A 72,089-nucleotide genomic window follows, 5' to 3' on the forward strand; every position below is an offset into this window, starting at 1 on the left:
TAATATGCTTCACATTAATAATATGCTTCACATGGTAAATAAGCTTTATTATTTGAAGCTTAAACCTACGCTGTTTGTGTTGTGTATGGTACAACTGGCCAATGCATAAATAAATTTTATTATTACCACTTTTAGCAAACTTTTACTTGTAATAAAAAAGGAAAACTGTGTGTTAACTCTATTTAAAAGCTCAAACTAAAAATAAAATGGTATTAAAATTGTGTCAGAATGTTTTCAGCCAGATTTTGCATTTTGGCAGAAAATATTGAGGGTCAATGTTAACTCAGAGAAATGAAATACTTTGATATTTTACCTTTTTTTATTTACTAATGCTAGCTTATTGATGTTTGCTCCAGCTTATTGACATCTGTAATTACTCCTATGCTTGCATCAGATTTTATTGATAATTGAGCTTTATTGATCTTCAATGTTAATCTTTACCGTAATCTTTGCCGTAATCTTTACCATAATATACTCTGTAATATTTAATATAATAAAATACATGGCCTTTTGTTTGAAGCCATGGGTTGCTTTAAAAAGATAGCATCATGTAGCATTTGAACTCTCAACACTAAGTATAGCAGCCCACCATGTTCTATTCGCCCCAACCAAAAACCCATCAGCCTTGCAGAACAATGTTACTTATACATGTATGTATTGCAAATCATGATCTCTTACAGCACATCAGATTGCCAAGGTATTAGTATAACACAATACAACATGTTGTAGGATTATGTAAAATTACTTTATAAAATATCTCGAAGTATACTAAATGAGAGTACAAGACTAGATATTTTTGGTTATCTGCTATAATGCGTTTTAATCCTGCATAATACCAAAAAATTTGATAAACTACAATGGAACTGAAAAAAATTTATAGAAATTTCCTTCTTTGTCTGTCCACCATTCATTTATCCTATATAGCGACAAAGTTATGAGAGCCAAAATTCTGCTCCACACTAAAATGAAATCAGACTTTGTAGATCTGCAGACAAGTATGCTCATCACCACAGCTAGCTGCTACATTACTGCACAATAGAAGAATTGTAAGCATACTCATCACACAGGTTGAAGTAATATGTATATACATGTATGCATATATGTATATAAAATAGATGTACTTTGATTTAATGAATAGTTTTCTACTTTACTATCTCTATACATCAGTGTTTATATTTTTATTAAACAAATTGTCCAGTTATGGCGATTAAAATTCAGCAATGAAAAAGCCACCAGACACTGGGTTTGATCTTAAGACCTCTTGATCTAGATGCAGCAAACTTAACCACTAGTAGATTAATCGGTATACAAATAGTTCAAATAAGCAAATAGTCACTACATTGGTTAATATGCTCATGCTTAAAACACTGTCTTAAAGTTAATAACTAGCATTATAGACAACTATGCATAATGACGGTTAGACGGACTCAAAATGCGGGTATTGGCTTTGTAAATAGTGTAGTAAAGATCTAGCTTTCCAGGTAATTTACTCAAATTCATTAGTTCAATAATATATTACTCACACAAAATTTGGCATTTAGCTATATATATATGAATATTGTTTTCCTGCTATTTAACGGAAAACTATATTTTTAACATTTTCCAGCCCGCTCCCGTAATTCGTCGGGTTGAGAGCATGGTCTCTGCACACCAAATCATATATGCCTGACGGATCTGAGTCGTTGATAGGAATTTTTTAAATTAATTTGTTTATTGTAAAAGACGGCACTAAAATTTTTAATTAATAGTTTGATAATTTTTAAAAGACATCTTACTACTATTTTGAGGCTATAATTAGTTTCTTATACGCATGTGCAAAAAAACACGTTACTAGAAGTTGATCATTCTTTATGGAATGCTTATCATCATGAACGGACGCAATATTTCAAACGCTGCTAAAAAGATTTGTTTACAGGAAGATACCGACTGGTTTGTAAGTTAAGAAGAGGATAAAAGAATACTGCAGAAGAATTTCAGGAAAACGATAAAAGTGAAAAAGAGGATACACAGAGTGAATTGGATTGCGAAAGTAAGACTGAAACGGCCAGCCTTGAAACAGGGAAAAATGATGGATATCAAAGAGGAGCTGAGTTAAAACCAAAATAATTACATTTTGATGACAGCTTGACAGGAGTATAAGTTTGAATTTTTAAACAGGTAAGCGTCTTTATTATCTAAAGCTTTTATTAACATCGGTCAATATAAATGTTATATTTAGCGAAACGAATAAATATGGCCTTCAAAAACAGTGTGATGCTTCGGAGCCTGTTGATGATAAATATATACATGTATTTGGCCAGTTATTTGCGTAGTTTTGCATATAGGTATTCTCAAAAAGCTTACTCTGTTGCCTCAATGGTCCACATTCCGTTATTATCTATGCTGATTTTTAATCAAATTACCAATAAAAAGAAAATTGGAAGCAAGTTAACACCTAACTGACAATTTTGAAGACCGTGCTGGCAATAAATTGTTCAAGTTAGAAAATATTTTTACCATGATATATGCCACTGGTTCTATCCTGTTATTCTGCCTGATAAATTTATATTTGTAGAAGAACGCTTGCTAGCTTTGGAAGGACGGCTCAGCTTCAGGCAGTATATTCCATTTAACAGATCTGAATTTTGAATAAAGTAAGTTGCTTTTCGTTGCTGTCTATGGCTATATGTGCACAAGTTGTCTGTATACGTCGTCGATGAGCAAGAGCAAGCTGAAAGCACTGGCAGCAGAGTCACTTGCGAAATGTATTTTTGCTAGTTATATTTTGATCCTTACCATGCTAATTAAATTTATTTACAAATTGTATTTTATTTAGTTTTTGCAAATGCTTTACTGCTTTGTATTGCTAGCTTTTGTACATGCATTTGCTTAGATGTTATAATCTATTGTATTAGCTGTGCATTGGCATGTTGTATTTTTTGCACACTAACATTTTCAGAGCACCCGCCTAATCAAAGAGTTCAGTTCTCATATTGTTCTGCAACCTAGCAGTCCATGGTTTGCTGTTTCTGCTCATAATAAATGTTGCGTCCTGTCTTTTGCTGCTTCACAAAATGTGTGAATATAAGCTCGCCACTTAATTTTTCTTGCACACAATCGGTTAATCTTTGCTGCAGCACACATAAATCTATGCAATGAGTTTATATGCAAAATTGTTACATAAATCCATAGTTTGAAGAAATGCATAAAAATTCAGAGCAAATATTCGTAACTGCGCATATATATAGATCTCTAGTTGCGAAGTATTCACAAGCTGTGTAGAGGAAAAAATCTCATTCTGCAGGAAAATTTCTCAGCTTTCAGATGCATATTCATATTCAGCTTTGTCCCAATTTGCACGAAAGTTTGAGCGACCATGTCGGGTAACTGTTTTGCGCTGCTTATGGCCATGTCGTCTCGAGCATTTTAAGTGTCGCTCCCTCATTACATCGGAGCTCATAATTCTGCTTTCGATGCTCTAGGACGACCAAATTCTATTGCAAATTGTTATGCACATATGAATTCATGCAAGTATTATCTATATAACATTGTTAGTCAATTTTAATAATTAGAAAATACAATGGAAATTGACATACAAAAATGAAAAGTTTGTAGCTTCAACAAATTGAGACGTTTGCAGGAAAGCAGTTGCAAGCTATCTACATAAAAAATAACCGCTTGTAATAAAATTTTTCAGCATTCCTATGCATGGTAATTTATGTATTTACCTCAACTTTGATGAAAGTTGATGCAGTTTTACGCATTCGTGTCGAAGGCTTTAATCGCCCTAGTAAATGCTCTGGTATGCTTGAGATTTTCCAGCCATAAGCGCGCGGTCACTAAAGGGTTAAGTAAAGTTGAGGTGATCTGGTTTTCTCTAATACAAGTTTGAAGCGTAATTTTCTCCGCCTATATGTTCAACTTCTGGTTGATACTCTACAGACATTACTATATACACAGAATTAAATTTCGATCGGACTTCAAATCATTAGTTAATCTAAGTTCAGGGTAACAAAACTGTACTCAAAATTGATTTAATTGCATTTATTATTTACATTCAAATGCATGTAACATTCGTGTGAATTTCTCTCACTCTATGTATATACTGCATGCTGTAAATACTTAATCACAATGAAGTATGCTTTCAATTAATTTGACTGCTTGATGTTTAGCTCGTCTTTTATTGCAAAATATATCATTTATTGTGCAGTCCTGCTTTTGAAATTTTTTAGAAACCACAATGTCAGCTATATTGCTCATATTCATGAAGGTAAGTAATGTTCTTTGATAAATATTTACACATGAAATAGTATAAATGTGAGAGCATTTCAAGCTAGCAATAATCTTACCATATAAAACAAGTTGTTTATTCAGTTAATTGAAGCCTGATTTAGTGGCCACGATTGAAAAGATGTAATACTTCGGGTATTCGTTTGTGCATTTGAGATGCAGGCTAAGTCTTTTGTTATAGTATGGAGTGCCATTTGTAAAATTTTGTGATATCCACAATATAACAACTTTTTTAGTATATAAGTTCACATGTTTAATATGTGAAAATTCATGTTTAGTATGCTAACTTACATATTTAGTATGCCAACTTACATGTTTAGTATGTGAAAATTCGTGTTTAGTATGTCAGTTCACATGTTTTATATGGCAAGATTCATGTTTAGTATGCTAATTTTCATGTTTAGTATGTGAAGATTGGTGTTTAGTATGTCAAAATTCATGTTTGGTATGCTAACTTTAATGTTTTGTATTGCGAAACGCGCATGTTCGCTATTCCGCTGCGATCCTGTTTGATATGCCAATACGCATGTTTGTTATTCAACTTTTATTTTATATGCGATCTCCTTTTTATTACATTTCGAAGAAATGCTCCTAAGTCAATCGCGCCCTGTTTTACACGTAGCCCGCGGCCCATCGATAAATAGTTGGCAAACGTGGAGAATTTCGATCAATAACCCTGGGGAGCGAAGACACTATAGCGAGATTTCCTCACTTGCGTACATCCGAAGCTAGCTTTGCCACACTCGTTTAATAGAAAATTCTTTCAAATTCAAAAGTTGCTTGACTTTGAAAAAATGTAAGAGTCAAGATTCTATTAAGACTCAACTTTCTATATATGTGATCTTTTTATCACAGCAAGTGAGTATTGTAGGTTACTGTTCTGTTTTGTAGTAACAACGACGTAGAGTTCTTCAACGACCTTTTTTATAATATATTGAGGAAGTTAGTTATTAGATGTTATTAAAAGTTACATAGTTATTGAGGAATTTTCCAAGTTTGCCAACTATTTATCGATGGGCCACGGGCTACGTGTAAAACAGGGCGCGATTGACTTAGGAGCATTTTTTCGAAATGTAATAAAAAGGAGATCGCATATAAAATAAAAGTTGAATAACAAACATGCGTATTGGCATATCAAACAGGATCGCAGCGGAATAGCGAACATGCGCATTTCGCAATACAAAACATTAACGTTAGCATACCAAACATGAATTTCGACATACTAAACACCAATCTTCACATACTAAACATGAAAATTAGCATACTAAACATGAATCTTGCCATATAAAACATGTGAACTGACATACTAAACACGAATTTTCACATACTAAACATGTAAGTTGGCATACTAAATATGTAAGTTAGCATACTAAACATAAATCTTCACATATTAAACATGTAAACTTATACACTAAAAAGTTTTTATATTGTGGATATCACAAAATTTTACAAATGGCACTCCATATTATAGACCCTACTCATAGATTTTTGTCAGTAACTTATTGAAATTCTCTACATTTGCGATGACTAAAGCATAAAATAATTTCATACTAGCAACATTCTTACCATATGAAACAACAAGTTCCTGGACATAAGAGTGAAATTACACAGTTAGCGCGCTAGTCAGGACTGGTTGCCAGGAACCTCTAGCAACTAATGTTTACGCAATGTGTATAAAGCTCTCAGTTAAGCTGGTCAAACAATTATTGACCACTCGAATTGTTTATTCAATCGTCTTAAGCTCCATTCACTAGCTTCAACCTGCAAAAACATAATAGTGGAGGTATTGATTTGATCAATTGAGATGCAGGCTCAGTCTATTGTAATAGACCCTATTCATAGATTTATGCTAGCAACCTATTGATATTCTCTACAGTAAAATAAAGCTTTAATTTGCTTCAGCCAGCCATTTGAAAACCAAAAAGCCCTTGCTGGTGTGGCTGGTGGATCCCTACTGCGATATTCGCTATGTTAAAAATAAATGATGCAAAGTTGAAACTATAATGTTTTACTTCCTATTTCCTTCTAACTATTCCATTACAGCATTTCATTGGCAAGTGACCAGTTTGCTTTAGTGCATCTCGCATTATAATACAAACATAAGATTTATCATATTTAAAAAACTGTTCTACTTTAAATAAAATGCAACAGCATGGGTGAAGTATTGTATATTAAACTAATGAAATTTTTCTCTTTCATTTATGATTTTTTTATAAATGTGTGATAAATTATAGTGGGGTATTTGGAGGCATTTAGAAGAGTGCAAACAACTTTGAATGTATGTCAATAGGGCTCTAAACTAATGATCAAATGACAACAAAAATAACTGCGTAAAACTGTAATGGAGTTCTACTATTAGTGTTGCTGGTGTGCAAAAATCACTCCATAGATATTGGACCTAAAGATAAACTTATAGCAGCGACTCTGATTTAGTATAACTCAATTGATATTCAAAGCTTGGTTAAAGCTGTTTCTAATTTGCAAACAATCACTCTTTAGAACTTAGACTATTCTAGCAAAATTGCTAGATGTCATGAAAGGCTTTGCACAATACAGCGAGTAAAGCTTTTGGCTCTCTACCGAAAGGCATCTACCATGTCATTTCATACAGGTAGTACTTTGCTTGTGTTGTGTATTTTCCTAGTGCCATTCTAACGATGCACGTTATCAGTGTTTCCAATTTGTATAATATTCATGTTTATGTTAGGAGGTAGAAATGGAGGAGGTATATGGTCTGCACTCACAAATATAGGAAGTATGTAGCTTACAAGAACGGATAATACACACAGTCTTTAAACCAATACACCTCATATGTAATTGTGTACATTATGGGAAGGGGGTGGAAAAGCATGCCTTTTATAATATATTGTTGCCTTCATAAAAAGTTTTAGATTTTTATGGCGAGATTTTTGGCATGTCGAAAAGTCAAATCTACACGCTCTCTAATACAAATAATGCTTAGCTCACAATGTTTCACGAGTGTCATTTCACAACAAATATGTTTACCTTATGTATCACTATGCGCAAAATGTACAAAAGGGTACCGTGTGCATGATAACGAAGATTAAATTCAGCAGGTATGAAAATCTACTGCACCCGCAAGTGTAGTTGGATTTTAGATTGCGACAAAATATAACGCACACATTCTGCAAATTAATATGCTTTATACACGGTTGCACATTCGGTTAGAAAAACATGCATTTCATGAAAAAAGAAGTATATATACATATGTATATGTATATACGTATGTATATATATATAAGATGTTGAGGCGAGTGCTCAAACAGCCAGGTCTCTGATAGGAGACCCGAGTTAAAGCAGAAATTACCACCCATGAGGGGTATCCGGGATGAAGAAACAATTTATATATGTATAAATATATAGATACGAGCGGGACAATACATATACTACTGACAATAAGAACAGTCAGAAACGTGACATATTACGGTATAACCCTACATATAGCGAAAATGTTGCCACAAACATCGGAGGACAATTTCTACTGCTAATCAAAATATTATTTCCTAAGAACAATAAGTTAAATGAAATCTTTAACCTAAATACTGTGAAAGTTAGATATAGCTGTATGTGTAATTTAAGATCAATTATAGACAAGCATAACCACAAATTGTTAGCGAGCTCTAATTCAGACGAAAGCAGCAAAAAATGCAATTTCCGAAACCGTAATGAATGCCCTTTAAATGGTCGGTGCCTCACGAGTTCCATAATGTACCAGACAACAGTTGAAACATACGACAGAAGCAGTCAAACATACATCAGATTAACAGACAGGCAATTTAACGACAGATTCCACAACCACAAAACATCCTTTGGTATTAGTGACAGAAGTAAGTCCACCGAACTAAGTAGATATATATGGCAATTAAAAAACGAGGGAAAGGATTTTAGTGTCAATTGGAAAGTAATAACAAAAGCTAAGGCCTGTCAGAATGGCGTGTCTAAGTGCAATCTATGTTTAACTGAGAAGTATTTTATAGTTTTCCCACCTCACATGGCTACCCTAAATCAGAGAGGCAATATATTAACATCATGTAGACATGTCACCAAATTTTACTTATCTAAGGCTAAGCACACCAATTAACCAATTTAATAGTTGGGCATTTATACTTGATTTGACCAAGTATTTTACACAAGCACTTCACGATAGAATCTGATGATTTTTGCATGCAATATGAAACTTTTAGTCATAAAGTATTGCTAAAAAATTTTCCATTTTTGTATTTATACAGGTAATTCTTCATTTTGGTGATCTTAGTGTATTATTGGTTAGGCGTTTGTGTCACGCAATTTTTTTATCTGATGATTGGTGTAACCTTAACATCCTTTTGCATCATGAAACTTTAGGTAATAAACTATTGCTAAAAATGTTTTCATCTTTGTGTTTATATATATTTTTTATTTGGTACTAGCCTAAGCGGTAGAGTGCTCGAAGCATATGCTAAGCTATTTGTAAAATCGAAGAGATTTTATTGAATGGAAAAATGATTTTATAACTTGAAGTTTCATGTTTAAAACAATCTTTAGATCCAATGATGGTGGTTGGGTACTGTGTGACTTATATACTAATTGGGGCTGTTTCAATGTTACTAAATAGGTATTTAGCTTTATGTCTACAAGCTGAAACCAGGCTGTTTCTTTCATTCACGTTAGCCCTTTCTGACAAATTTATTTGCCCAGAATCATTAGATCTGAAGATGGTTTTAAACATGAAACTTTAAGTTATAAAATCATTTTACCATTTTATAAGATCTCTTCTGTTTTACAAGTAAATTTTACTCATACACATTGTTTTATTGTCATTTAGTATTGATTTTAAATTCTTTGGAAAAATCTGACAATTGCATTAGCTCTATGATTTATACACTATACGCGTATATTTTATCAAGCACAAGCAGCATGAATCTTCCAGTAATAAAATCATTTTACCATTTTATAGGATTTCTTCACTTTTATATATACATATATAAGTATATATCTATACGTATCTGTATATAATACGTAAAAATATATAACATACATATACTTTCATTTAATGAATAGTTTTCTATCTTTCTATCTGTATACATCAGTGTTTGTATTCATATTAAAAAATGTGTCCAGTTATAGCACTTAAAATTCAGCAGTTAAAAACCACCAGACACTGGGTTTGATCCCAGGACCTCTTGATCTAGAGGCAGCAAACTTAACCAATAGATTACGACTAACAGGGTATAGAAATAATTCAAATGGCAAATAGACAATACATTGGTTAATATAGTCATGCTTAAAGCACTGTCATGGAGTTAATAACTAACACTATAGACAATTATGCATAACGATGGTTGGACAAACTAAAAACGCGGATATTGGCTTTGTAAAGATTTTAGTAAAGATCAAGTTTTCAAGGTAATTCGCTCAGATTCATTAGTTCAATTTTCTATTGTCAACGCAAAATTAAGCATTTAGCTAGTATATTTATAAAAAGTGCTTTTCTGCTATTTAATGCGAAACTATATTTTTAAGTAAACTTAAGGTGATCTGGTTTTCTCTAATACGAGTTTAAAGCGTAAATGTCTCCACTTATATGTTCAACTTATGGTTGATATTATACAGACGTTACTACAAAAGACATAGCCGTTAAACTTTGAAATCGCAGACATGTATAAAATTGCATAGTTTAGGTGTTATATAGATGTACTTGGTCCCAAATATATTTCAGCAATGATTTTTACATTTACACTATCCCCTGGTTGCGTATTATCACTTTATTTTTCAATTTTTCAACTTTTACGCGTTAATAAATTGCAAGGGCAGGAGATCGTTATAAAGCACATAAATTTTTGTCTTTTTATCTATTATAAAATGTTAACCAAATAATCAAACAATCAATCTTTCCTGAAAATATTTTATCGTAGATGTTGTAAAAGGTGGTTGCATTACCCGGGCTCCGAGTATATTTTTAGTAAGCTGAATTCATATAAGTTAGATTTAGCATTTATGTTACACGTCTGTCTCGAAGGTAAGAACTCTTCAGGTAGTACATTGTAAAGTTACATTTTCTTGCAGATCATAACCACAAAATGCACTAAAGTTATTGTAGGTAACTATAGTTACTAAGGTTAACATTGCATTTTGTTATTATTTTTCAATGATGATGATTTTGATGATTTTTACCAGGCGGTGATTACATTAGATAATTACTGTGGATTCTATGCTAATCTATAAGCCTTTTAGATATTTCCGCCTTATGATGGCAACACTGAAACGAACTAAAATCGTATAATCGTATACAATTTAACTTTTTATTGTAGTCGTAGCAAAACAAACTATATTTAGCCATTAATTGCTAATGATTTCACATTTACATTTAAACACCTTTACAGTTTTCTTTTTCCTCTCAATTTATTTCACAAACAAAACACTTCTTCCATGATATGAAATTTTAAAGTTAGAAGGTAAACGTTGTATGTCTTAAATAAATATTTCTCAAAGTATGTGTCTATGTGTATATGTATGTGTGTCCCTTCAGATATAGATACTATTAGAACAGCGTAGCTGAGCAATGCTTACGCAACATCAAGACGTACCGCCATTAGAAGCCTAGTGCTTATTAACTAGCTTACTGGAATTTTCCATTGGCAATGTTCCAGGCTAATAGTGGTAGGTGAGCAAGTGGTAGGCAACTCTCATCACTTCTCATTGTTTATAAGCTGACTTTTAATACCCAGGCAATGCCGGGAGGCGCAGGTAGTCTTAAATAGAAACAAGTGTTCTGTCCTAAGACTTTTATATTGCTATGTATTCACTAGTATACATATTTACACATTCATATTATATATTACGTATATTATATGCATTTATATATCAATATATATTCAATCTTTTACAATGTATAAACATGGATGCATTTACACATCCTATAGCATACGACATGATGCATCATATGTTATATACAGCACTGTACATGAAATATAGTACATACTATATTCTATGATATATATGATAAAGATATACCTTGGTATATATGGTACACAATATAGAGTATATACTATAGGTTACTGTGTTAAATAGAGAATAAGCCATCTTTCAAAGTATTCAACATATTTTATCTACTCAGTTTCATTTATGTGAAGTTTCACAAAATCTCTGAGTCACATGCCAAATTGAAAATAGATGTGTTATGATGGAATTCACTCGCGACAATGAAAGGCGTTCACATTTTTCTCTATACACTTGACAGATTTTTTTTTTGTTTTAGCTTGTTGGCTTTGGTAATACTGTACCTCTATTATACTTGCATCAGATTTTATTTATACCAGGGCATTTTTGATAATTGATTTTCTTTTGAACCATTAAGTAGCCCTGAATCACTTCACTGTAGGGTAGTACACTATTCATGCTCATAGGATACACACATTAAGCTTGTAGGTACTCACTGTTGTTGCTTATCTAAATAGGTTGTTTACTAAGCAATATTACAGACTTAAAATTCTAACACAATTTGGTGTTAAGATGTTCAGCTGTGCGTCACAAGAATGGTAGTCATCTCTGACTACAAAACGTTTTTCAAACTTTTGCATAGCCACATTGAAATTTTACGACAAGCATGGCGATCTGAGAATCAGCAGTCGGTTGCAAGAATGTACCAACAACTTAGACTCACCTGTTGGAATACAGGTTAAATTGTTGGTATATAGTTATTATCTGCCTCTTGTAGGTTTACCCTGATATCCTTGCACAAGCAATCTTCATGATCTTTCATGACGCTTTCCCAGAATCCCACCGAATGTTTGGGCCACTCTTCAAAGAGGAAGTTGTTAGTTTCTGCTGGGAACTTACTTCAGGTTTGATTGGAATCTTGCGACTAGATAACTTGTGCAGCTATAGCCACTGGCGTCTTCTTGTTTTTGGATCAAACCTAAAACATATTTTTTGAATGAAGGTTTTTTTAATTTACACCCATTCAAGGCTGGTTAGTAATTTATGGTAAAAGTGTGAGATTGTGAGTAGATGTAAATTAAGTATAAGTAAATAGTTTATGGTGAGCTCTGGTTATGACTTTCTATCTATTGACCAGCGTTTAGAACATCAAAAGTACAAGTCTTACTCGGACAGAGTATTTATGGGCTTGAAAGATCAGTGTAATTGAAAAAAGATTGTTTTTAGGAACAAAACCTCCTCCAGACACATGGCGAGAATGGAATATGGAGAGGCTTCAGAATAAAGTAAAAGATGACAGTGATGGAAAACAGATAGTTACTAATCTTGAGGCTGGGATCGGTAAGAAGATTATATTTTCGTCATATTCTGTTTTATTAAATTACTATACACCAGGTTTTGAAAGAGGTCAAATTTAGTGCTTTCTTGTACAACCTTTCGCTCACAGTTTGTTATTGGGTAACATATCATGAGCTTACCATTTGGTTATTTCATTTTTTGCAGCACCCAAGTTTGACTTCGAAGGACTCACCAGATCTCTCAACAATCTTGACACGGAGGTCATAAACGGACAAGTAGTCCAGAAGTTTCAACAAAGAGAAGCGGCTAAGGTTCAGGTGCAAGAGAAAAGAAAGAAGGAGGTACCATCCATAGTACTAGAATAGCTAATACCTAAGTAACCCTTGAAATTAAAACTGTTCTAATAACAGCACTCCGTATTTCTTAGACAATCGTTACAATAACAAGAGTAGGTCTGCACATTTGTTTGAAATTGGGAAAAAATTGCATCATACACTTGGTAGGCTCACAAGTTTTGGAACAATAGACTGACACTTGCTAAGTAACTGCACTAATCAAACACTTCTGGATATTTAGAATAGCGGTGAAGATATTGGTTCTCTGTGATTTATTGACCTGACCTATCTGACAATCTTTTACGGCATACTGTACTGCTAAAGTATTATTTAATGTAATGGGAGCCAGACTGGGTGACAAACCATCAATATTTGTCAAACTGCATATTAAAGCAAGTCAGAAAAAGATTTTAGAAATAACAGAATATTAGGACCATTTAATCTATTCAACATACAATGTGAGGTAGTTAAAACAGTCCTAGTTGAACTATAATTAGGACCAAATTCAAGGTCTATATTAAAACTAATTTGATATTTAAAAAAATCTTCGACTATGGCCAGCCTTTATGCTACGTTTGTCTGATTTTGATGAACGACACTGATGGAGTGCAACATGGATTCGACCAATTATATGTTGCAATAGCACCACAAATATAGTGGGACATTTTCTGTTCTCCAAAAATATTAGCTAAAATAGCATTAGCAGTGTTTACACCGGAACTATTTAAAATCAATACTACTTAGTAATTACTATAATGATAACACATACATGTACATAGAGTATAGCAATGGTCTGACTTTCTTTTGTTTTTTATGCTCATAGAATGTCAAAATGAAATGCATATCAATGTCATATTTCATTGGTTAACAATATTGACACTCTTTGTATAGTCGGAGTTAGAGTTGGTCTGGTATCGTTGGCAAAACTTATTTCAATTCGTGAACAGGCTAGATGTCATTCCAAATTCAGGTCTCTTAGCAAACAAGCAACTCCAACAAATCAGCCAGGTGGTAATGTACTTTTAGCATCAATTCTTTGCATTGGTTATAGCTACTCATCTGCTGACATGGTTGCAAAGTAAAGAGATGATACAATGCTAGTTTTATATGAACCAGAACATTATCAATTTGGTTTTTGCATATAACTAGTTGAATACCCGGAATTGCATAAATAATAAACAAGTTTTTGCATGGAAAATTTAGATTTAATTGTCTAACTTTCTTTACCCTATGAATTTGAGTAACATAAGCTAGTCTAAACTTTTACTATAATAGGAGACGTGTGTACTCCTTCAAATCAAGCGGGGAAGAAAAGCGATTGCGTCATGATCTCTCATGCAGTCATGATATTTTAACCAATTGGCACGAAAGATTGGCAGGTGCATAAGTAAGTGCACAATTATTCCATGGTAATGTCAAGTAGACGCATAGTTTAATGAGTAACACACTTGTTTGCAGATCAGGCGTTTCAGAGTTCAATTCTAGTGCAAAGCAGATTTTTTGTTCGTAAAACTTGATTGCTATAAATAGACAGACGAATGGCAGACTAACAAACAAACATACTGATATTTATATATATATATGTAGATTTAGTATTTTAAATTTAGCCATTAGCATAGTTTTATAAAAATAATCTGCTCTAATGCCATATGAGATTATTTAAGGAATTAAACATTTTAAAGAAATTCTTATGAGTACGACTACAATGACTGTTCTGTGCACTGCGAGAGATCATCATGTGTATTGAAGATGAATTTAGACATAAATGTTAGTAATTTTTATCAGAAAATATTGGTATTGATCCATCAATAGTGATTGTTTTTGATGTTTGAGCTGATCTGACTGCCAGGATGTTTCAAGATTAGAATCGATAAAACTTGATGGCAATTAAAATGCTCTGATTAGAAATACGTGCTGAAATGACATCACAAATTGAAATGCTCAGATCAAGTGAAAGTGTGATTATGACATTTCAAACAACAGATTAGAGGCTCGGAATGCTTCAAGTCGAAGCAATAGCAGCTATCATCTGTCGCAACGATAACAACTAGTAATGTCATTTCGCACTTACTTTTACTGTGCAATATAAACATATTTTTAATAAAATATACAAAATGTTGTGTAGGTTCACTTTCAACTAGATTTACAATTATTCTGTAAGCATGGAGGAGGTTGAATACCGCCGTTGGTAGTGTATCTGGCTGTAAAGCTGAATATCTGAGTTTCATTCTCATATGGTGGTCTTTATTTTCTAAGCTTGGTTTTAGACAGACAGACAAACGAACATGGCGCTTATTATAGTACAAATTTTGTCAGAAAGGTATCCATAGAGTCAAAATCAGCCTTTCCACATTTATCATAATCTATAACTCTCAAAGTTTGTGTATATGTATGCATGTCCAGCTATAGCTATTAAAATCGTGGAATTTATATTCCGCGATCGAATGGATTTGAACTCTTGGAAATTGCAACTACAAGTTTAAAGTCCGCATGCTTTACCACTGAGCCATACAAAGTGTAACGAGTTAAGACCCATCATATACCACATAACAGTATGCGCATGCCAATTATTTTAGCACTGCGCCCATGCGTTACAATCCCCTGTTACGAAATATTTTTCCTAAGGTTAAATTACTATATATGGGGTCAAGGCCAATTCTTCTCACGCAAACAATTATAGGAAGAGCCGCGACATTCTCTTTTCATCCGGTCAGACAAAAACAGTACAATATGTAATTTTTACATTTTTACCTGTATCGAGAGGTACCAGTATAATCATAATTATATAATTATATAATAGTATAATCATAATAGTATAATCATATAATTTTGATGGATAGTTTCTAGTGGAACAGTAACCTTTTTTACACACACACTTTTATGCAAGAATTGTTATTATTAATTCAACATATTCAGGATTTTTATTGTTTTCTCAGTTCGTATTAATTGTATCATTAGGGAATCATCTTTTATTGTAGTCGTAGCAAAACCGACTTAATTTAGCTATTAAAATATACTTTCTAATTATTTCACATTTACATCTAAACCATTTTATGGTTGTTTTATTTTTTTAATTTATTTGACCTGCACAAACCATTTTCCTCGTGATATGAAGTTTGAAAGTTACAGTTGTTTGACTAAGTTTGAAAGCCCTTACAGTTGTTTTTATTTTCTCTTAAATTATTTCAGCTACACAGAACACTTTTCTCATGATATGTAGTTTGAAAGTTAGAATGGCAAATGTTGTTATATGTTAAATACAAATCAATTTTCTGTGTGAAGACCTTTTTTATTACCCGGGCAACGCCGGGTAGTTTAGCTAGTACGAAGTACAGCTAGTATAAAGGTCAGTGGAATTCGTTATTGAAAGTCTAGTGAGTCAGAGACCACCAAGGTAGTTTTATAATTAGAGATTTATAATTTATAATCGGGATTTGCTCAGAACCGTGAAAGCTGTAAGTTTGTGTGGAAACAGGATGTGATCAGTGCATTAGATAAGGATATAGAGTTTCTTCTTCTCTGTAACACGCAACTGAGCAAAGTTCTTTTGATATGAACTATCTTGAAGCAAAGTATTTACTATTATTGATATACATTTTAGTCTTCCTACATGGGGCCTGGACCTCAATACAAAAAAGTGCTATTCAATCTAAATGGACTCAGTCCCCTCATCAGCCAGTTTCTCAGTATGCGGCACCTGCGAGATCCCAACTTAGCTGGCCGCAAAGTTCGTAGAACTGAGATCAAAGATCAGCCCGCTGCTGAGAAAACATACCAAGATGTTATTGATGAGAAAAAAGCTTTGACTCGCTCCAACCAGATTCATTATGCTAAGTAGGTCACATACCAATTTATCTAGGTCAACTATACCAACTAGGTCACTCACAAACTTATCAGTGTCAACTATGCTAAGTAAGTCACACACCAATTTATCTAGGTCAACTACACTAAGTAGGTCAGCTGTAAGTACTAATTATTAATCTTTGCCGAGCAAACAAACTATTATATTATAATAGCTGTACATTACTTGGTTAATTCACAGTTGCATTTTAGTTAAAAAAATGTATATTTAAGCTTTCATTGACCTCAGATAACAACTAGGGTAAATAGATTATCTACATGTATATATATAAATCTCAGTATTTTTCAATTGTTTGTTGGTCTGCTTGTATGTTGGTTGTTCGCGTGTCCAGTTATAGCGATAACTAAACTTCCACATTTTCAAACATGCATGCTAAACCACTAAACTACATGTCTAACAGGCTATAGTGATGAATAAACGTGAATTCACTTATGCACCTGCCAATCCTTAGTGGCTTCACTCTTCAGATGGTGAACTTCACGGTTCAGCTAGCACACTAGAAGATAATGATTGCGTGAGGGGGCATGCCGCTCATAATTAGGGCTCTTATTATAACAAAATTACTAGTATAAGTTACCCCAATTCATGTGGTAACGAAGCTTAGCCAATTAGAAATAACTTTCCTGTGCAAAAACTTTTTTATTACCTGTGCAACGCCAGGCATTCAGCTCGTCTCTTGCACAATGTGATGGTGAAACAAGTCAACATAATATTAGTGAATGTACCGTACTATTTCGTACTATTAGCCGCTACCTTTTTCTGATGATTTGAGCCATGTGGTTTATATAAGGGTGCGGCTATTCTGTGGCTTTTTCTTTCATCGCTAGGGCGCATTAACCAGAATCTCCGGTTAGTGCGCCTCTAGCGATGAAAGAAAATTTGAAACAATGCCTAACGATACTGTTCTGTTAGGCACGAGGTTAAAAAACGTCAGTTAATATGGAACAGTGCCGTTAGGCGCTGTTCCATTTTAAACAGGAAAGTTGCTGCCGTGTTAAAAAGCATCGTTCTGAGTTCTGCGGCCTATACAAAGGTGCGGCCAATGTATTGTTTTGTTATTGTTTTTTTTGGAAAATAAAGCAGATGCGGCTTATATAAGGGTGCAGTTTATAGTCCGAAAAGTAGGGTACGTACATGTAGATAAAGTTCATGTGTCAGGTCAGCTAGTGGGCGTTTCAACAACTAAACAATCTCAGATGATCACCAATGGTGATGGTACATATTGTCTGAATATCTGTATCCAGGTTATGCAAGGAGACAGAAGATGAGCTCAACAGAATAGAGAGAAAGAAAGTGATGGTTACAAGAGAAATAAACAAACTTAAGAACAATCCTGCAGCATTCAAACAGTCTGGTTTAGATGTCAAGTTTGTTACAGACAGACTAATGACTAGGATGGTATGTACCCAATGATAGTCAGAGGTGTATGACAATTAAAACCAGGTGTATATATTGTAACTAATAACTTGGGTTTTGTTCAAGTTTAGAAGAAAATAGTACATGCAGTGTATACATATACATATATGTAATACTTACCCAAATACCTATTTATAACACATATACTTACTTATCTGTATATCACCGATACAAATACATGTACATACTCAGATTTATACCAATCTGTCATACTCATAGAAATGATACGCATCGCTATAATAGCTTTACATATTCATACAAATACAGATACAGTAGAAGCTCATCCAACGCAAATATTCCGTTCCAGGGATGTTTATGTTATAGAGAGTGTACGTTATACGAACAGTAAAATGCATGTAAATTACCTAATCAGTTTCAAGATCATTCCAATCTCACCCTTTTGGTCATACAAATAGAAACTAGACTTGACTTTTAATTTGTTGGCTGTATCGTAGCTGTAATACTATTGGTCTGCACTTGACAACTTGTCTCCTTTCTTACTGGCTGTATAGACAATGGTTGCAGTAATTTTGAAATAGTTCGATGAGGAATGGCACATATTCGATCTTTTGTCAATTTCGATTCTCTGTTTTGTCAACACATCTGATGATCTGTCACGGCGAACTAAAATGTCATGGAAGTTCTATATAATATATATCACGCTATATGTACGTCTTTTTCTCACAAGTGCAGCAAGCTATGTCATCGTTCAAATCAAGTACGAGAAGTTATTTTTTAAGAATTTTGTATGCAGTAAAGTAAGAACTTTGCATAATCTTTTTATTTTATGTTGAGTTTATATATTAGGAGTTATAGAAGCATGTACTGTATATGTAGTACTTACACATATGTATTTGCATTACATAATCTGTACAACAGTATGCCCTCATATTTCTTACTCTGTGCAAAAGACAAGCCTAATTATGAACAGTATCAGGTAGTCAAACTACAGAGTAAAATAAGTAGAGATTAGATAGTAATAACTAAGCATAGACATAGAGAGCAGTTAGTACCGACTCGGCATAGTCATAGAGAGTAGTTGGTAATAACTAAGCACATATATTTAATGAATGACATGTAATATAGAAAGATAACCCAAGCAGCTGTAATGTCATTTATCCAAACTGGTTCGCATGAGCTCTGAATATTGTTTACAATATTTCTGTTATATAATCAACTGCTACAAGGTAAGCAAGCTATGAGCAATATCATGAGTTTGTGAGAGTACACTTGTCTTACTAATACAAATAATGATGCGCAAGAATAGCTTGCAAAGAGCAAACAACTTCAAAGTATATTTAATAAATTTTAATCAAGTCTGCTCTTAGCCAAAATATCTTTGTTTATTTGTTTATTCATCTTTTCTATCTAAAGCTTGATTCGTTTTATTTAGGAAGATGACTCAAAAAGGCAAATAGCCCCAGTTTTAGCTAGCTCAGGGGAGATAAGTCTAGAAAGAGAAACAGATTCTGATAATACTGATGAGGAACTGGAGAAGATAATAGATGATGAGGTAAGTAACATAACCTACTGGTATGTTCACATGTATATCCCTTTTTATTATTTAGCGGTAATTGATTTGGAAAACTTGGGATACCACCCTGAAAAAAGGCGATGGGAATATGCAATGTGCGTTGCATATTAACAGGTTGCATAGTGTATAGCCACAATCCACATTTTAAAAGAGACAATATTCATGCTACTGTCTTATCAAAATAAACAAGCCCATTTCTATAGATACTACTCCCGCCCCTTACTCTAGTTTTATTCATATAAGATAATACAATATTATACTTTTTTAGAAAACTTGTAATATAGAAGTACAAAATTTACTCATTCAATATGTACTACACTATTATTATAGCAACACTGATAATACTATATGTTATAATGTATCATTATCTACCATATGATATGTGCTACCATTTAATACAACATATTATAACTTGATGTAATGAAATACATTATATTATAATATTTTATAAAATGATATAATTCATTATAAACTATACGATGATCTTTACCATAATCTTTGCCATAATTTTTACCATAATCTTCATCGTAATCTCTACCGTAATCTCTACCGTAATCTTTAATATAATTAAAGCCATAGCTGTTTGTTTGAAGTTGTGACTGACTGGCTTCAAAAAAGATTGTATCATGTGAAATTTGAACTTCCAACTATCAGCATAGCAGCCCAGCTCGCTACCATTTGCCCAATCAGCAACTCATTATTGTTGCAAGATAATTGTATAAATAGATATTATGCTTAACTATCTCTTACGGCACATCAGACTGCCAGGGTATTAGTTTAGCATAATACGATATGTTATAAGACAATGCGATAAAATTTTATATAATGTGTTAAAGTATACTACGATATAGCGAGAAACAACATATTTTATTTTGTCTGGGTTGTTATGTGTTTTAACACTGCGTAATACCAAGCATTTTGATATACCATATTGGAACAACACATAACGTAATCAAATTTATATATATATTAATCTCAATGTTTGTCTATCTGCTGTTTGTGTGTCCAGTTATAGCGTTAAAGTTATAGGAATGAAAATTCTGCTTTGCCCTGGATTTGAACTTGGAACCTCCAGGTTTGCAGACATATGTGCTTACCATTAAGTTAGGCGGCTACATTGCTATACAAAGGAATAATTGTGGCCATACTCATTACACCAGTTGCACTATGCACTCCCGAAGTCCTTGAGAAAACGCTCTTGGTTACTACTAGCATGCTTGAAGATCAAATTTGATTGCATGAGAGATCATTACGAGTAACAATGCTCTCTAGGTGAAAACACACTAGGCGGTATTTCGCACGATATCGCTCTGCGTGGCGCTCATCTGCACTAGAACTCGCTCAGCGAGCTCATGCAGAGTAATAACGCTAGACATTCTCTATTACAACTTGATTGCTATCGAGATGTATTTCGATTAGTTGGTTTTTCCCATAATGCATTTTTATGACGGGTAATTGTTTCTTATCGATGTTCACCAACGTACAGCAGCAACGTTTTGCTATTTTGTTGCATCGAAACATCATCAGAAGGAACACTGAATTGTTCATAAATTTAATAAAAACACTCCCAGTCCTGTATGACATAGCACACACAAATTACAAAAAATCTTAGTTGAAAACCAACTTTTGAAATCAATTGTTGCGAAGGTTGACCACTTGGAGAGTGGTAAATATTTAATATATTAATATTAACAAAATAGTATAAAGTAAACTATATATATAAATCGTAAAATATTACTATTAAAAAGACAAAAATTGTTTTTTCTTATGTCTTCTTGTAGTGTACAGTCCGTGAAAGTGAGATACGCGTAGTAACAAAAGCGGAAGTTGTTTACGTCCTTGCCTAGACCGACGCTATATTGACTTAGCTAAATTTATTAACAATGCCAAAGAAACTAATGATACCGGGAATTTTATTGGCAGATAGTGAACATGCCCACTATATCGTTTGCTGGTGAATCACTCAGGTGCGTTTAGACACAAGCCAGTGATATCTTTGCCATCCTTATGATAAAATCGTCTAGCGTGTTTGGACCTTTGTACTAAGTTAATTTACTAGCTTATAAGTTAATTATAGTCAGCTTGAGTTACTCTTAAGTTACTCAAATTCATTGAGTAATTATTTTATTACCCGTGCATTGCCAAGCATTCAACTAGTAAAATACAATACTGAAGAATATGGAATACTTGTATTTTTGACAGATCTGATCTCCTAAATGATATTCTTATCCATGCATGACCAAAAAAGAACAATTGTTTATTATTACATTGGTCAGGCCCTGTGTAACCCAGACTCCTATGGTGGAGGCATGCAAATACTTGGAGGGACAAGAAAGGAAACTGATGTATATGTCAAGGACAAAGCACGAGCGTCTGAGCGTAAAAAACAAAAACAACAACAAAGAGATATACAGAGACAATTTCGAGAAACTAAAGCTCATCTGAAGATGAATGGAAAAGAAGATTCTGACACCAGCTCAGCGTCGAAAACTGGTTGATGACAATTCATCAGAGCAGCTGTAATAAAATCTTTTATTTCAGCTTTTTTTGACTTCACAAAAGTAACAGTTGAAGTTCATTTTAGATTAAATAGCTCTACCTCCGAGAGCTGAATTAAGCTACACAGCAGAGCACTTGTCTGTACGTAGCAGAAGCGAATAATTAAGATGAAGAAAGGCAACAGTGTTGTAACAGGCAGTGATAATCATAGATGAGACTTGAATTATTGTTGGAGTTGTGGATTTGTAAACTAAAGTAAAAGATTGTAAAAAAACTTATGTTACAGCATATTTTTGTAAATATTGCCACCTGATGACATCAATAAACAACCTTAAATATAAAGATTCCACCTCGTGTTGTCAAGGTCAAGAACTACAAGTAATAAGTTTCAACACAATACCTTAATACTAACTATATCATGAAATGACTCAGCATGAGTGCAAGCATTGAGGTTAGTTGGTACATCGGATAGAGTGCTGTGAACAGTCATCAACTTTCAAAAGCTAGTTGGTTGTCCGTATACTGCGAGTGATAGTCTACCATAAAAGGTTATGCAAGTGTCATAGATTGGAAAAGTAGGCTCAAAAATATAAATATAAAACAGATGTAAAGTACTTGTCTATAAGTTTAGTGATAACATGGTAACATAATTCCTTTCAGCTCTAATATTTGCCATAGGGCTAGTATAACTAACTTATAAAGTATGTTAGTTCTGTACGCCAGTAGTACTAATATACAGAGTAAGTTATATAACTCAGTCTTGCTAATATATAGAGCAAGTTAGTTATAAGAGTCAGTAGTACTTTTATATAGAGTAAAGTAGTTCTGTACGTCACTAGTACTAATATATACAGAGTGAGTGAGTTTTAAAAGTCAGTAGTACTTGTACACAGAGTGAGTCAGTTTTACAAGTCAGTACTGCTGGCATACTGAGTATGTTATGTTATCTTCTGTTATGTTCGATATCTTTTGCTAGGCATTTTTTTCTCAAGTTGGACTTCGCCAAAAAGTTATGTAAAGTTTTGTGACAACATCTACTTGGTGATTATTTTTATCACAGAAAATGATACAAACAAGTGCTAAAGAAGCTTTGTAATACAGGCCATGTAGTTAGCCATATTTGTTTGGTTTTGAATATTATATTACAGAAGCAAATATTCTCTAATGTCGCGTATTTTTAAATTTTCATAAAGTGACTGAGTCAAGGTTGATCTAGCTAAAACTATTTGCTTTAGTCTTAAACCAAAGAACGGGGAGTCAAACATTCCCTTAATGAGGTGGTGTCATTAATTATAATGTTATCTGAAATAATCAAATACAATATAAGAATGCTACAGATATCCAAAAGCCTTTAACATTTTCAATTTTGGCAGCTTTTTCATGCATCATCTTCCATAGATATCGGTTTATTCTAATACTTTGGAAGAGTATAGTTCTTCTTAAAAATAGTATATCTACTTTCTATTGCTACATCTTTATTGAGTGGCTAAATACTGTGCTTTTTAAGGAATGATATTCTCCTGCGTGTCTATGTATTTCACAAGGGAGTATCTGCTGCCTATTCTACCAGTGTCAGCTTTTTGTCAATCGGTGTTTTTGTTTTTAAAGTTGAGCCACTTGTAATAGCCTGTGATGGCACTCCTAAAGATAAAAAACAAGGGGAACTAGGTTAAACAGCTGTTATTCTCATACAATAGGAAGATGAAGTGTAAAATGCTTTCATACAACATCTGGTGAATTATGTTGTAATATTTTAGGACCAATTCCACCACACTCGCTTTGATTTTATTTTTTCCCGCTAGACCAGTTTATTCACAAGTGTTTCTTCTATTAAAACTTTTGATCTTTCTATTTTTTGTATTTCAGGCATTCATGAAGTGTCAAGATCTGCTGATGGCTGTCCAGGGCTGTGGTAGAAACTTCTGTCATAAATTAATTAATCATCGTTCATCAAAGGTCTCCTAGAGAAATTTTTGTACCAAACAGAAAAAAACAAATTTATGCATCTGATTAGTGATGCACAGTAATCCAGTGCCTACCGAAGAGCAGACTATGTAACCACAAATGTTCTCTGATCCTACAGATGATTCCCAAGTGATCAGTGGTCACTCCTGATTTTAGGGGCTTGGAAAAAACCAACTAGTAGTAGGGTAAGTGAGGAATAACAGAATACTGAATATCAACACATGGAGTTTTCACCTTGTCGTATCCTGAAACAAGTTATATATGTTTTAATATAAGCTGGTCTATGTCTATTCTATATACTCAAAGCCTCATCACAGCTGTTTATCATGATATTGAGGTTTTGGTGTTTTGTAAATCAATCCAATTTCTCGTTTTACCAACATAGTGTGGGTAAAGTGAGATATTTTGTATCCTATTTTACCAAATACTCTTAGTCTATAAATTTTATGTGTAAAAAGAAAATAAATAAATAAATTTTTTTAAATCCTATTCCATCTGCAGCTTAAACACTGAAAAGATTGTGGAAGTTGTTACAGGCTGTAAAACAGATAATCTGAGACTTAGTAACTAGTTACATGACCTTTGGGTTTTGCACGAAATTTTGAAAAACATGAAAAACTGACCTCAAATTTACTGATAATGAGAAAATGAAATATGAACCTTGACATTCAGTTAGCATAGGTCACTGGTATTCCCTCTGTTTAAATTAGGAGTTGCCACCAATGTCCTATATAAATAGTATTGTCTCGTTCCATTTCACTTCAACATCCTGTTATACTCCCTTTACCGATCTATACACTTGCAAAACTAAACATTTGTAAAACAGACATTTTTGTAAAAGGAAACAAATTTGTCAACTTTTGTCTAAAAAGATATGTTTTTTGTACACAAAATTCTCTAAATAATGCTGCAAACATATATGAGTGAAAAATATGGCGATACAATTGACCATGCAAATAATGAAGTATTGTGTGTTACTAAAGTTTTATCACTCTCAAGTACTTCACAGCCATCAAGTATAACTTAAGGATATATGTTGAACTCAGTTAAAACCGTTGATCTGCAGCAGACATCATTTATATCTATCCTAAGGTATATTTTATTTATTATTTGTGTTGTCAGTATTAAACAAAATTAGCTAGTACAATACACATCAGAGTATACTTGAAAAGAGAAACTTCCACATTAGTTTAATAGAGGTTGGTATAGGTGTAGGTTGGAAGCACTGACATTGTGTGCTCTAAGTTTATCTGTTTTGATAAAATAGAGTGTTTACATACCAAACTTTAACTTTTTATTGTAATTACTTCTGCAGATGATCTAGGGTAAACAGCTGTCAGAACTGATTGAATGCTTTTGCTAGTAAAATGAGTGAACCAGTAAAACGTGTATTGTGTAATATTTTACCCAGATAACAATGTAAAAACATATTACTTGACCCAATTTTCCATAAACGGAAGCTGATTGTCTCCAAAAGTATAAAAGCAGCTAAACATGAAGATAAGTCATCAGAAGGTGCTGCTGTCCAAGGCAAGTGTTCTATATATACAACTAGTCATTAATTCTGCTTATCAGAGTAGATTTTTTAATTCAAAAATCTATACACAAATATTGTTAGAAAGCATCAAAATTTTATGCTCACAAAAATAACTTTTTTGTATGAAATTGGTTTTAGCGCAAATTTTCAAAACTTTTTTCGTGCTGATACAAATGGAAAAAAAACATCAAATCAGATTCTTAATACTAAAACAATGAAAATGAAAACAGGCTTGTTCAGCTTACAGTTGAACGATGCCATTGTAATTCATCACTTACATTATTATATTTAAGCTTTTAGGTTAGTTTAAAAAGTTGAAATTATTCAATTAAATAATTATACAATTATAAAAAATTATATGTAAGAAAAATAGTTCTGGTTAAAAGCATTAGAGGGACATTTTGTAATAAAATATTATATAGGCGCTTGCTTGTCTGGTATCCCCCATTATTATTATGTTATCATTAAAATTTCACAAATAATATGGCTAGCAGTAAATGCAGCGCTCTGAGTAAAGTTTATTATTTGAGGTCTTTGATTTATAAGTTTTGTATGCTAATTTTAGAGTACATAATGGAAAAAGGCTATGTAGCCAAGCAACAGAAGCGTAATGATGTCATCCAGATATTGACTGCTGTTATAGCAATATCTGCTCTGGTTGTCTCTGTCTACTCTCAAATAAGTTACCAGTGGTTACAGAAGGAAGTTGATCATTTAACCAGTAGACTAGATCAGCTAGAAGGACATGGAATACAGGTGAGAAGTAATCAAGTATGTACGGTAGATTAATTACAATTGACTTTACCAATAGTCATTACTACCGGAGTATATTCTGAACTGGTACAAGTAGGAGTGTACAGCAAAGCCTAATTACTTTTATTTTGTTATAACACTGTGAATGGTCTCTTGAGAGTTTGTTCTTATTTGAAAATTTGTTTTTTTCAACATATTTGAATGTCTTAAAGTGCAGGTACCTATGAATGACTGAGGACTTGCAACTCTATATAAGACCATTATAATAATGATGCATGTTCAAAGTACATTGTGTATAAGATGTACAGGTACAATGGACTTGAAACATGTAATTATGCTTAGTATAGATTCTTTTTCAGCATAAATCTTAATTTATAGAGAAAAAGTCAGGAAATGATGTCGCATCAAATGCTAAATATTTAATCAAAAGATGAATGAATTTGAACTGTTCACTTATTGGATGAGAAGCTGTTTCAGACACAGAGGTTTATAGGATTGTGATATTTAAAAACTTTATATCTAGGTGTCAATGATGTCTCCAACCGATATGGAACATACCATAGAGAAAAGATCAGCAGAAGATGAGGATATCTATGATGCTTTACTAGGTGATTTATCACCAGGTAACTTAGCAAAATCCTGCAATCACTATAGCAATGTTTTAATACATCTTTCATGTGCAGTTTTCATATCAAAGCAATAGATTTAACAAGAACGTTATCAACTTGCTAGCTTCATGCAATATATAGAACCACACCCTACAGTATTTTAATAGTGGATTTTGTTCAGTCAGCCAACTCTACACCAAATTTTGAAAAGAAAGTTGTTTTTTCAATGCACTAATAACATGAAAAGATAACTCTCAATTGCTTGATAAGAATTATGGAGACACGCATCAAAGGAATTATCAAATGACCTTGATATATTATGAACCGATGAGCTGAAACTACTTTGGGCCTATCAGCTTGACAAATTTGTTACACGCTTCATGTGCTGATAATATTGGTTAGCCATAAAAATTTAAACTTTAGTTTAGCTTAACTCCTTTACAGGTGGTGCGACATTAATGTCGTTTTGCGATATCGATCCTAGTGGGTGGTGCGACATTAATGTCGTTTTGCGATATCGATCCTAGTGGGTGGTGCAACATTAATGTCGATATCGTACGCACTATGTATTAAGACTTACCACTGGTCTGTGTTCATTTTTCTATTCAATTAAATACTTTATCAAGTAAAAGAACACATGTGAGGACTTGAATAACTACATTTTAGACATGTATCTCTTCATTTCAACTTGTTTTGGGGCGATCGTTATCAAACGTCCTTCAATGTTTTTTTTTTACTCAGTAAGATACTAAGCCTTTTTCCCCAAATCGAATTTTATGCTTTTATGTGAACAAAAGAACTTGCTATTGGTCTGTGTTCGTTTTTCTATCAAATTAAATACTTTTAAAGTAAAAGAACGCATGTGAGGACTGGAATAACTGCATTTTAGACATGTATCTTTTCATTTCAACTCGTTTTGGGCGATCGTTATCAATATCGATATGTTTTTTTTGCTCAGTAAGATACTAAGCCTTTTTCCCCCCGAAATGGGAATTCGTTAAGAGCAACACTCCGAGGCAGTTCAATTAGAAGTTTTACGAGGTTTCACGGTACATTGTATATCACTCTATCACTCACGCTTTTTGAATGGATACTTATTGAATGTACATGTATTCCGTGTTTAGGCCAAACGATGAATAGTTTTTTTTTCAGCTAAGACAACGTATACGTTCAATTACAACAATTTTTACAACAATTCAACACGGAATCAACGTCGGAATGTTGAATGTTTGAAACGTCTTAAAATTGTTGTAATTGAACGTATACGTTGTATTAGCTAAAAAAAACTATTCATCGTTTGACCTAAACACAGAATACATGTACATTCAATAAGTATCCATTCAAAAAGCGTGAGTAATAGAGTGATATACAATGTAGCGTGAAACCTCGTAAAACTTCTAATTGAACTGCCTCGGAGTGTTGTTCTTAACAAATCCCCCCGAAATGATTTTTATGCTTTACGATCGGTGTCGATGCCCTTTCTTTGTGCTTTTTTTACTTAGTGAGATCCAAGCATTGATCTTTTGAGAACACAAAAAACATTTTATAATCATGGCTTCATCTTCTCAACGACCTGCTAGATCAACTCGAAAGGCCCAGTTTGTTTTGGCAGATTCTATAGTTGATGACTCAGACAATGACTCAAATTTTTTCTGATGTCAATCTAATGGATTTTGATATAAGTGATTAGTCTAGTGATGACGATGCTTCTGTTGTCACTTATCACAATTAGACGATATGGACTATAGACAACAAATAGACTGTATGGACTATGGATATGTGCTATGGACTAAGTCTAAACAGTGGCTAATATGCATTACAAAGTGTGGTTCTACTTGTAAAATGCTTTATTTGTAATATAAATACAGAATATGTATTATTCAACAATATAACATTATCGCAACAACAATCAAATTTTTCAAATTTCTTAAAAATTTACATGTGTAAGGGTAGTTTAAATAGCTCAAGTAGGCACAAAGGGTGTAAAACTGTTTGTACAATGCCTTGTTATATGATACAAACCTATCATACAACCATAGTTTAGCAAAAAATATCATTTAAATAAAGTTTCAAAATTTTCATATTTTTGAAAAATTAATTCACTCAAGACGAGCTGAAATAGGCTCAAAAACTCACCTGCGAAAGGGTTAAGTTTAACTATAAAACTTAAATAAGAATTTAAACTTGACTGGCATGATCAGTGTTGGTGGAGAGAATACAACTCCTCAATACAAATAAACTTCAAAACAGTCAGTAGCAGGCGTGTTAAATAAACAGAGACTTACTATTTATTAAGACTTGATTATGTCATGATAGGTTGAATCAGAGTTAGATATACAGTGAGTATTAAATGTATACACGTTAGTGATGTCATTAGAGTTACTTATGAACTTGTTTTCATATCTAATAAAATATTGTTGACAGACAGAAGAGAAATGTTTGGAAACTTGAAATTTATCTTCTAGTTATCGCAATGTTGATGTATTCTGTATTGATTAAAAACTCACTAGAAACTCCTGAAAGTTTTAACAACCTGTGCTCATGACAAACTTCAGCATCAAAAAGGAAACAAAAACCTTTGTTGCATATTTTACCAACAGGACTACTGCCATTTTTAAGAGGACCTCCTGGAAGAGATGGAAGGGATGGTAGAGATGGTAGAGATTGTGAAGAGTCAGATCTGACAGAACTGAGAATGAAGATTGGAAATTTGGTAAACCAGACCAAGTCTGTTGTAACGCTACCATCTGACAGACACTCTGATAAGGGTATGTTTTCGATATTTAGCAAGTTGAGCGCAGTCGTGAAAAAACATGATGTCAATGAAAAAGAAAACAGTTCATATTAGTTTTGAGTAAAGTATTTACATAGTAAAAATGAGTATTGCACCACAAAGCTTTATATTATTTCTTGAGATAAGAAACATGAATATTATTTTCAGAAGAACTCCTACAAGAGTTTAACCAAACAGTTGCTCATGGATTGCTGAGTCGCCTCCAAAGTAACAACAGAAAGTTGGAAGAAATTGAAGAAAAACTGCAAGTAGATGAGGAAAGGTGTCAATCCTCTTCAGCTGGTTAGTTGAGTCTCTTTTTTGCAGTACACTGTAAAATGTTACGTAGAAAGCTGAAGAGTTGATATCAAGAAGAATTTTAAGTTACTAAAACTATTATTCTGAAAGCAACAGAAAGTTTGCTCATGGTAGATCTAATAGGTGATCTATGGTAAATTACATATAAATTCTTTACTTCTTATTTTGTACAAAACATTTAAGTACTAACCGGAAAAGTATGAGACTTGGATCTGTGATAATAAAAAATGGAAAACTAGACCTTACTTTTATGAAAATCGAAATCTTTTAACATGAAACTTGATCATTTTGTAGGTGACATACAGCCAGCTTGTGGAGGAGGAAGTTCATACATCAGATGGGGCAGAAAATCGTGTGGTAACTCCTCAGAGCTCCTCTACACAGGTTGGTTACAAAAAATATCTACTACCTTCTAGTTTCTTGCAGCTAACTTTATCAAACAGAAAAGATGACTTGCCATTCATTTAAATTATCATAAGTTGTCATTAGAATATATTGTTTGTGTATCTACGTAGTTCTTTCAATGACTGAATGATATGGCTTTTATTTAAAATTTATTTTCATTGTTGTATACTACAGGGCTGGCAGCAGGGCAATACTATAATCATGAAGGAGGTTCATCCGAGTATACATGTCTCCCTTCAGAGCCAGAGTATAACTCATATTCAGCAGGCGACCATGGTAATTACATATATGGAGCAGAATACCAGACCGAATCTGATATATTTCCTAATCGTATGCGTAACCAGAATGTACCTTGTACCAGATGCTACCTTCCTAGCAGATCTACAACTATTATGATACCTGCTAAAAGAACGTGTCCATCATCTTGGAATAAGGTGAAGTTCTATATATCCTCCCATATAAGCTTGTCTTGGATATTAGGCTGATATTAGAAAAGACAGTTTCAAAACAGTGATTGTGTTTTAAAAATTTGGTTGTTTCCTGTGTCCTATTACATAATGCATATAAGCTGTCACATGTGCATTAGCAACAAAGTAATTAATTTGCTAGCTTCGTACACAAAATAGAATAGCTCTATACGGTATTTTTGTAGCAAATTTTCTCCAATGCTCAATTTGACACAACATGTTTTTTAGCTCAAATGCTATTATCATCATAGTACCATGATAAAAAAGAAGTTGTTTTCTCAATTTTATTCCAAACAAATAGATAACTTTCAATTGAATGATAAGATACAGATGAAAAAGAAAATAGACCGAGATTTGCATTAATATAAATAAAAATACGTAATTAAGTTAGTAAATATAGAAATTTGAGTAATAATTAAATATAAAAACTAAGCTGATTTTGATTTAGGAGTACGAAGGATATCTGATGTCAGGACAACGCAGTCACAAAAGAGCGTATAACTATGTCTGTATGGACAAAGAACCAGAAGCCTTAACTGGATCACACACCAATCTAGATGGAGCGTTGTTCTACTTTGTTCAAGGAAGCTGTCGCTACCTTGGAACCTGCCCACCTTACATAGATGGAACAGAACTAGCTTGTGTTGTTTGTTCTAAATAGCATTCTTCATGCGCACTGAGTTTATGAGTTAACTAATAGTGACAGTGAACATTTATTGATTTAATAGTTTCCTAACCTCACTAGCTGCTTATATAACTTGTTATGCTGATTGAAGATGCCAATGACATAATCTGAAGCCCCAAATATTTCTTTCTAATATTAATGTCTCTCATTTAACCCAAGATATTTACCCATGATCCAAACAAAATAATGATATAGTTAAAGTATAGTAATATTTACCAAACGCACAATATAGCAATATAAAGAAGACTTTTGGATACATAAAGCGCTGACTCTTTATTAAAGTAGAATCTGACAGAATATTTTAGAAGTTGAGTATCTTTGATTCAACAATATGCAAATTGGTCTCTAAGTTTCCTGTATTACTAGTATATCACCTAATTTGATACCTTTCGGGAAAAATATAATTGTACGTGTCAACATTCAACCTTGCTGATGTTTCTGTTGTCTTACAGTTGATACACTTGTTGCTTGCTTTAGCTGAGTTATGTGACACTCTGTTAGCCAGGAAGAACTGCTCCGAAACTTAATTCAGTGTACTTAAATGACCTCTCATACAAAGTAACATGATGTCTAATTCTGCAACAACAATCAGATACAGAGCTAAATGACTATACTAAATGATGAAAAAAATAAAAAACATCAAGGAAACGCACTCTAAAAGTACATCAATAGGCAATAAGACATTATAAGGTAGAAGTGAGTAATTGATGAACACTTAATGCTCTTGCACAGCAAAGCTTCTGTGTGAAAGCATCGATAAAATAGGCACATGCAACTTTCTTTTTACTGTGATTACTTCTACCTTGTACATTTAGACTAAAGAGCAAGTCTTGAAAAACTCGTGAGTGAGTAGCCATTGATATGGCAACCCAGCAAGCCTGGAGTGCAAAAGTTACGAACCGTCTGACCAACTTATTGAAACAGACTGTGATGTTTCCAAGGACCTCATTATTGTCTTATCAATTGTAAGCACTTCAATAGGCATGTACCAAGGACATGGAGTATTCCATTTGACGAATATGTTTTGATGAGTTTTCTTTGACTTTTTTCCCTTAGCCTGCAAAGGATGAACCTGCATTGAAGCTAGAGAAACCGTGCAAACCTATGAGACACAGTGGTAGGCTATCTCCGAGCTTAGTAGCCATTGCATTGATATCTAGTAGCCACTTCTCGTCTCTCTGTCCAATAAGAAAAATGAAGTCGGCAATTAATATTCTTGCCATGGGCAAGTGCCATGATAGCAACACCTATTTCAAAAGATTTGATCACCGCCTGTGAATAGTCATCAGCAGCATAAGATGCATGCAGCACGAGACGCGTGTCTGTCTCTTTGTAATCGCAAGCCAATGTAGGCTCCACTATAGCGGTGAATTGAGCATAAGGGTTAATATTAAGCCGCTAGCATGATCTTGTTGTTATGGTGTAGAGTATTAGAGTATCATGCTTGACTGTAGTCTTCTAGTGTGAAACAATGAATGCAAATATATTTTCCTTGTTGATTCCAGACTTTACAGAGGCTTTTCAGTTTGATATCTTCACAGCTTTACTACTAAAATGAAGATTGCTTTGTAGTTTCTTATCACCTGTTGCTTCATTCACTCATCTTGATTCTATTCTTGCAATAGTTGTCGATTCCAAAATCCACACAAGCAGCCTTGTACTTCTGAGCATGTGCAATAAGCACATCAAGAATCATATCAGAAAGTTGGTGGAATGTTGAAGGAATGGCACTGGCAGGCTGGCAAGGATGGCCCCACATCCTCAATAGCTTGGAGTCACTGCATTTATGGTAGTTTGATCATGTTTGCCATAGATATAGATTGGTCCTCTGAGAAGGTTTCTAACTCAGTAACCTTCTGGTAACCTGAGCTGTAACATCCAAAAACTACAGTTAGAGGCACAGCTGTCTACTTGTCCCTTAACATAAAAAGTTCCAAAGTACCATAGGTAAGTGGTAAACAATCTTCTTAATTGATTCTGTCCTGCAAGATTGATCAACATTTACAGCACATATGCAGTCGTGTATTGAGCATGACACAGATATACTCGTCATAACCCTTATTATGAGAGATCATTTCTAAAGCAACCACATCTTGATCAAAGCTCTATGAAGTACATGTTCTTTCTGTTTGATGGTAGCAGCATTCTTCAATCCATCTACATATGTAGGCAGGTGCACCGCTCACAAAATTAGCAAGTTGTTTACGCGAAACCATGCTTGAACATATTGATAGGAGTTTAAATAAGTTTTGGGAGGCTATAGTTGCTTGTAGGGCGGTATGAGGCCAATCATTAGCACTGTACCAGTACAAGTTGGACTGCAAAACAATACAGGGCGCTGCTTATCAATTACATAATCATAATCAAAGCAACTGAAAAAAGCATACCTGGAATTGATTTACAGGATAGATGAACATACCAGCAGTCACTGTTTTGGCCACATGAAGAACTGCTTTGCAAGTAGTTGATTTGTGTGAGTAGTACCGCACCTTCTTTTCACAAATCAGGCATGCATGTTTATGTCTAGGTCTTGATGCAGATAAGTGGACAGCAGAATTTGATCTTGTGATTTTATTTGGTGGTTCATCTTCATCTTGACCAGGTGTATCATGAGTAGCAGGTTTCCGACTCTCTTCATGTGGCTTACTGAATGTCAAGACAATATTTTTCAAACTGAATACAAGCATGTTGATCAGTAGTCACCTCTACCGGTTTGTACAGCTTACAATTTCAGCATTCCTTCTATCCTAATAATGATTAATTATTATGTAATTAAATTACATAATAATTATGTTATAGAATAATTTTAAGTCACATTATCTCACTTTAAATGTTTGAGCTGCAATGTATCACAAGTCTAAAAAAATACTCACCTCATTGCGTTTTTTCCTAGCAAGCTCAATCTTGCTGTTGTTACCATGCTGTCCCTGATAGCATGCTAAGTGAATCGGAGAGCTCTTGCAGACAAGTTGAAGGCATACACCATTGAAAACCTTTCAAGCTTTTTAAAAAGAGTTTTTCCAGTTTTCTAAAAGGTGATTAAGCGTTTGACTTGTGCGCTTAGTCAATGTTTATCACATTAATTCTTGAGAACCATTCACTAGACTACACAGGCCATGTCAAAGCACAAACTATGAAAGCATGACAAGAAAATAAATTACAGTAGAGGATGCTTTGACCTTAACCTTTATATTAATAGGACGAACTATGACTCACTCTGTGAAGAGCCAATTACATTTCAGTGTGAAATGATACAACTCCTTAAAATCTACTAAACCTACAATGGGAAAACTCTCCTACTAGTGGGAATGGTAGACATGGCAACTCATTGGATATAAATTCTATGCTATCAAATCTATATAATAAGTGCAAAAAATTGCCACTGAAAAGAGGTGCCAAAGGAAAGGCAAGATAAACTGCCTTAGCACCATGGCCTACTAATTAATCACAATCAAAAGACAAGTAAATGTTGTCAATCATTTTGACTACAGCTAAAGATAAATGCACTTTTATAACTAAAACATACAGACCAGGAGTAGAAACTATTTTCACACGCGCACACACACATGCGACCAGTAAATGATGTGGTAGTATCAATGAGTAAGTTGGTGGTAGTATCATAGTGTTTGCTTTAATACTGTTTACTAAAACCTTTAATAGGTATTCTCATAATTTCATTAATTAAAAACAATATTGTTACATATGATTCACTGTTAAAGTTAAAACTGAAGCGCTCTACGTTAAGCTATTTTTAATGAACAGCAAAAAAAGTTGTCAGATTCCTGAAATTGCCAGCTAGAGTGGTAAAACACACATGTGCATTATACCTGTCTGTTCACATCCATAAAAAACCTTAGAGCTATCTCTTTTTATGGCGGATAATTCTAGTTATCTGGTAAATTCGAAGTAGCAAACAGCCGCTTCCTTGGTTAAAAAATTATTAGGCATTCCAGGTTATAGCTCTATTGTGACAATTTTATGCTATTAATAGAAGCGCATGGTCAATAAATCAAGTAGAAAGTCTATGAGCAATTGATACACATGAAAGCATGTTATCGCAGTATTATTGACAAAATTTATTTTAATTGTATTACTGCTCAACTGCCTAGTTACTGGAGTATCTTAGGCCCACAGCTTTTTACTAGTTTTTTTAATTTTTACTAGTCAGTAATCTGAGAGCGTCACTTTTGCAACATTGCTAAAGTGCTTAGTTTCAAGTAAGCGAACATATTACTGCTGCAGATTTCATGAGACGCTCGGTCCTTTCATGCAAACATATATGAAAGGTTTTATAAAGGCTCCAAAGGCTTTAAATTACTACATTTCCCTTCGCAAAAGTCTTTTAAATGTCGTTATGTTATCGAAGATGCAGGCCCGTATTCCCTGGGGCGGCTGGCCAGCTGAGCTGCCCCAACTTTTTAGAAATTTTTGGCAGCTAAGTACAGTCAAACTCGGATAACTCGCCCTCGGATAAAATGTAAAATTTTATCACGAATATTTGGTCAACTCCAACGGATTTGTTTGGTCCGTTCCCACACAATGATAAATTGCTTTAGATAACTCGACCTCAACATCATTAACTCGAACAGTTATTTGCCCAACGGCTACGGGAACTTTTTTCATTGCTGTAGAAATAACTTTATTCCAAGCCATAGAGATAAACATCAACTTTTAATAGTTCTTGGGCGTCGTTATTATCATCATTGGCAAAATATTCTTGTTAACGACTTTTATAAAAATTTGCAAAAGGTCACGTTTTAACAAACATCCGCTTGGCAATGGCCCAACAAAAGCATAAAAACCTTCGAATGAACTTAAAATAAAATCGGCAAAATTGATCTTTGTTGAAACGCTCAAAAGAAAAAAATGTCTTTTTTCTGAGCGTTTCAACTGTGGTCAAGTTTAGCCTATTTTGATCCAAAAACGTCCTGGCAGTCACATCACCTAAAACAAACAAATCACAAATAATAGAAAAAATGTTTATACTTTCCGATAAAATTTTTTAAAACTTTAAATGAGATGCCCGGTTGAGGCCCTGCATGCAAAATACCTGTTGGGGGGAGGCTGACACCGCCCCCTCCAAACCCCCAGATGCTCATAACTAGTCGCCTAACATTAGCCGCCCCAACTTGCAACCAGGGAATACAGGCCTGCGAAGATGTGTTTGGCCACTGACCAACATTAAAGTTAAGCAACAATGGTATTTTCACTGTAATCAATATCACTATTCAGTAAGTTATAATTATATATATAAATCTCAAAGTTTTTGTGTGATTCTGTGTGTCGAGCTTTAGTTGTTAAAATTTAGGAATGAAATATCCATTTTACGTTGGATTTGATGTCAGAACCTCCTGCTAGGCAAATATCTTACCAATTAGGCTACGCAAGATTAATGGATTCATTGGGCGATATATGCCGGGCATTCCGCTAATATATATATATATAATATATACTATATATATGTATATATATACTATATATATAATACAGATATATGCTACTGTATATATATATATATATATACTATATAATGTCATATATACTACATATTGTATAGTATATACAAATATATATAAAATGTGATGTTCTGTAGATAAGTCCAGTTATAGCGATAAAGTTTTAGTAAGGAAAAATTGGTGTCGCAAAGGATTTGAACACAGAATGATTGCCAAGCGTACTTTACCACAAGACTATGATTCTCAGCCATATTTTCTACAGTAGTTTTACCGCTCTTGCAGAATACAAGCTAAATTTTGCTATTAATTAGTATAACCTTTTGCGTTTATATTTTATTTTTAAAAACCCATTTCAAAAATAAATTATTCTTGTTTTGACTACTCCATCTCAACTTCAAATGTCATGTTACTTTCTAATTTCTGGTTTATCTTGAGACAAATGCTAAACTTACATAGTACTCTTGTCCGCTTCGCTGCTGTATGTTTGTACCGGCAATGAACGGTATCCATATCGTTCATCAAAACGTTGAATACACTGAGCTTCCGCCACAGCAATACACTTCTTATACACATACCTCTATATGGTCATTGTTATATCATTTCAATATATTCATAAAATTTTTTCAAACAAATAGCATAAGTGCTTTAGTTAGTTTGCCAACTGTCCTGCAGCCAAAAGAATGGTATGAGACTCACTACCTTGAACAGAATCACAGCTGTCTCTGATATAATATATGATGAGTTCTTGTCCAATTCCTACATGAATGCTGATGTTATACTAAGTGCTTGGGCAGTTAAGCATATTTGTTCTGCCTGCCCGATATTGGGAGTAGCTCACAATCTTCTGACCTCTTATTACATATATTACACACTAAAGTTTGCACAAGAGGAGTGCTTTTATAATTTAACAACGTAACGTAACGAGTATGGACAATCAATTTTGATGCTTTAGTTGACTTCTAGTTTAGCGAATGATTCATAAGCAGTGTTGTTTGTGTGCCTGTAGGTGTGTTCTGTTATTAATGTAATTATTCAATCTCGAGTAATAATTCAGTGGATTAACTTTGTTAAAAGCTCCCTTCAGGGTGCTTCCACCAAATTTATTATTTGTGAGTAAAGCTATGACAACAGCATGCATGAATGTGAAAATAAATATGGCGTTCAGTTTAAATGACAATGAAAATACGAAAATAATTTCATTGGCTACTCAAATTGAAAATCTGTGTAGAATTGGCCATTGATTGCGCAGTGCCCGATAAAGTTGCTCTCAGTACAAAGTTGATCTTGGGCTTGTTTGCTCTGTTCACACGATGTGATTCTTGGTTTCTGAGAAAGTCGGTCAGAGAATCGGTGTGAAGTCGGCTGGTGCAAACACAGCTTTAGTCTCTTACACTTAGCCCTTGGTTTTTAAGAGGAAACTTGTGGTAGGCAGAAGATCTAGCGAATATTGTTGATTGATCACTTGTTTATTTGCTTTACTAGGGCAGCTTAGCCAGTTTTAATGCTTATTAGCTGATCACAGAAGTTTAATAGAAGCTGATGAGTTTGTTCTCAAGAATGTACTTTCAGTAGAAGCATATGTCAGTTTATTTTTTGACAATTGTTTTTAGTTTTAGTTTATTATAGGTTTCATCAGGGCTGTATTGTCCAAAGAAAAAGTGGTCAGGACACTGTCAGTTAGTAGTTGCCGAAGGCCCGCCTCGGCCGAGCGGGAAAGGTCTGGGAGGGGAGCTGAAGCGCCCTCCCAGAGAAGGGGGGTTCGGGGGCCCTCCTCCGAGAAAACTTTGAGAATTAAGAGCATTTTAAAGCGTATATTGTATTATTTAAGGTGAATATCCAGGTCCTGCCAAGGTGAGTCATTTCAAGTCTTGCAAAGAGAGCTAGCTACAGAGCTACATGGTTTTGAGTTGTAACCATACATATGAATATTTACATTTATATTCATAAATATACATACATGTACATGTGTACATAGAAGATTAATTGTTATAGATTGACACTTGTCTTTTAAAATTTAAATTTAAGAGCACCTGTTTCAGTTACATAAATAAGTTTAAATAATATATTACATGCACCAGGGAAAGACAACAAATAGATTACTTGGCCTGCTTAAAACTAGCCTGTCTTGACAAACTGTTGTATTGCGGAGTTGTCCCCCGTCGAGCGGGCGAGCAACACAACGCTGTTGTGTTGCTCGCCCGCTCGACGGGGGGACAACTCCGCAAAACAACAGTTTGTCAAGACAGGCTAGCTTGAAACTTACTATGTTTAAATTATGGCCACCTAGGAATACAATGAGCAACAAACTTGGCCTGCAAACACAAACATACATGTACATGTGTACATAGAAGATTGATTGTTATAGCTAGACACTTGTCTTTTACAAAGCCCTTCTTCTGTCAATGTGTCCATGGCAGAAATCTTTTACAACTGATTCTGTATCTATTTCAACATCTTTATATATGTGTACAGTGTAATATTAGATGATTATTTAGACAGCCTGCCCCATGGTGTTCCTCATGTTTGGATTCGCTTCAAGGCAGAAAAGTATCTGTCGCCAACTGCATTGGTAGCAGGCAAAACCAATACTAGATTAGTGAGCCTCTCCACTTCATTGCTAGTTGCTAGAGGGCAACGTTGCTAGAGTGCTAGGTAATTAGTTGTTGGAAATTCCAAGTGAATGAGCTTAGACTGAAATTCTTAGTAATTAGCCGCGGAAGATCACTAAAAGGTTGGGGCTGCTCAGCTGCCCAGCCGCCTCAGGAAATACGGGCCTGTGAATTTTAGTGTCACGTAATGACTTCTACCATGTACACTGCCGATTACGTGATTTCCGAGATTTTGACAGAAGAAAAGTGCTCCGAATGGTTCCGGAGTCTCCTAATAGGACAATACAGTACTGGGCTTCGTCGATACTATCTCTGCATTTGGATTTGAGATGAATATAATAGTGTTGTGGAATGTGATCCACTGAGAGCTGAGCCTAGGGCTGAGCTAAGCCAAGCTGGGCTGTGCTCAGTCAGGCATAATAACGAGGTGAGAGTTAAGCCAGTCAGAGCCGAGCCGAGTAGAGCCAAGCCAAGCCAAGCCGAGCCGAGTAAAGCCAAGCGAAAGCCGAGCCTGGTCAAGCCTAGCCAAGCAGAATGAAAGCTGGGCCTACCCGCTATATACATGTAAGCCTGAACATTTGTGCTAGAGAGCAGAGCTGTTCTGGGCCTGTTCATTGCCTGTTACTTGATCATTCTTGTACAACTTATGAACTAAGCAGAAATATATGTATGAACTCATACACCTAGTCTTGTACTAGTGGAGGAAAGCGAAGGTCGCACAAAACCTTTAAAATAGTACAGTTTGGTGCCATACTATGTAATCAGTCAGCTATTTGAATGATGGGTTTGTTACTTAAGCAACATGTTTACTGTGTAGACGTAACTCTTTCGCTACCAAATTTATTTCTAGCTCTGCCCGAATTTATTTTTTTGTTCACACAAATGTTTACATAACATCACTAATTTTGTAATAACTTGAGAAAGAATGAAGATATCCACTTAATTCAAAGAACAGGTTGTTGAAAAGAAAGTACTTTATTAAGAAATAAAAAAATCTTAAATTAACTTAATCTAAAAACAGTAAAAACCCTTACAAACTTTACCAACAATATTTTGACAGCGGTTTCGATAGTTGTATTTTGACTGTCACCTTAATATTTGGTTACTATCACAATTTTCACATGAAATAAATGCACTAAAAAGCCAGAATCACTTGATATAGAGTTACTGGAGTACCAATGGCTAAGAATGATAGAAGCTTCTACAGCTTAAATGATCGCGGTATTACTTTTTGTCCGTGATTTTTCCGCGGTCAACTTTCTGTTTAATAATTAGTGGGCCGCTAGTGAGAGGCTTGCTGATTAATTTATATTGTTAGCAACAAGCTTGTTTTTATGGAGATCAAATTTTAGTGGTCCGTCTTAAGCGAAAACTGAATAATCATAAATAAACTAACGCACTGTCTAAAAGCTGACGTATCGGCTTCCGGCCACAAAGAGAAGGTAACCCACGCCGATACATCATCTTGCGGTAGTGAAAGAGTTAAGTAGGAGTTTGTGGTTGTACCATGAGCAACATTCTGACATAAAATAGTTACCGACAAAGCTGGTGAAAATCTGAAGGCTTTAATTTTAAGGATATAAACTATATAATAGCTGCAGGTACATCACTAACTTCAGACTGCATTTCACACAAATTTCTTATATCGCGGTGAGCCTCATAATTCAATATTCTTTAATAGCAGGTGTGCTTCATGGGTATCTCTATTGGACCCTAAAATATCTGGTTACTTATGGATTGGCTTAGTTGGCTGAGCACTAATATCTTTGTCAGGTGTATTATTGTTGGCATCAAATGCTCAATTGCTAAAATATTTTGTTATTTTAAATAATTTATAATGGAAATCTATTCTCAACAACTCAAAGGCAGCTGAAGCAATTTTTTTATAATTTCACAGGTAATTGCATTATGTTTATTCATCCAAACTTATTGGCATGCAAAACTTGGTAAAAAACACTCACATCAATAATGCTTTAACTAGCAGAATGTCTCAAATTGGTAACTGACACCATTGCAAAATTTTCACTTATATTTCTGGATCAGCTTTAAAGAGGCTTTTGCTAAAAACAGCAATATATTTTTAGTGCTTTTTGGTTCCACTTAACTAGCACATGTTTATTACAATGACTGTGACTCACTTGATGGTTTATCAGCGTTTGCAGCTCAACTACATGCCACTCAGGCACTTAAATCGTGAGTCAATTTACCTTAATTTAATAATATTTTTAAAAGGTATCGCTATAAAGCAAATTGGTAAAGTGACTGATTTGAAGGTTGTCGAGAAATGTACACACATTACTCTCATGTCACTCAGACGAAGAATCTGAGACTTACCAAATATAATCAAATTTAGGATTCTTTGCAATTGTGATATGCAATCAAATCAGGCGTAAGTTTAATGAATTTAACCACACTTCAAACTTTCTATTTATCATTGAGAAATAAGTTATGTTAATAAATTTAGCTGAGCCATTGAGTCTGAGCCTTTAAAACGGTGCATAAAATTAGTATCACAGTTAATATTTAAATTACTGTTAAAATGCAAGCAATGTCAATCCAGAAGTTGTTTGAGTAATACAATAACCTTGTTTTCTATCAAATTGCAGGCTACTATAAAAAGGGGACTACTTGCTAGGCATTACAATAATTAACTAGTCCAATTTATGATAGCCCTTCTCTTACATTATCGATACAATGTATTAAACATAGGCAGTGTGAAGGCGACACTAGTTTTACTTTGTGTAAACTTTTATTCAGAGCCTTGCTCTGTACATAGTCAAGTATTTATATAGGTAATTTCATTGGAACTACGTGTATAAAACATGGCCTTCATTTGGAGGATCCACTAACTTATTTACCACGTTCGTCTGATGCAAGCAATGTTTGAAAAATGAAGCAAGTTCGGCATTAATTCCCACTACTGTTGCATCTCTGTGAGACTTGTAGATGGTCTCTACGAACAAACAATCAAAATTTAATATCAGCAGCTGTAGAGAGTAGCAACTTAAAAATTATATTGAGCTCACTCGATGCTTCTGTACAACTCATAAGCATTTTGTAGCTGGCACACCGATGCAGCATATAAGCCTGATAAATGAAGTATTTCGAAGTTGTCAAAGTGTGCGCATCTGAGGTTTTCAAGTCTGATTTTAAAAAGCATTAAACTTTAAAAAGTTTGTAAGAACTAACTCTTAATGCTGTAACAGCTGCAGTTTTATTCTAACTGAAACCAATTTATGTCTTTTATGATAGTGATTATGAAAAGAGTTCTCCCAGAGTTGAAAGAGTTTTCCCAGAGTTGAAAGAGTTCCATCATCTCAATTACAGTACAAAGCAAAATGGATGAATGGATAGTATCTAGTTATGTTAATTGATGACCACAACACTGCTATTAACTTTTCAATATGCAATCTAATTTAGTTCAAATATTAATCAAATAAAAACTCTTGACATAGTTAACCACACTTGCTGTCCACGCATTTGTAGAGGCTCAGATTCTTAAATGCCAGTCTGTTTGAATCCTTTTGTTTTTTTCCTGTTAGACTGTACTAGTTCCACAATGCATTGAAGCCAATCCTTCTCATTATTCTTTCTATCATCTCTCTGATTCCCCTTCTTCCAAATCTTGACAAATACGAATACTACAATCCGATGCTGAATAGATTTTATAGTGCTCTTGAACACTGAAAAAAATCTTTAAATTGGTTAGAAAGTAATTATCTGTTCAATTTTTATCACAATTAAATTTCATTGTTTTTAATAATCATCCTCAAAATATTGATAAAAAAACATTCATCTGTTGATGAGTCAAAATACATCAGTGCGTAGCCATTAACACCAAAGAAAATTATTTAATGGTTTACCTATGTCCTACTGAAATGAGGTCTTTTAAATGTTGACTTGCAACAAAATTCACATTACAGTTATTTGGTATCAAAAGATTTACCATGTCTTACTCTGTTGTGTTGTAGGTGCAAAATATGTGGAAATGTGATTACGAGCTCTTAAAAGCTCCAAAACAAGCGGTTAATCGCAGCCATCAGGAAAACTCTGTAGATTGGAATTCCTTTATTTCGATTGTTATTGTTATTGGTTATTGTTTTGACACGCAATGTTATCACCTGAGTTGAAGGGCCAATAAAAGGCTTAAAATAAACGTCTCGTAGCACTAGTTTATGACAAACACTTCGGGTTCTACGGGAATGCCTGTATCAAATATAGATGCTCGCAACTTTACAGTTTCATCTCACCTTAGTCTAATCATCTAGTCATAATCTGATCATGTGAGCATACTTCCTGCCAAATGGCGCGAACACTTTTTTGCAGTATTTTTCGACTATCACGAGTGACCAACAGGCTCCTCATGTTGATCAAAGGATGATATGCACTCCTTGGAGCTAGGGTAAAAAAATTAAACTAATTTTAGGCTAGGTTTTGAGATATCAGTGATCAAAGTGAAAGCATTACAATGATGATAAAATAGACTCGTAAGGACAATATACATGTACATGTACATGGTTTTATTGAATGTGTGAAGTATATTTGTGAAAATATTTCGATGAGTGAGGTTGCATGAAAGTGTAAATAGAAGCCATCGTGTTCAACTACGTCCCATTTGAGCCATTATGGAGAGGGATTCCAACCTACGGCGTTTTCTTGATGGCTGCAATTAACTGTTCATTGTTGAGCTTTTATGAGCTTGTAATCACATTTCCACATATTTTGCACTTACAACTCAGCAGAGTAAGATATAATAAAGCTTTTGATACCAATTAACTGTAATGTGAATTTTGTTGCAAGTCAACCTTTTAAAGTAGCAATTTTTTTGCTTCGCGTTAAGAACGCATCACAAGGAAATCATCTCGAAGTTACACTTTCACTATATATTTTTTAGCAACAAAATTACGTTCTATTTTATGCCCTATCATTTTTTTTCACAGAAAATGAGTTTTGTAGTGCACTTTTGTATGATCTAAACTAAGACTCTGAAATCCTGGGCCTGAAATAACTTAAAAATACGTTTCCTACCTGATTCTATGCACCAGTAAACTCAGATTCGTAGTTTCGCTATGTTTTTACGTTCTTGTAGTTTACAAAAAATTAAGAAACTGTAGTAGTTTTTTGATATAATATTTTAATGTATTTCGAAAGTTTCAAGCAATCGAACTATTTGTTTTTGCAGATATTGCAAAAATACCAATGATACTATCATCTGCGCGTTATCCGAAACATGGCTGCCGACAGGACACCAGCTTTTTTTAACTTCAGTTTTGAAGCATTGGCGAACTTTGATTTCTTTATGGGCCATTTATTGTCAACATAATTCAGTAGTTTCAAGTCGATTAGCTTATTAGTTTGAGAAGAACTGCTAAAATGCCAAAGACACTTCTTAGCAGAAAGAAATGAAAAACTGCGGTCTTCAGAACATTAGTGTCGAATGACATACTGATTGAAATTTTTGGTGATGAAAATATAAACTAGGCAAGCTAACTAAAAGCAAACTAGACAGCTTTTTCTCCTCAGCAACAAAAGCTATAAGCTAAAACTCTTTGTTTTTATTCTTCAAACTATGCACACCCTATCAGGCTGCTAAATCTCCACACTGTTACATCCCACTAATGTTCTGCACTTAATGTTTTCGGAATGTTAGCTAATATTTTTGAGCCAACATCGTGAAAGGTATGTTTGTGGAATATGATGTAATGTTCTCCCAATATTGTTGGAATTTTGTGCGAGATTATTTGTTGAGTGTTCCATAAAGGCGGAATGGCATGTTTCAACTTCATTTGAAGCCAATGTAATATTTCTATGCTTACACCCAACTATTCCAATGTAGCATTCCTGTAATATTGCTTGGGAAATCTGTTTGAAAGTAAAATGATGTTTCACAATAATGTTCCAGTTACAATGCATGTCAAGGTTACATGGAAATTTATGCCTAATCACTACAGATTAAAGTTTTTAAAACATTGCTAGGACATTCAATAACAATACTCTTTGACAGTGTTATGACAACATGAACAAAGTTCATTTCTGTAACATTTCAGCTGGAATGTTACAGGATCGCTTGATTTGTTTGTTTGAAGTTGTAGCTCTTTGATATTCAAAAACTATTTAAAGTTAAACAAATAAAAGGTTTTGTTGGTTTTTCAATACAAATAAGAAATAAGCAAAATAATGTAGAAAAGGATGCTAATTTTAAATGATCTATTTGAAGAAAAATAACTTTCAATAAAAATTTCAATTTTTGCATTTCATAACAAATATCACAAAAATGACTAGGTTCCATTAGAAAATAACGAGCTCTTCAGTGATTTAGCTACAGCATGCAACCATGATAAAAATTTTACAACTGATTATATACACATAGTTCTAATTTGATTCAGATTTGTATTTTTTATATTATTATACATGTATTGTATTATATTATACTATCAGCAAAATAATATCAATGGAATGAACATATTGATATAAAAACACATGTGATTGGTAGCTCAAAAAATAGAATTTGCTGTTAGTGCGTTTACATTTATACTTTAAATCCGCAATATAGTTCAAATGAGGAAATGTTGTAGGAAGGTTATGCTCAGTATATAATAGTTATGTTAGGAGAAAATTCTGGGAAATTTTGTCAGAATGTTTAAAATTGTCTACATTTACAAGTACATCCTATTAATTAATGTTCTGCACATAAACTTCCTAGGATGTTAGCGAATATGTTTCAGGCAACATCAAAGATGGATTGTTTGTGGAATAATACATAATGTCCTTCCAATATTGCGGGCATGTTGTGCGAGATCACTTGCTGAATGTTCCAGCAACATATTTTCTACAAATTTGTAAGAAAAACATTGCAGCAACGTATTTCCCACAAAGTTGCTATAAAGTTGTGGAAAATATATTCTAGCGATGTATTTCCCATACAGTTTCTGTAACCTTAAAAACTTGTCTACAAATAATCTTGTGACAACATTGTAATGAAACGTTTTTAGGATTTTTTGAAACATTCCTAGAAAGTTTTGGGAATGTAAAAGTATTAGTTGGGTACTTGCCTAATACTTGAAATTTAAACTGTCTTATTAACAGCGCTCTGTATGTCTTACACAATCGTTGCTAAAACAAAATAAATTTCTGCCCATCCATTTGAAGTTGGGAAAAATGGCATCATACAGTGTTTGAAATCCCACGTTTTGGTACAATAGACTGACACATGCTAAACAACTGCGCTAATTAAGGAATTCTGAATATTTGGAATAATTGGGAAGATATTGAGTTTCTGTGATTTATTGAACCATCTGGCAATATCTTATGACACACCATAGTGCTCAGGTATTAGTTAATTCAATGAGAGGCCTCAGAGCTGGAGTGGCTGAAAGACCAACAATTTTTGTCAAATTGCATATCACAGCAAGTCAGAAAAGATTTTAGAAATAACATAATATTAGAACCCTTTCATCTATTCAACATACGTGTACAATGTGGGGTAGTTAAACAGTTCAAGTTAGACTGCATTGTTAGGACCAAATTCAAGGTCTATGTTAAAAACAAACTTGATATTTTAAAAAAAGCCTCAACTCTGCCCAGTCTAGATACTAGATTTGTCCGATTTTGATGAACAGCGCTGATGGAGTGCAACATGAATTTAACTAATCATATGTTGCAATAGCACCAGAAATGCGATGGTGGTATGTTCTATTCTCCTAAATGATCAGTTAACAATAGCAGTAGCTGTGTTCACACCAAAATGATTTAAAATCAATACATATTGCTAAATATTATAATAATTACATAAACATGTACATGAAGTCTAGTGCTGGTGTGACTCTCTTTTTTGTTTATGCTCATAAGAGATCAAAATAGAATGCATATCGATGTCTTATTTCAGCCACTAAATATATCGACACAATTTGTATAGTCGGAGTTTGAGTTGGTTTGGTGTCTTTGCAAAAACCTATTTCAAATCGCGAACAGACTAGAGGCCATTCTGAATACAAATCCCCCAGCAATAAAAAAACTCCAACAAATCAGCCAGGTGTTAATGAACTGGTACTATTAGGTTTTTTGCATTGGTTATAGCTACTCTTCCGCAGACATGGTTGTAAAGTAAAGAGATAATACAATGCTATTTTTTATGTACTTGAACATTACTGATTTAGTTTTTGCATATAACTAAAGGAATCCATCACATTGAAGAAGTAATAAAACAGTTTTTCATGAAAATTTATATTTATTTGTCTAGGATATTTTTCCAATGAACTTAAGTAACTTAAGTATTTACTATAGTATGACTTGTGTGTACCTCTCTGAAGCCAGCATTAGAAAAAAAATATTGTGTCATGATCTCTCGTACATACAATTTATCTTAATCAATCGGCTTTGAAGATTGGCAGATGTATAACTATGTGCGCAATTATTCTATGGTAATGCCACGTAAGAGTGTAGTTTAATGAATGGCACACCTGTCTACAAAACTCGCGGTTCAGAAATAAATTCCAGGGCAAAACAGCTGTTTTTGTTTCTAAACTTTTATCACTATAAATTTACACACAGATGACAGACAAATAAACGAAAATCCCGAGATTTGTATATGTACATATAATATGTTACCTTTAGTAGTTAACATAGTTTTATGAAATTTACTTGCTTTAATGCCATATGAGATTATTTAATGGATTAATCAAATTTTTTCTCAGACTTTTTTTTATGAGTACCATTACACTGACAGGACCTCGTATTGCAAAAGACCATCATGCGTATTGAAGATAAATATGCAAAAAGCTTTTCGTAATTTTTGTCAGAAAGTATAGGTACTTTTTCTCGTTTGTAGTTGCTTTTGATGTTTGGTGTGATCTGATTACCGAAATGTTTAAAGATAAAAATCGGGAAAACTTGATCTCAATTATAATGCTCAGATTAAGTGAAAGGGCAACTATGATGTTTATAATTGCAGAGTTTGACAGAATAAAGATGCTGAATGCTTCAACTTAAATGCAATAGCCGCTATCAACTGTTGCAGCAATAACGACTAGTGATGTCACTTCACACCAATTTTTTTACTGAGCTCTATCAAAATAATTTTCAATAAAATATACAAAATGTTGTGTAGGTTCACTTTTAAGTGGCTGTACAAATATTCGGGAATGTGTATAGGAGTTTGAATAGCGCAGTTAGTAGTGTATCTGGCTGCAAAGCCAAATATCTGAGTTTCATTCTCATATGGTGCTCTTTATATTCTAATCATAGTTTCAGACAGACAAACAATCACTGAATTTAATATAGAAAATATTTAACAAAAAAATAGAGTTGAAATCCTTGCACTATCATTTGTCATAATACGAACATGAAGGTCAGTGGAAATTATTCTTGAAATTCTAGTGAGTCAAAGACTAACAAGGTACTGTAGTTTTACATTTAGGTTTGGGGTTTGCTCAAAACCATAAAAATGCTAGGTTCAGTGTGGAAACAGAATTTGATCAGTGCATTACAAAAATATAGTTTTGTAATCTCTGTAACACACAATTGAGCAAAGCTTTTTGCTAAAAATTATCTCGAAGTAAAGGATTCTCCATTGTTGGTATACATGGGGCCTTTGCCTCAAAACAAAAATTTGCTATTCAATCTAAATGGACTCAGTCTTCTTATCAGCCAGTTCCTTAGTATGCGGCACCTGCGAGATCCCAACCTTGCTGGCCGCAAAGTTCGTAGAACTGAGATTAAAGATCAGCCTGCTACTGAGAAGACGTACCAGTAATTATGTTTTTGATGAGAATAAAGCTTTGGCTCACTTTAAACAGACTCATTATGCTATGTAAGCAGGTCCATTTCATATTAATCTAGGTTAACTATACAAACTAGGTCACCCACAAATTCATCTGTGCCAACTATGCTAAGTAGGTCACGTAAAAATTTATTTAGGTCACCTTTACTAAGGAGGTGAGCTGAGAACACAGTTACACTTTTAGTTTAAAAAACTTTATATTTCATCTTCATGGACTTCAGACAACAGCTAGGTCAATAGGTAATCTTTATATACAGGTATAGGATAACAGTGTATCTCAATGTTTTTTGGTTGTATGTTGGTATGTTTGTATGCTGGTCGTTGGTGTGTTCAGTTAGAGCGACAAAGTTTTACGAACAGAAAACAGGCCTGCTCTAAACTTGCATGTATGCAAGCATGCATGCTAAACACCTCAAATACATGTCCAATATGTTGTAGCAATAAATGAATGTGGATATACCTACTTATGTACCAACCAATCCTTAATGGCTTCTAAATAGCTAGCATGCTACAAGATAATGATTGCGTGAGGAAGCATGAGACGATCTTTTTTCCTTGCTGGTTGAAGTTAAAATTACGGCTCTTATTATGGTAAAGTTACTAGTTTAAGTTACTCAAATCTATTGAGTAAACAAACTTAACCAATTAAAAATAAAACTTCTGTGAAAATTGTTTTATTACCTGTTCAACGGCTGGAATTCATCTGTTCTTTTACCTAACCTCTCTTCTGTAATGTCTTTCTAGTTCATGTGATGTTCAATGCATTTTGTGTATCAAAGACTGCTTTGATGACTGTGTGTCTAATAAAAATGACAAAGGTTTTGGTATGTCTATGTACTATGTGGTCGATGACACGTCACTTATGGTGCTCTTATGTGATGTTCTTGAGCTCTGGGAAAAGATATAACATAATGTGCAGTAATCATTGAAAATATTTCAATAAGCGGAAAGAGAGTAGTTCCTAACTAAATGAAACCTTAGTCTACTGGTCAGGTTTCCAATTATTGCTACGTCAGAGTGAAAAAAACTGAAAATAAAAAGTATTACTGTTCAGGCTAGATATTACAGCTTCCTGCATCTCTAATTTTAAGTTTGAGTAGATAATCAATGGTACCTCAATTAATACATAAATGCCAGACTAGAAAAGGATCAGGTTAAGCAATTATGAACAAAACTTGCAGCCTGCATCTGTTTCTTAAAATAAGGCTGCACCATGTCTAAGCAGAAAATGTAAAATATGTAACCGCAAAAAAAATCTCAGCAACTTAGCTGAATTACTGTACAGTATCGACGATCTGCAGTAATATGAGTCACACTCTCTGGAAAAGCTGCAAGCGCATTAGCTTCCACTGTCAACATTCGGCACTGTCAGCAGTCTACCATAAGGATATAAAAGCTATATGATTCACACATAACATCAAGTTTGTTAGAAATGCTCCACTAGAAAGTGGGAGGGAAAGAAACCAAATTTGAGCGCTAAAGTCTAGTGAACTTGAAGTCTATAGTTTACAGGCTGCTGTTTTTGAATGTCAATATTGAATACCTACTGAACAAATGAAATTTAGTAATATTATTTTTAAATGTAAATTGTTCGTGTTTTTTAAAGCAAGAAAAATGTGCTACCCAAATGGGGAATAGGCTAGAATTTCTATTATCAATGTTCCAAAAGGCAGTTAGAAGATAGTTAGTTTTGCAAGGAGTACATTCATTGTCTGGCCTCAATATTGTATCCATGAGTACAGTTGTCATGGTTAGAAGCAGATGAAGTTTTGGTATCACCATCACAATGCTTAAAGGTTGACTTGCAACAAAATTCACATTACAGTTAATTGGTATCATAAGATTCACCATCTATTACTCTGCTGTGTTGTAGGTGCAAAATATATGGGAATATGATTACAAGCTCTTAAAAGCTGAAAAACGAATCGTTAATCGCAGCGACACGAGACCGCCGTAGTTTGGATTCGCTTTCAAAAATGGCTCAAATGGGGCGTAGTTGTTACAGGATGGTTTCTGTTTACACTTTCACGCAACCTCATTCGTCGAAATATTTTCACAAATATACTTCCCGCATTCAATAAAACCATGTCTATTGTTCTTACGCGTCTGTTTTATCGTCATTGTAATGCTGTCACTTTTAGCACTGATATTTTATAACTTACCGTAAAAAACCGTTAAACTTTTTAACCTTAGCTCAAAGGAGTACATATCATTGTCTGATAATCATGACAAGCCCGTTGGTTACCTGTGATAATCGAAAAGTGCTGCAAAAATTATTTGCGAAGTATTGGGTCACGTGATCAGATTACGACTTGGCGATTGAATAATGCCGAAACAAAACTGTAAAGTAGCGAGCATCTATATTTGATACCGGGGTCTTCGGTAAAACCCGAAGTGTTTGTCATAAACTAGTGCTACAATAAGTTTTATATTGAGCTTTTCATTGGCCTTTCAATTCACGTGAGAACATCACGTGACAAGATCATAACCAAACTGTAATGACTACGTCAGATAAATAAAGAGATTCCAAAGTGTTTCGTTTTTGAGGTTTTAAGAGCTTGTAATCACATTTTCACGTATTTGGCACCTACAACACAACAGAGTAAGACATGGTGAATCTTTTGATACCAAATAACTGTAATGTGAATTTTGTTGCAAGTCAACTTGTAACTGAGTGGTAATTCGGTGGTTAAAAGTCTTCAGTCAGTAGAGGCTTACTCTTCATGAGCTGCCGAACATGTAGGCATGTCACAAACAAGTATAGTAATTGAAACAAGTCTGACTGGTAGGAAGTCAGCTTTTCTTGAGCTATTGTAGGCGTGTTTGCATTCATTTCAAACAATGATAATAAATGCAATTTACTAGTTGTCACAGCGTTTGCTCACACTGAGTGCTAATGACTTTTTACAGTCCTTCAGTATCTGAATCAGCTAATCCTCATATTATAAGATTACTTATGCTAGCTTTGTTTGTCCTACCTATGTTGTATCTGTCGCTTACACACATCCTATGCATGCAGGTGACACTCAATACAACACTATTACACTGACAAATACTGGTTTTATGATACTAGTCGAGTAGTCTAAGCGAAGCGAGCCCATGTGTCTCATTTCTATTATCTATTATTATTTCTATTATCTATTAATTGTCTATTTCTAGTATCAAAGTAGTGGCATTCCAGCATAACAGAGAGCCTATGTATGTAGCTTAATTAGCCTGTTTTAATTTTTACTGCACCGGTATATAAACTTCTCCTATTCCATTGACTACATCTCCACTTGCAGAAATAATAGCTTGAGTCGTTTCCTCAGTTCTAGATGGTAACCCAAGAGAACCAAAAAGGGATTTTGTAAAAGTAGAAATTTGAGCTCCACTATTGATAAAGACTGATTGTTTCACACTGATTATCGTAGCGCTCATCGTTGATTTATTACATAAGAGGTTGAGCGGCACAAGATATCACACAATGTCGGTTGTTTTAACTGAGAAGGAAGAGTAGAATAACTCAGGCGGCAACTTCTTGCAACGCTTCTTATAAGTGAGTCTGTAGCCTGCTGATACTATTTAGAGATGCTGGGTTTACATGGCATATAAACAGTCATTTACTGTGTCTACCTGCATAAATTTGTGATGGTGATTTCAATGTTCTATGTGTCTTGATTTCAGTAGTATGAACTACTAATGGTTCAGACAATTGAGGTTCAACAGTTTGCTTCTCTACATGCTTTTTATAAAATTCTTCAATCATTGGTTCAAGAGCAGTTGTGGCAGTAGTATACATGGCGCCAATGACTGCAACAAAAACCTGGCATTCATATGGCATGTTTTGCAGACCATTGGTGCGTAAGTACTTACAGACGCTATGACACAACATGCCAATTAAAAGAACTGGTGAGAGCTTTTTACTGGATAATTTTCTATTAGCTTGGTACGCATGAATGATTTCTGATGACTGGTTAATTTGGGAATCCCCTTTCCTAGAGCATAAGGGTTCTTCCGTGCACACTGGCAAAGCCACATACTCATATATTACAGCGTGCGCATGGTTGTAAGCTTTTTTACTATAAAAACATTGAATGCTACTGTCTCCTCCAGCTCTACATTGTTTTCCAGAACTAAAACTACCAGAAGTGCATTGGCTGTTTCATGCAGTTGCTTAGAGAAGCTCCACCATTAACAGCTATTTCAGCCATAACCATGTCAACACTAAACATCTCAGACATTCAAGCGCGACTGTCTTCGCAGACCAAGGCTGTCAAACTCGTGCAACTCAAGCATAGCTTCTTTTTCAGGATCTGCTAAACATGTAATTTTGTAGTGAGATTCTATCTCATTTTTATTGTTTTTATTTACAGCATTTGCAGAAGATGCAAAATGGTACAATTATCGATGGGCTCTGCTTCGGGAGAGCTCGTTAAGGCTTGTTCCCTTTTGTCCTTACTTTCAATTCTTACTGCTAAAGACTATACATACCTGCCAACTCTCACGCATTAAGCGTGAGACTCATGCAATCACCCAAAGAAAAAATGAAAATGCTTGAGAAATGCGTGAGATTTTTGCCCCAATTTCCACAATTTTATATACACTATCATTGATACATCAATTGCCCCAAAGCCAAATCTCACGCATTGCCCCACTCTTGGGTTGGCATGTCTGAGACTATAACATATCGTCTAAGCATCTGGTCCTCTGATCTAACTGGCGTTTTACACGATCTGGAAGCACTCTGTATATCTCATCATTTTTCCTGTTTTCTTTTATCTTTCTCTCTGATGTCTCAACAGCATCTCGTTTGTCACCTTCCAACTCATTCAGTGTGATCATGGATTCTGCGCCTTTCTCGTGCCTTTCTTTTGCTTTTTACTGGTCACGGACTGCCATGCTTTCTGATTTTGTTTTCCTCGACTCTTAGCACGCTTATTCCGAATCTTCTGCAGCTTCTGACACCAGAATGTGAGGGTATGCTGACCTCACACTCATTGATTTGGCGTAAATTATTTAACAAATAAGACTTTCACTTTACATTTCAAACAAGATAATATTTTTGAGTACATACACTGTGCATATCACTGTTAAAGACTCACTCTCTATAGCTGAGAGTGTTTTGTTTTTATAAATACCCTGATGGCATGACTGATGTCAAAACACAAATGTTGCCAAACACAACTTGGTGTATGTGAAACACAATATTGGCCCAAAAATATGCATAATTATTATCTTGTAAACACAAAATGACATGACCGGAACTTCACAGACAGATGTATCATATCATTGGATTTGAGAATAAAATTTGAAGGTAGACACCGGCTGAGATTGTCCATTTTAGACAGAGCTCATAGCAATGCATGTCATCAATGATTGTCAATATAAATTAATCTGTAAACATTGCATTAATTGTGTGAAAGAGTGGCATTCCTGCAAATCTTCTCGCGATGTTGCTATAACGAGATAATGGTTCTCGAATAAATGCATAGCGACCAACATTTGCTTGGACTGACATATTCAGGTCAATATTGCTGAGTCATTGAGATTAAATTGTTCTTTTTCTTTGATATATCTTCATAGCTTACATATTATTAGTTTGCACAAAAAACCTGTCTCTTTTTTCTGATCATTTTTACTGGTTTTATAAACATAGATTGCGGCAGTTTTACGATAAATCAATAAGGCAAGGCACATATTCTTTGTCTATTTACAGCGATTTGTTAATTTTTTCTAGACAGCAAAGTCTATTCCTCAAAGTAAAACTAATAACACATATTTTATATGTCTACAATATAGGAAAACAACACCATACTTTACTATGAAATGAGCAGCGTCTACTTGTTCCTTGTCTATCTGCATCCAAGGGTCAAGCTTAGGATGAAAATAGCTTTCAGTGATATTCTAACTCGTGACATTTAGATTGGAAGATCAACACGGTAACACCTGCACCAATCGATTGCTTTAAAGTATTCATTAACAATTTATTATCACGATAACCTAAAACATCATGGAAGTTGTATATATGATAGATTCAATGCTATACATACATTCTTTTTATCATAGGTGCGGTAAAATATGTGACCTTACAAATGGAAATTGAGAAGTTTCCCTTCTGAACATTTTACATAATATAGATTTTTTTCCATAGTGCAAAGGAAAGACTTCATATAAGTTTTTAACTTTTTCTGTAGTTTAGGAGGTATACACTATAGAAGCGTCTACTGCATCTGTTATACAGTCACTTTTATATATGTATCTGTTTTACATACTCTATACAATAGTAAGCCCTCATGGTTGTTAAATTTGTGCAAAAGACAAACCTAATTATGAACAGTATGAGGTAAACAGACCGCGGAGTAAAATAAGTAAAAAGTAGATAGTAATAACTAGGCTTAGGAAAAAAGAGCAGTTAGTGACAGCTTGTCATAGACATGGAGAGTAGTTAGTAATAACGGAGCATAGAAATAGAATGTAGTTAGTAATAACTAAGAATAGACGTAAAAATTTGTTAGTAATGGCCATTCATAGACTTAGAGTGTCATTAGTAACAGTTGAGTACATATAGTTCAATAAATTACATGGAATATAAAAAATATAACCAAAACAGCTGTACTGTTATTCTTACAAACTTGTTCTCATGAACTCAGAATATAATTCACTATATTACTGCTATATTATAAACTGCTACATGGTAAACAAGGAATGAGCATTATCATGAGTTTCTGAAATTACGGTTACCTACTAATGTGAACAATGCTGTGCAGGAAAAGCATGCAAAGAGCTAACAACTTCAAAGTGTATTTAATAACTTTTGATAAAGTCTGCTTTTAGTTAAAATGTTTCTGTTTACTCTTTTACACATCTTTTCTATCTAAAACTTGATTCGTTCTATATAAAAGGACAACTGAAAGAGACAAGTAGCTCCAGTTTTAGCTAGCTCAGGGAGATCAGTCTAGTCTAGAAAGAAAAACATATTCTGGTAATACTGATGAGGAACTGAAGAAGATAATAGAGGATGATGTCAGTAACATAACTTGTTAGTATGTTTACAAGTATCTCCCTTTTCATTATTTAATTGTTATTGATTTGAAAAACTCGTGAGATTACCGTGAAAAAAGGCAATTTGAATATGCCATGTGAGTTGCGTATTAACAGGTTGCATAGTGTATAGCCACCGTCCATGTTTAAAAGTGACAATATTCAGGCTACTGTCTAATTAAAATAAACAAGACCATTTGTATCGATACTGCCCCAGTTCCTTACATTATTTGCATGCGTAAAGAAATAATGTTATGTCACACGTTTTTAACATCAATTGTTTGCTATGCATCTTTTCAAGTTTACATGAAGTTATTGCCAAAGTTTGTAGCATGCTAAACACCAAACAACTTACATTTCCAATAAGTTAATTTCCGTTTAATTCAACTTTAAAAAAACGATCTTCATCATCAGCAATATCCTAATGTGTAGTGAGATAGTGCAATATTAATTCTTACAAAAGGAATGAATTAGAGGTAGGAAAAGTTCATTCACTAAAATTGACATTAAAGATTCATAAGATTATACTGGTATAAGATAATATATTATTGTACTTTCTGGAAAACTTGCGATATAGAAGTACAGAAGTTATTCATTCAATATGTGCTACACTATTATTATAGCAACTCTGATAATACTATATATTAGAAAGTATCATTATTTATTGTGATAATTGTAATATTATTTAATAACACATATTAAAACTTGATATAATGTAATACATAATAATATGATAGATCATAATATGATATAATTCAATACAAGCTTTAGGATAATCTTTACTATAATCTTTACTGTAATTTTTACTATAATCTTTACTATAATCTTTACTATAATCTCTACTATAATCTTTACTATAATCTTTACTATAATCTTTACTATAATCTCTACTATAATCTTTACTATAATCTTTACTATAATCTTTACTATAATCTTTACTATAATCTTTACTATAACCTTTACTATAACCTTTACTATAATTTTTACTATAATCTCTACTATAATCTTTACTATAATCTTTACTATAATATTTACTATAATCTTTACTATAAACTTTACTATAATCTTTACTATAATCTTTACTATAATCTTTACTATAATCTTTACTATAAACTTTACTATAATCTCTACTATAATCTTTACTGTAATCTTTACTATAATCTTTACTATAATCTCTACTATAATCTTTACTGTAATCTTTACTATAATTTTTACTATAATCTTTACTATAATCTTTACTACAATTTTTACTATAACCTTTACTATAACCTTTACTATAATCTTTACTATAATCTCTCCTATAATCTTTACTTTAATCTTTACTATAATCTTTACTATAATCTTTACTATAATCTTTACTATAATCTCTACTATAATCTTTACTATAATCTTTACTATAATCTTTACTATAATCTCTACTATAATCTTTACTATAATCTTTACTATAATCTTTACTATAATCTTTACTATAATCTTTACTATAATCTTTACTATAACCTTTACTATAACCTTTACTATAATCTTTACTATAATCTCTACTATAATCTTAACTATAATCTTTACTATAATCTTTACTATAATCTTTACTATAATCTTTACTACAATTTTTACTATAACCTTTACTATAACCTTTACTATAATCTTTACTATAATCTCCACTATAATCTTTACTATAATCTTTACTATAATCTTTACTATAATCTTTACTACAATCTTTACTATAAACTTTACTATAATCTTTACTATAAACTTTACTATAACCTTCACTATAACCTTTACTATAATCTTTACTATAATCTTTACTGTAATCTTTACTATAATTTTTACTGTAATCTTTACTATATTCTTTACTATAATTTTTACTATAATCTTTACTATAATCTTTACTATAATATTTACTATAACCTTTACTATAACCTTTACTATAATCTTTACTACAATCTTTACTATAATCTTTTCTATAATCTTTACTATAATCTCTACTATAATCTTTACTATAATCTTTACTATAATCTTTACTATAATCTCTACTATAATCTTTACTACAATCTTTACTATAATCTTTACTATAATCTTTACTAAAATCTTTACTATAATCTTTACTATAATCTTTACTGTAATCTTTACTATAATCTTTGCTATAATCTTTACTATAATCTTTACTATCATCTTTACTATAATCTTTACTATAATCTTTACTATAATCTTTACTATAAACTTTACTATAACCTTTACTATAATCTTTACTATAATCTTTACTATAATCTTTACTATAATCTTTACTATAATCTTTACTATAATCTTTACTATAAACTTTACTATAACCTTTACTATAATCTTTACTATAATCTTTACTATAATCTCTACTATAACCTTTACTATAATCTTTACTATAATCTTTACTGTAATCTTTACTATAATCTTTGCTATAATCTTTACTATAATCTTTACTGTAATCTTTGCTGTAATTTTTAATATAATATTTACTATAATATTTGCTATACTTTTCACTATAATCTTTACTATAATCTTTACTATAATCTTTACTATAATCCTTACTATAATCTTTACTATATTCTTTACTATAATCTTTACTATAATCTTTACTATATTATTTACTGTAATCTTTTCTATAATCTTTACTATAATCTTTACTATAACCTTTACTATAATATTTACTATAATCTTTACTATAATCTTTACTATAATCTTTACTATAATCTTTACTATAATCTTTACTATAATCTTTTCTATAATCTTTACTATAATATTTACTATAATCTTTACTATACTTTTCACTATAATCTTTACTATAATCTCTACTATAATCTTTACCATAATCTTTACTGTAATCTGTACTATAATCTTTACTATAATCTAATTACTACAATAGAGATACTATAAAGATACTTGCTACAAAATGGAATAATTGTAGGCATATTCATTACAACAGTTAAAATCCCATGAAAATAGTATTGGTTACTACTAGCATGCTTGAAAATCATAATTGACTGCATGAGAGATCATAATGTGTAAACATGCTCTTAATAAGTAAGTTGATTTACTAGCTTATAAGTTAATTATAGTCAGCTTGAGTTACTCTAAAGTTAATCAAATTTATTGGGTAATTATTTTATTACCTGCCTATACCAGGAATTAGTACCAATACCAGCAAGTTGGTTGTCTGTATATTGCGAGTGATAGTCTACCATAAAATGTGACGCAAGTGTCATAAATTCGAAAAGTAGCTTTCAAAAATATAAATAAACAATGTATGTAAAGTACTTGTGTATAAATTTGGTGATAAAACGGTAACATAATTTCTTCCAGCCTTAATATTTGCCATAGGGCTAGTATAACTAACTTATAATGTTTGGCCGTTCTATAACTCAACAGTACTAATATACATGTATAACATAAGTTGGATCTGTAAGTCAGTGCTGCTAATCTTTAGAGCAAGTTAGTTTTATAAGTTAGTAGTACTAATATATAAAGAGTAAGTTAGTTATGTGAGTCAGTAGTAGTAATACACAGAGTGAGTCAGTTTTAGAAGTCAGTACCCCTGGTATAGAGGAAATGTTTGTTTGATATCTTTTGCTAAATGTTTTTTTCCTCAAGTTGTACATCGCCATAAAGTTATGTAAAGTTTTGTGAGAACGTTTACGCAGAGATTATGTGTAGCGAATCTCCTGGTTTGTAGTTATATTGTCACATACGGCTGATGAGGCATAGTATATATTCTATTAAAAGTTTATTATGTATGCTTGTCAACACCGTGAAACTACAATAAAACAATAACTTGATTGTCGATAAAAGATTATTGAAAGTATGCTAATTATACAGGTAGTCATCTGCAAAGCCATTTGGTAACATATAAAATAAAACACATATATAAAATGAAAGATATCATATTTACCTTAATAACACATTCAAGTGATTGCTAAATAGTATGTGATTCTCCGTCTGTTTAATTCTTGATTATATATGTATGTGATAGATATTGGCGTAATGAAGAAACTTAATACATATAAAAGAAAGGATCAGCATCAAAAAGTAAAGCTGAAAAACTACATGTTTTTGGCTCAAAGGCTGACAAAACAATGACTTTAAGCACACCTAATCAAACGTATGGCACTATGGCATGTCAGACAGACCACACAAGACCATTAGCCCACCCAAGATCAACAGATCAACTGGCATTCATTCTGGGCAGGAGCAGTGAATCATACAGGGTGACTAGATATTGCAGTGCACTATCAAATTAGGAAATTTAACAGAGACAGCAGAACTTTACATTATGTTTTAGGACCGAAAATGATACAAACAATTGCTAAAAAAGTTTTTTAATACAGGCCATGTAATCAGCCATATTTTTTGGCTTTGACTATATTTATACAGAAGCAAATATTCTCTACTGCCATGCATTTGTTGAACTTTTTCAAAGTGACTGAGTCAAGAATTGTCTAGCTAAAACCATTTGCTTTAGTCTTAAATAAAAAAACAACAGAATCAAACACTTCCTTAATGAGTTTCTACCATTAATTATAATGTTATCTGAAATAATCAAATACAATATAAGAATAATACAGACATGAAAAAGCCTTTAGCAAGATTTTGCACATCTATTTCATGCATCATCTTTCATAGATATCGGTCTATTCTAACACCTTGAAAGAGTATTAGTTCTTGTAATCATTAAGGTTTTTTTCAAAATACTACATATATGTACTCTCTATATTGCTACATCTTTATTGAGTGGCTAAATATTGTGCTTTTTAAGGAATGATATATTCTGGCATGTCTGTGTATTTTAAAAGGAAGTATCTGCTGCCTATTTTACCAGTGTCAGTTTTTGGGCAATCAATGCTTTTGTTTTTGAAGCCGTGTCGCTTGTGATAGTCTGGGATGGCACTGCTAGAGATAAGAAACAGGGGTAACTAGGTTAAATAGTGGTTATTCACATACATGTACAATGGGAAAATGAAGTGCAGAACGCTTTCATAAATTATCTGGTGAATCAGGCCGTAGTATTTCAAGAACAATTTCCACCACACAAGCTATGATTTCATTTCTTTAGCTAGACCGGTTTATTCACAAGTTGATCTCTCTATTATCTGTATTTCCAGCATTCATAAAGTGTAAAAATCTGCTGATGGCTGTCTAGGGCCATGATGGAAACTTCTGTCATAAATGGATTAGTTATCTTTCATCAAAGTTCTCTCAGAGAAATTTTTGTACCAAACAGAATAACAGATTCATGCATCTGATTAGTGATGCACAATGATTCAGAGCCTACAAAAGAGCAGACTACATAACAACAAATGTTCTCTGATGCTGCAGATGATATCAAAGAGATCAGTGGTTACTCCTGATTTTAGGGACTTGGAGAAAAACAACTATTAGTAGGGGAAGTGGGGTATAGCAGGATACTGAATATCAACACATGAAATTTTCACCTTCTCGTATCCTGAAACAAGTAATATATGTTTTAATACAAGCTGGTCTATGTCTATTTTATATACTCCAAGCTTCATCACAGCTGTTTATCATGATATTGAGTTTTTGGTGTTTTGTACATCAATCCAAATTTCCGTTTTACCCCAACATAGTGGGTGAAATGCTACGCTATGCTTATATCAGTAGAACGTTTGGATGATTCAAAATAATGCTTTTGTTAGTTATTTATTCACTCTAACAATATAAAACTAATACAGTAACCAAAATAGCTTTAGAAATAATGAATTGTAAGCCCAGCTATTTGCATATTTCACACATAAAGTCATCATCTTTATCATCGAGGCCAGCACAAAGCTCGTGAGCCCGCTCCTTCAACGCTTGCTTTTACCCATCTACTGTCAGTGTTAGCTTTCCAGTAGGAATCATTGCTGTGTAGACAGCTAACGTTTCCGTCATCGCTGTCACTACTTTCTGGTGTAGAAGTCTTCCTTCTGTTAACCTGTTTAAATCGTTTCTTTCAAGATGTTATTTGGTCACTTGTTGAGGGTTTTTCTGCCAAATGAACCGAATAAACTCTATTAGTAAGTATAGCAGTTCTCCTTATGCTAGCTTTATGTTTCTTGAGTGTTTCAGTTGATTTCTTAGGAGAGGGTGATATTTCTTCTGAATGTTAATGAGAAGATGTGCGATCAGTAATTAATGTTCATGGATCGCTTAGGGCAAGTAAAGAATTAGAATTACTGGCTTGAAGATTCTCATATGCTTTTGTATTGTCAGTAGGCGCTGCTGCCTCAAAAATGCTATATTTGATAGATACCCCACAATCTGTTGGGAAAATCCCACTCTTTCTAAATTCACCTATACCATTTGCTGGTACTGAAGCTTTGACATAGGCCTTACCAAATAAAGTTGCTAGTTACTCTAACGAAACTACAAGGCCGGAATTTTTTTATAGTTATGCCTCAACTTCCTTGGCATAGCAGGTGCTGAGTGGATTCCTCACAGACACATCCAGGGGCTGCATGCGGTGGCGATAGTATAGTGGCAAGCATGATATGGAAACTCCTTTGTCTTTTGTATTACAGGGAGACTTTCTTTGTGGGTTTTTTGGCCATCAAGTATCAACAGAGCTGGGTTGTTTAGGGTAATTCTTCAAAACCACTTTGAACAAGTGGGTTTGCATCCATCCAGAAGGGTATGTGACACAGAGGGAATCTGGTGGGCCCCTAACTTACAATAGGGCTTCTTGCAAAGTCGAGGAAAAATTAGCATGGGCGAGACCAACCAGCAGCATCATTCCCATAACTGCAGTAATCAAGGTACCTCAATCTGCTGATGTCAGGAAGGTTACCTGTTTTTCTCCCGCAAAGACAAACCACTTTAGAGATTTTGGCTTGCGCTGTAGTAACACCTGTCTTATCCACGTTAAATATCCTACTTGCTGGAAATTTTTAACATCCTGAATCCTCTCCAGGAGGTCAAAAAATGAGGCTTCATATTGCCTGTTGAAACCTCCGACTAATGCTGTGGAGGTAGCCTTGGAGCTTCTCAGTGACAAAATATGCTTACGTGTGAAACTTCTCATCCAATCCAAATCAGCATGTTTTGACTCATGGTTGAGTGGATGTTGAATGTTGTTGCTCTCAGGGTACTGGTTTGCCAAACTACGCAGCCCAGTTGTAGTTAGACCATACAACTTCCATAGACCATCCAAAGACTTTACATAGGCTGCAAGCTCAGCCTCTTTATCAATTGTAAATTTAGTTTGTCTACTACCCCATCATTTAACTGGTTCCTTGGAATAGTTTGTTGTCATCCTTACACCGGCGCTCTAATGTACTCTTCGGAACACCGTACTTCTTTTAGGCATTCACATTTTCCTTCCTTTACATCAGCTATTGCTTTAAACATAGAATCCTTATTTCATGATTATCTGTTGGTCTTTCTTACATAATCTCGTGGCATATTGATGCCTAAAAAGGGGAAAAAAATTAAGTTTAACGGCCTGAGGTGAAATTGGATCAATTAGGCTAAAATGGGATACAAGGTATCTTTTTTTACCCAATGCTCTTAGTCTATAAATTTTATGTGTAAAAAGAAAGTGAATAAATCATTTTTAAATTTTATTCCATTTTCAGCTTAAACACTGAAAAGGTTGTAAAAATTGTACAAGTTATAAAACAGATAAAGTGAGATTTAGTAGCTAGTCAAATAACCTTTGGCTTTTGCTAAAAAAAACCTGAAAAATAAGAAAAATTTATCCCAAATTTTCTAATCGAGAAAAAGATTAAATATGACCTTGACATTCAGTTAGCATAGGTCACTCGTATTCCCTCTGTTTAAATTAGGAGTTTCTATTTCGCTCCTACCTACAAAATATTGTCCTATCCCATTTCACCTCAATACGTCGTTATACCCCTACCTCCCTGATCTATAAACTTGCAAAACTAAACATTTTTAAAATGGACATTTGTGTAAAAGTAAACAAATTTACCGCCTTTAGACATAAAACACTTTTCTGTCCACGATATTCTCAAAATAATGCTGCAAACAGACTTGAGTGAAAAATATGGCAACGTCTTTGACCATGCAATTAATGAAGTATTGAGTGTTACCTAAGATTCATCACTCTGAAGTACTTCACAGCTATAATCAAGTATAAATCAATGACATATGTTGAACTCAGTTAAACCATTGATCTTCAGCAAGCAAAATTTGGGTCTATACTAAGATATATTTTATTTAGTATTTTTGTTGTCAATATTACACAAAAAATTAGCTAACACACAATACACATCAGAGTATACTTGAAGAAAGAATCTTCGACAGTAGTTTAATAGATGATAGTATAGGTGGAGGTTGGAAGCACTGACACCGTGTGATTCTCATTACTTCTGTTTTGATGAAATGAAGTATTCACAGACTAAAGTTTAACTTTTTATCTTAATGACCTCTGCAGATGATCTAGGGTAGACAGCTGTTAGAATGGACTGAATGCGTTTGCTAGCACACTGGGTGGATCGGTACAACATGTATAGTGTAGTATTTAACCAGATGAGGATGTAAAAACATATTCTTTGACCCAACTTCTGATAAACGGAAGTAGATGCTCTGCAGAAGTATAAAAGCGGCTAGTCATGAATATCAGTCATCAGAAGGTGCTGCTGTATAAGGCAAGTATATTACATATACAACTAGTCCTTGATTCTACTTATTAAAGTAGATTTTTTAATTCAAAAATATGTACGCAAATATTTTTCGAAAACATTAATATTTTATACTTGCAAAAAATATATTTTTAGTATGAATATGGTTTTAGCGCAAATTTACAAAACATATTTTGTGCTGACACAATTGGAATGACATCTTATAAGTTAGTTAACACCAAAACAACATAACAAAACTGGCTTGCTTAGAATACAGTTGTATCATGGCAATGTAAATCATCATTAGCATTAACATATCTAGGTGCTCTGGTTACTTTGAAAAATTAAACTTATTATGTTAAATGATTAGACATTTATACAATTTATATATAATAGAAATAGTTTTATTTAAAAACATTAGAGGAAACATTTTGTAATAAATTCTCATATAAGAATTTGCTTGTTTGGTATCCCTCATTATTATTATGTTATTATATTATGATTAAAATTTTACATATAATATGGTTAGCAGTAAATGCAGTGAGCTGAGTAAAAGTTATCATTTGAAGTATTTGATCTATAACTGTTGTATGCTAATTTTAGATTACATAATGGAAAAAGGCTATGTGGTCAAGCAAGGAAAGCGTAATGACGTCATCCAGGTATTGACTGCTATTATAACAATCTCTGCTCTGATTCTCTCTATCTACTCTCAAATAAGTTACCAGTGGTTAAAGAAGGATGTTGATCATTTAACCGCTAGACTATATCAGCTAGAAAAAAATGGAATACAGGTGAGAAGTAATCAAATATGTATATTAGATTAACTAAGACTGACCTAAGTAATAGTCAATACTACAAGAGTATATTCTGAACTGGTACAAGTAAGAGTGTACAGTAGAGTTTAATTACTTGTACTTTGTTGTGACATTGTGAATGATCACATGAGAGTTTGTTTTCATTTTAAAAGTAGTTTTTGTCACACATGTTTGAATGTCTCAAAGTGCAGGTACATATAAATGACCAAAACTCGCAACTTTCTATAACATACAGTATGATAATATTATATGTTCAAAGTACATTGTGTATAATATGTACAGTGGACATAAACATGCACTTGGACGTACCATAAATTTTTCTTTAGCATAAATATTGGTTTATAGAGAAAAACAGGATTTGATGTCGCATCAAATTCTTAAGATTTAATTAAAAGATAAAATGAATTTGAGCTGTTCACATATTAGTTGAGAAGTTGCTTCAGATGCAGAGGTTTATAGGATTATGATATTTGAAAACTTTATATCTAGGGGTCAATGATGTCTCCTACCGATCCAGAACATGCCATACAGAAAAGAACAGCAGAAGACGAGGATATCAGTGATGATGTGCTAAGTCAATTATCACCAGGTAAGTTAGCAAAATTCCACAATCATCATCACAGTGTTTTAATAAATATTTTATATTCGGTTTTTATGTCAAAGCAATAAAGTTACCAATAAATTAATTAGATTTCTAGCTTCATAAATGATGTAGGGAAACACCCTACGGTACTTTAACAGTGGATTTGTTCAGTCACATAGCTCTAGATTGGATATATGTCTTTTTCAATTTAAATTCTGTTATTGTTATGATACTATGATGAAAAGAAAATGGTTTTGTGAATGCGCTATTAACATAAAAAGATAACTCTAAATTGATTGATGAGAATCATAGAGATGGCATTAAAATCTTTTTTAAAAAACCTCGATATATAATAAACTGAAACTACTTTGAGTTTTGCAAAGTAGTTTCAGTTTAACAAATTTGTCACGCTATTCATCCAATCAAAATATTAGATAGCTAAAAAAATTTCAATTTTAGTTTAACTTAAGTTCAACTATAAAACTTAAATAAAAATATCAATTTTACTGGAAATATCAGTCAGTGTTGGTCAGAAGAGCGCAACTCCTCAATACAAATAAACTTGAAAGCAGTGAGTAGTAAACGTCTTTGGAAACATTAAATTTATCCTTTTCTTACCCGATATTAGTGGGTTCTGTATTGCTTAAAGGCTCACTAGACTCTCCGTAAAGTTTTGACATCCTGTACTCCAGTTTTTATTTGAATTGACTCGAAGCATAATGAGATTATTTTAGTTTCCTAACGAACTTCAGCATCAAAAAGAAACAAAATGCTTTGTTGCCTATTTTACTAACAGGACAACTGCCATACTTAAAAGGACCTCTTGGAAGAGATGGTAGGGATGGTAGAGATGGTAGAGATTGTGAAGATTCAGGTCTGACTGACCTAAGAATGAGGGTTGAGAACTTGGTAAACCAGACCAAGTCTGTTGTGGCGCGACCATCTGACAGGCATTCTGATACTGGTATGTTTCCAATATTTAGCAAGTTGAGCACAATTGTAAAAAACCTGATGCCAATGAAGAAGAAAACAGCTCATATTAGTTTGTATTAAAGTATTTACAGAGTGAAAATGATTATTGCACTACATAGCTTTATATATCATTTCCGAAATAAGAAACATCAATATTATTTTTAGAAGAACTCCTACAAGAGTTTAACCAAACAATTGGTCATAGGTTGCTGAGTCTTTTTCAAAGTAGCAACAGAAAGTTGGAAGAAATTGAAGAGCAACTGCAACCAGATGATGAGAGGAGCAAATCCTCTTCAGCCGGTTAGTTGGGTTTCTCTTTTGCAGTAAACTGTAAGAAATTACCTGAAAGGTTGAATATTTGGTATCAGGAAGAATTTGAAATTAGTAAGATCAATATTCCGACAGCAGCAGAAAGTTTCCTCATGGTAGATGTAGTAGGTGATCTATGAAAGAGATCAATAAATTTTCTACTTTTTATTGTTTTACAAAACGTTACAAAACATTTGGGTACAAACTGGAAAAGTTTGGACCTTAGATCTTTGATACTGATAATTGAAAACTGGACCTTACTTTGAGAAAAGTTGGTAAGTTTGAAACATGGAACCTGATCATTTTGTAGCTGGTATACAATCAGCTTCTGGAGGAGGAAGTTCATACATTAGATGGGGCAGGAAATCATGTGATAACTCTTCAGAGCTCCTCTACACAGGTTGGTTACAGAAAATATCTACTTCCTTCTAGTTCATTGCAGCTAGCTTTATCCAGCAGAGAATTGACTTGCCATTCATTTATTTTATCATAACTTTGCAGAATCATTAAAATATATTGTTTGTGTAATCAGTTATTTCAAGTGCTGAATAATATGGCATTTAATTAGATTTCATGACATATTGACGTATCCTACAGGGCTAGCAGCAGGGCAATACTTTGGCCATGAAGGAGGGTCATCTGAGTATACATGTCTCCCTTCAAAGCCAGAGTATAACTCATATCTAGCAGGTGACCAGGGTAATTACATCTATGGAGCAGAGTACCAGACTAGCTCTAATATATTCCCTAGCCGTATGCATAACCAGAATGTACCCTGTTCCAGATGCTACCTTCCTAGTAGATCTACAACAATTATGATACCCGCTAAAAGAACGTGTCCAACATCTTGGAATAAGGTGAAGTACTGTATATTCTCCCATATAAGCTTCTCGCATATAGGCTGAGATTAGAAAAAAACAGTTTCAAAACAAAAATTTTGTTTTATAATTTTGGTTGGTTCGTGTGTCCTAATACATATTGCATATAAGCTGTAACATGTACATTAGCAAGTAAGTATATAATTTGCTAGATTTATGCACAAGATAGAAAAGCCCTATACAGTATTTTTGCAGCAAGTTTTCTCAGATGCTCAATTTGACACAATATGTCTTTTAGCTTAAATGCTATTATTATTATTGTGGTAGAACAATAAAAAAGGAAGTTGTTTTCTCAATTTTGTTGCAAATATAAACAGATAACTCCCACTTGAAAGATAAGATGCAGATGAGAAAGAAAATAGACCAAGATTTGCATTAATATAAATAAGAATACGCAATTAATTTGGTAAATGAAGATATTTGACTGATTATCAAATATAAAAACTAAGCTCATTTTTATTTAGGAGTACGAAGGATATCTGATGTCAGGACACCACACTCAAAAAAGAGCGTATAACTATGTCTGTATGGACAAAGAACCAGAAGCCTTAACTGGATCACATGCCAATACAGATGGAGCGCTGTTCTATTTTGTTCAATGAAGCTGTAACCGGCTTGGATACTGCCCACCTTACATAGAAGGAGCAGAACTAGCTTGTGTTGTTTGTTCTAAATAGCATGTTTCATGTACACTGAGTTTATGAGTTAACTAATAGTAACAGTGAACCTTTATTGATTTGAAACTTCCTTAACCTTACTTACTAGTCATAACACTTATTATGCAGATTAAAGATAACAACAAAATAATCTGAAACCCCAAACATTACTTCCCAATATTAATGTTTCTTATTTAATACAAGATATTTACTCGTGTAGTTACTAATGAACAATATATAGAACTAGATAATGCATTGTTATATTCATTCACCAAAGGCCCAATATACAAGAATAAAAAAGTCAGGACACCACACAGTTGATTATGAGACATGTTTTTTGTGCTCTTACAGAATTCAGACAGCGCTTTTGGGTACGTATAGTGTTGATTCTTTACTAGAGTACAGTCGGACAGAATATTCTAGAAGCCATGTACCTGCAATTCAACGCTACAAAAATTGTTTTCCATGTCTCATGTACCACCATTATATCACCTAATTTAACAACTTTTTGGCAAAAATATAATTTAAGTGTCAATATTCAATCTAGCTGATGTGTTCGGTTCTTCTACAGTTGATACACTTTTTGCTTGCTTTAGCTGATGTCTGAAATGCTTTATTAGCCAGGAAAAACTCCCATGAAACTTAATCCAAGGTACTCAAATGATCTCTCTTACAAACTAACACTATGCCTAATTCCACAACTTAAGTCAGATATAAAATTAAATGAATATAATCGATAATGAAAACAATAAAAACATCAAGGGCAAATAATCTAAAAGTACATCAATAGGCAATAAAACATAATGTAAAAGTGAGTAATTGACAAACATTTAATGCTTTTACACAACAAAGCTTCTATGTGAAAGTCTACTATGTCTAATTCTACATCAAAAGTCAGATGTAGAATTAAATGAATATATTCAATAACGAAAACAATAACATTATCAACAACAGACAAACTCTAAAAGTGCATCAATAGGCAATGAGATATTATAATGTTAAAGTGGGTAATTGACAAACACTTAATGCTTCTGCACGACAAAGCTTCAGTGTGAAAGCATCGATGAATTAAGCTCACGCAACTCTATTTTCTTCTTTGATCACTTCCACCTTGTACATTACATTTGGACTAAAAAGCAAGTGTTGGAAAACCAGTCAGTTAGTTTAGTACGGAAAAGAAGGGCAATTGGGCTTATAGAATAAAAATAGCCATATTCAATGACTACCACAGTTAAAATTGAAACTCTACAACAATGTTAAGTTGCTTACAGTATGTATTAGTCATTGTAATACATGAGTTATGTGAGAGTTTAGGATGTGTACGTGTTTATGTTTGACTGACTAAACTACAACTGAACTGAAGATAGTAACAGCTATACAAGGTAATGACAGGATAAGATACTTTAGCTATACAGGATAATGACAGGATAGTAGACTCAGTAATTATACAGGACAATGACAGGATAATGGCTTTAGCAGTATTGGTCACACAAACATGTAAAATATAGTTAACACAGATTACAACATGTTATGACTTTATAACTTAGAGTTTTTTTTCTCAAAAGATTTAAAACAAGACAAAAAACACTCATAAAATCAAAAAGGTATTGGTCCTAAGAATAATTAAAATTACAAGAAAAGGCGTGCATAATATACACTATCTAAACTGCTATAAATATAAATTGACTGCAGCGCTGAAATCTTTCCAAAAGTTCAATGTTCATGGTCAATTTTTAGTCATAGATGTTTCCCCGTATCAGTCAGGTAGAGTTCAAACTCCCACTCTTGGTGGCGGTACGGAAGTCACTTGTAGCACAAACTTCTCCCAAATTACATAAATCGGCACTGTCTCAGCCAAAAGTTATGCGCTATGTGTTCTAAATGAAAATGTTGTATGCATGCAAGGATAACTTGGTTGTGTGCAACTAGACTCTTCAGCTGTGGAAGCAATTATCTGTTTTAAAAAATGACTGGTTTCTCCTGAAACCCCGGCCATCATCTAATCACACTATAAAACTCTATGGGTTGTCAGCATGCTTTATAACTTTTTTCTCACCCAATTCCTGTGTCCCTTTTTTACTCATACACTTGTGCCCTCTACAAAATTATGAGACATGTTTTCTGTGCTCTTACAGAATTCAGACAGCGCTTGTCATTTTTAAATATGTCAGCTACTTTCTCTGTGTTGATATACTACGGTTTTAGTTGTTTAGGCATGATGTGTAGTGTTGATTTGAGGTTTCTACCTTTTAGTAAGACTGAATGAGCTGGGAGGCCTTCACCTGAATGTGTAGATCTAAGTACGCTTATGACATCATAAAGTGTTTGATGAGACTGATGTGCCTTAGTTAAATGTAGACTTTTCTTCACTGTCTGTATCATACGCTGAGCCATTCCATTTGATCTAGAAAAATATGGGCTTACAGTGTATGACTAACCTCATAAGCTTCAATAAAAGATTTGAATTAAAGTGAGGTGAAATATGATGCATTGTCTGATACCGAAGTTTCAGGCTTGCCAAATCCAAGAATTGTTTATTTAGCAATTAAATTATCTCCTTAAATGTAGAACTGTTAGGTTTATGGCAGGTGAGCCATCTTGAATATCTATCTACAATGACCAAGTATTCAAAGCCTGCTAGCTGGAGAATGTCGATGCTGACTGTTTGCATAGGGTAGTCAGAAATGTCAAATGGTTCAAGTGCGGTCTTTTTGTTTGCTTTGACCTTCTCTTAATGTAT

At 33.5% G+C, this 72,089-nt stretch overlaps 2 protein-coding genes across 2 annotated transcripts; both read left to right on the plus strand.

Annotated features, from left to right (window-relative positions):
* The first annotated feature begins 16,452 nt into the window (after positions 1-16,452).
* Positions 16,453-22,468, plus strand: LOC137390490 (uncharacterized). The gene is made up of 4 exons (XM_068076818.1): positions 16,453-16,676; positions 17,949-18,102; positions 19,514-19,633; positions 21,931-22,468. Exons 1-4 carry the CDS (start codon positions 16,453-16,455, stop codon positions 22,150-22,152), a joined length of 720 nt encoding a protein of 239 aa, XP_067932919.1. The 3' UTR covers positions 22,153-22,468.
* A 3,756-nt stretch (positions 22,469-26,224) lies between these two features.
* On the plus strand, positions 26,225-32,077 carry LOC137390134 (uncharacterized). The gene is made up of 7 exons (XM_068076403.1): positions 26,225-26,411; positions 26,932-27,031; positions 29,617-29,784; positions 29,958-30,092; positions 30,402-30,491; positions 30,687-30,946; positions 31,428-32,077. Exons 1-7 carry the CDS (start codon positions 26,229-26,231, stop codon positions 31,638-31,640), a joined length of 1,149 nt encoding a protein of 382 aa, XP_067932504.1. The 5' UTR covers positions 26,225-26,228; the 3' UTR covers positions 31,641-32,077.
* The last annotated feature ends 40,012 nt before the right edge of the window (positions 32,078-72,089 follow it).

This window comes from Watersipora subatra, chromosome 3 (genome assembly GCF_963576615.1).
Source record: "Watersipora subatra chromosome 3, tzWatSuba1.1, whole genome shotgun sequence".
Classification (NCBI taxonomy): Eukaryota; Metazoa; Bryozoa; class Gymnolaemata; order Cheilostomatida; family Watersiporidae; genus Watersipora; species Watersipora subatra.

Excerpts from the sequence above, each read along its gene's own strand:
- LOC137390490 (XM_068076818.1), top strand. The coding sequence starts at position 16,453 with ATGGGGCCTGGACCTCAATACAAAAAAGTGCTATTCAATCTAAATGGA. Across the intron at positions 16,677-17,948 it reads AACCAGATTCATTATGCTAA|GTTATGCAAGGAGACAGAAG; the intron begins GTAGGTCACATA and ends ATCTGTATCCAG. Across the intron at positions 18,103-19,513 it reads ACAGACTAATGACTAGGATG|GAAGATGACTCAAAAAGGCA; the intron begins GTATGTACCCAA and ends CGTTTTATTTAG.
- LOC137390134 (XM_068076403.1), top strand. The coding sequence starts at position 26,229 with ATGGAAAAAGGCTATGTAGCCAAGCAACAGAAGCGTAATGATGTCATC. Across the intron at positions 30,492-30,686 it reads CTCAGAGCTCCTCTACACAG|GGCTGGCAGCAGGGCAATAC; the intron begins GTTGGTTACAAA and ends TGTATACTACAG. Across the intron at positions 30,947-31,427 it reads GTCCATCATCTTGGAATAAG|GAGTACGAAGGATATCTGAT; the intron begins GTGAAGTTCTAT and ends ATTTTGATTTAG.